General features: G+C 35.9%; 7 protein-coding genes across 7 annotated transcripts; 2 read left to right on the forward strand and 5 right to left on the reverse strand.

Moving 5' to 3' along the window:
• Nucleotides 1-14,111: 14,111 nt before the first annotated feature.
• Nucleotides 14,112-15,933, forward strand: LOC111877261 (protein MAIN-LIKE 2-like). Its single transcript, XM_023873786.3, has one exon. It carries the CDS (start codon nt 14,236-14,238, stop codon nt 15,790-15,792), a length of 1,557 nt encoding a protein of 518 aa, XP_023729554.1. The 5' UTR covers nt 14,112-14,235; the 3' UTR covers nt 15,793-15,933.
• Nucleotides 15,934-24,515: 8,582 nt separating this feature from the next.
• Nucleotides 24,516-26,937, forward strand: LOC111877293 (putative F-box protein At1g58310). Its single transcript, XM_023873816.3, has 4 exons — nt 24,516-24,716; nt 25,182-26,159; nt 26,288-26,440; nt 26,512-26,937. Exons 2-4 carry the CDS (start codon nt 25,191-25,193, stop codon nt 26,794-26,796), a joined length of 1,407 nt encoding a protein of 468 aa, XP_023729584.1. The 5' UTR covers nt 24,516-24,716; nt 25,182-25,190; the 3' UTR covers nt 26,797-26,937.
• Nucleotides 26,938-39,426: 12,489 nt separating this feature from the next.
• Nucleotides 39,427-42,781, reverse strand: LOC111877294 (tryptophan synthase beta chain 1). The gene is made up of 5 exons (XM_023873817.3): nt 42,309-42,781; nt 41,459-41,815; nt 40,903-41,345; nt 40,093-40,187; nt 39,427-39,753 (listed from the first exon to the last, which is right to left on the reverse strand). The coding sequence occupies exons 1-5, from the start codon at nt 42,663-42,665 to the stop codon at nt 39,578-39,580; spliced, it is 1,428 nt and encodes a 475-aa protein (XP_023729585.1). The 5' UTR covers nt 42,666-42,781; the 3' UTR covers nt 39,427-39,577.
• Nucleotides 42,782-45,445: 2,664 nt separating this feature from the next.
• Nucleotides 45,446-47,547, reverse strand: LOC111877273 (tryptophan synthase beta chain 2, chloroplastic). Its single transcript, XM_023873794.1, has 2 exons — nt 47,431-47,547; nt 45,446-45,820 (listed from the first exon to the last, which is right to left on the reverse strand). The coding sequence occupies exons 1-2, from the start codon at nt 47,545-47,547 to the stop codon at nt 45,446-45,448; spliced, it is 492 nt and encodes a 163-aa protein (XP_023729562.1).
• Nucleotides 47,548-54,203: 6,656 nt separating this feature from the next.
• LOC111877296 (ribonuclease 3-like protein 2) lies at nt 54,204-59,281 on the reverse strand. The gene is made up of 8 exons (XM_052765887.1): nt 58,286-59,281; nt 57,354-57,808; nt 55,937-56,129; nt 55,777-55,832; nt 55,184-55,333; nt 54,957-55,086; nt 54,613-54,799; nt 54,204-54,502 (listed from the first exon to the last, which is right to left on the reverse strand). The coding sequence occupies exons 2-8, from the start codon at nt 57,777-57,779 to the stop codon at nt 54,331-54,333; spliced, it is 1,314 nt and encodes a 437-aa protein (XP_052621847.1). The 5' UTR covers nt 57,780-57,808; nt 58,286-59,281; the 3' UTR covers nt 54,204-54,330.
• Nucleotides 59,282-62,553: 3,272 nt separating this feature from the next.
• LOC111877274 (tryptophan synthase beta chain 1-like) lies at nt 62,554-63,300 on the reverse strand. The gene is made up of 3 exons (XM_023873796.1): nt 62,972-63,300; nt 62,825-62,890; nt 62,554-62,698 (listed from the first exon to the last, which is right to left on the reverse strand). Exons 1-3 carry the CDS (start codon nt 63,298-63,300, stop codon nt 62,554-62,556), a joined length of 540 nt encoding a protein of 179 aa, XP_023729564.1.
• A 5,363-nt stretch (nt 63,301-68,663) lies between these two features.
• Nucleotides 68,664-69,412, reverse strand: LOC128127403 (tryptophan synthase beta chain 1-like). The gene is made up of 3 exons (XM_052765888.1): nt 69,084-69,412; nt 68,937-69,002; nt 68,664-68,808 (listed from the first exon to the last, which is right to left on the reverse strand). Exons 1-3 carry the CDS (start codon nt 69,410-69,412, stop codon nt 68,664-68,666), a joined length of 540 nt encoding a protein of 179 aa, XP_052621848.1.
• Between the last annotated feature and the right edge of the window lie 2,421 nt (nt 69,413-71,833).

Genomic DNA, 71,833 nt, shown 5'->3' on the forward strand with positions numbered 1-71,833 from the left:
TCTTCAAGCACCGATCAACACTTATTATCCATTATGAATTGCAAATATACAAATCACGAAACTTTAGAAATTAGAGTTATTGTTTTTGAAGAATCGGCTTTCAAGGAGACTGTCGAAGAAACATCTGCAAGTATGTTTTGGATTTATTTTGTCTTCCATTTATTTTTTCTCTCATATTTAAAATTTTCAATCCAGTTTAGTTTATATTTAGCTTATAAACATGTCTGTCATTGTAACATTCCAAAATTATAAGTTAAAATTTTCATTTTTAGTTCAATCATAAACACCATTTAATCATTTCAATCTTTCAAAACTATATATCAGAGTATAATAGTTATCATAGTATAATTCCCAAAATCATTAAGTGGGGAAACATGGGTGGATGCGTTGTGATCAAGCCGGACCCTTCCCTCGCGAACCAGGAGTACTTGAATTTTTTTTTTAAACATAAACAGTAAGCATGAAGCTGTGACATCCCCATTTTCACGGCCAGAAAAGACCGATTTTGTTTATGCTTTATAAAGATCAGAGTACCTCTTTTAATAAAAGTGTTGCGGAATTTGTTCCTAGTAAAACATGATAAATACGTTATCAAATCATTTCCGAGGAAAAACATTTGTATTCATTTTAAAACATTTGGGATGTCATCGTCAATACAGAAACATAAGCATGAACAGAACTTACATCCATTATCACTAGTGATTTATATCTCCTTAATCTCTCAGTGTAATGTAACTTCATATCGACACCTGTGATATACATAAACTGAGTGGGTCAGGTTGGGAAACCTGGTGAGTACATAGGGTTTTCAACCCATAATAATATAATTATTATGTTTAAACAATCAAACAATCAACCCAATTACCCATCCCCATTATCTTCTTTATTCTGAAGGGTCTACCCCAAGAATCAGCTATTTCTCGTTCATTCATTCCTAAGGATTTTCTTAAGGAATAGGTACGAAGTCCATCGTTACCTATGACACAACTGTCAAGCACATCTGCTAGTTCTATCACTTAGGCACAACTTCCAGAATTGTGACATTCTCTATAGGGCGCATTTGCCGGTATAGTCCTTTAGGCGCATCTGTCGGGGTTATGAGGTTCTCTATTAGGCGCTTCTGCCGATAGAGTCCTTTAGGCGCATATGCCAGGGTTTTATTGACAATATCGTTTTCGAGAGTCCACTCGCAATACATGTCAATGGGTTTTTAGAGTACACCGGTGAACACATCGTTCACAACACCTACAGGTTGCAAGCCTGCTAGTGTTCCACTGGACTGTCTAGAATAGTTTGTGGTTGTCATCCATACTCTGCTGAATGACGGGGCCATCATTTGGGGAAAGGCTTCTCACATCGTCCACCTCTCACCCTCACCTCGTGGTCTATAACACCTCTCAACTCATCGTCCAACTCATATACCATCTACTACATCTACTCATGTTTTACCCCAACATTTTCATAGATATAAAATACATATACAGTTTAAATCATTTAAAACGTGTATAAAATCGTTTATCTAGCATAGACAGCAAGTACTCAGATAATATGCACACATAGCACGTAATTTATATAAAATACTTCATATCTATGTGTAAGTTGAAAGTAACTATGCACTCACATGATAAGGTGGTGACTCGGCACTCGGACAACACTTCGTTATCTCAAAACAATTTCCCTCGACAAAACCTAGTATCAATACCACTAGGCTTTAGTCTAACGTTAACCGCGACTAATTAATAGTCTAGCTATTATTATTATTATATAAGCGTTAAACAACACTCTATATAACTTATAATAATATCTCAAATAATTATTTTAAGGACCTAATAACATTACTATAATTATTTGAAAGCTATATTAAAAGTTGCATAGGCGTAGCTCACTTACAGCGAATTTTAAAGAAAATCGGGCTTCGCTTGGAGCAGCATTTCGAAACCGAAAGACCCTTTTTCTCGGGACTCCGGGAGCCTCGGGGCTTCCTTCGGGTGCTAGGGGTTCACCTAGGCTTTAGGGGGCTCAAAATAGGCTAGAGAGAGAAAGTTGTGAGAGAAAGATGAGAGAAAGGTGTGGAAGTATCGGCTGCCCTCCTCTATTTATAGGTGCGAGGCCTCACAAGTACACGTCGCGTTCAGCATAACTACATTGGGCGTAGTTCAAATAAGGTCACCAGCTCGCGTACAGCTGGTTTGCACTTCGGACCGGATAAGAACGGGGGGAAAGCGGGGCGTTACGGATCTCCTCCGCAGGGCGTAGAGCGAAGGAGAGGCGACGTGGTTGTTGGATTAGTGTCTAAGTCCATAACTATTTTGGTATGTACTTGACCCGATGGTGCATGGTCATTTTGGGTTGCCTTCACCAAAACAACTTGATTGGAGAAATAAATAAAGAGAGAGGTTATTATGATTTATTAATATGTTATAAGAGTAATATATTAAAGGAGAAATCATATTTGTTTAATTAATATTGCTCAATAATTAATTAAGAATTAATTTTGTGATCAAGTGTAATTAATTAAACTAGAGGGGCTGAATTGTAATTATATGATAGTTACAAAATAAGGTAAGGATTATCTTATTAATAGGTTGGACGAATTTAAGGTGATAAGGCCTTAGAATTCGACTAGGATAAGGGTTTTCAAGGCTTATCTTATGGTTACTTTGTGGGCAAGCAACTAGATAAGGATAAGGACTAAAATCTTAATCTCTACACCTATATAAAGACCCCCCAAGGCTCATGAATTCGTCCATGCCTTCCCAAGAGGTCCTAGAGACGAATTCTTATACCTCTCCTCTCTCTTTATACCTTCTTCATTTGCTCTTGGTGTTTGTAAGCCATTAGAGGAGTGACACTTGTGACTCTAAGCCTTCCAAAGTCAATTCAAGGAGGAATTGGGATTGTTATTGCTACATAACAATCAAGGTAATATCATAAACCTAATTATATGTTAATATCGATTTCCATATGCTAGAATTAGGGTTTATAGTCTTGGATTCAAAGCATGTACAATAGAGAAACCTAGATCCAAGCATTAGGGTTTATATGAGCACATAGGATGTCTTATAACCAAAACCCATTAGTGGTATCAGAGCCTAGACTGGTTTCTATTATATTGATGCTTGACATGTTTGAAAAATTCGATTTTTTGGTTTCTGGAGGATGGACTCGCCGAGTCCATAGCTGAACTCGCCGAGTCCATGCAGACTCGACGAGTCCAAGCCTGGCTCGACGAGTCAACTCGTCGAGACAGAGGTATATCCGGGATTTCTTGTTGTTTTTGATTATGGATAGTTACCTTATCATATTAGATCAATATTAATCCGATTTTATGATATATTTGACTATATTCTTGATCTAATTGAAGATATTTATCAATTAATAAGATAATTGTTTCCTTATGTGATAATTAATTAATTATTTTGACTTAATTGGTAAATTGTTTTGCAAGAAATCATTAAATAAATCAAATATGGATAATTATGTAATTAAATGTTAATTTAGATTATTTGTTATTTGATCCTTGTGCTTTAAAAAGTTTCATATTTTCCCCTTTAGGTTTTATAGTTTAAATTTGAACCCAAATGTTTTGTTGTTTTGAAATTTAAATAGTTGAAACCCTAATGGTTTGAAAAAGGTTTCAAAACTTGCCCTCAAGTTTTGGAATTTAAATTTTGATTAAATGGTTTAATTTTGATGTATATTTAAATTCTAAACCCTAATGTGTTGAAATGTTTCAAAACTTGCCCTCAAGTTTTGGAATTTAAAAGTTGATTAAAAGTTTAATTAGAAATGTTAAATTCTAAAAAGTCTAGTATAGTTTTGAAAAAGTTCAAATCACACCCTTATGGTTTTATTAATTAATTAAGGTGTATAATTAAAAGAAGTTTAATAAATCCATAAAAGTTTAGGTTTACAATTTAACTGAATTAAAAGTATAATTGTTAAATTAGACCACCTAGTATTTTGAAAGTATAAAATACACCCTATACTATATATAACATTAAAAGTCTAACATTAGATATATGTATGAGTAAAAGTTAGTCTTACCGTTAGTAGGTCTTATTCACGAAGCTGGTCTATAAGGAGTGTTTAAGGAAATTGCCTATAAAATGGCGATTGAATGGGTATCCACTCTTACCCACCGCACTCTTGACTAGTGGAGGGTCGTTAGCCGAACGGGTAGGATAGGACGAAACCTTCCATTAGAAGTATAATGAAGTATAAAAGTAACTAAATGTTTTTCAAAAAAAATTCCCAATCTTAGTTACTTAGGCAAAAGTGAATTGATGCAATTCCATGAAATTACACTTTGTGCCCTTGCGAAGACGTTAGTGGAGCGTGTGTGGTTAAACGGCACACTAAATGGTTCTAAGCAAAGGTAGCAAAGGGTGACTCAATGTTTGTCATAGTTCGATGGAGCGTGTGTGGTTTACCGGCACATCGAATAGGTGACTGTAACATGTGAGGGCACCATGTAAATTTGCATGGTTATTCACACCCGCGTTGTGATCCTCGGCATCCCAGTCACAAACAAGAGGGGCATATCGAGATTTAAACATGCCATTGAAAGCTCAATGAATCTCAAAGGATCTAGGAGTTTTCATAGATTTAAAACTTAAATTTCTTTTTCGTTTTTTCGTGGTGGAAATTAGTGAATCGTCATTCACTTACCTTTAAATGTTCTACAATTTGGGTTACGACATCCCTCTCCCGAGTTGTAGAATATTGTGTTGGGTCCTAGCCTTAGTATCTCATTTGGGTGATTTACTAAGTACTCAATCAATCAACTAACTTGAATTTGTTTTTCTCCCGTTTTGTAGATGTCAAAGTTCGACAACTATGGTCTTCCCAAATCCCGTGGAACAAGCATTCCACATGAAGATGGTATTCCACGATTCTATCGAGGAACGAGAAATCATGCTTCACTTCCTCCTCCTCCTCCTATTGTTCTCCCCAACCCACAAGATCGAAGAATTGAAAGGTTCAATATCACTAAGGCCCTATTGGAAATGAAACATGAAGATGGTAAACCCGTGTGTGCCCACGTTCTAGGAATGAAATCACACATTGACAAGTTGATAATGTTGGGTGTGTCATTCCCAGATGAGTTGGTTGTAAATTGGGTTTTGCAGTCATTTCCTAAATCATATAATGAGTTCAAAAGAAAGTATTATATGATGGATCATGACGACAACCTCATTGACCTAACTTACATGCTCATTGCTGCTGAATCATAAATGATTTGGCGAAGCAATGGAGCGTATTTGTTGGAAAAGTCAACCGACCATGCTTCCAAGGACGTTCTAGGAGAACCGACATGCGTTTACTGCCAAAAGAAAGGACATTGGATACAAGTCTGCCCAAAGAGCCTGAAGAGTCCAGAAGATGGGAGAGTCAAAGAGTATGGTTGTGCTTCAGGTAAAATCCACTATCTAACTCCATTAAGTTCCTATTCATTAATTCTTAATACACAATGTAATAAGATTGCATTTGAATGTTTTACAGGATCGGTGAAAAGAAAGGAAGCTTGGTGAAAGAGCAAGATGAATCTAATCACAAGGAATGGATCTTGATCGCATGGACTTGAAGATTAGATTTTGAGCTTAGATAGTTATGATAGAGTTGTTAGAAATTTTTCTTTTGAAATACATAGTTTTCAATGGATTTTGCATTGTAAGGACAAATGTTTTCCGCTGTTTTTATAAATAAAATAAATTTTCGTTTGACTTATTTATTTATTTGTTTATTTCCTTGCAATGAAATCGTTATGAAAATTGGTGTTTGCATATTTCTACAACAAATGGATATGATTCTCACTTATGGTGGATATGGAAAAGTCGAGAATTTACCAAATAGGGAGAGTTTCTCATCGCCCAAGTTTCAATTGGACAGAAATTTGGAATCATGCAACTTGGTTGCACGATGAATGAGAAATTTCATATTTGGAAATTAGACTAATTCATTGACAAAGTGTCAAGTGAAGGACTTGGAGATCGAATACACAAACTTGTGTGTTGATCAAGTCCACTATAAGAGTAACAAAGATATTCGTCATGATTTACTAAAGGTTTAGTAAATATGATTATACTTACAAGATTAAGTGTAATTCTGAATTGATTAAAGGGTTTAGATCAATAGCAGAACGAATAAGAAGAATCAAGTAGGCAGAAAGATAAAAGTTTCTCCATTCTAAGAAGATAGGAGAGTACCTTTTATGCTTTATAATAGGTCTTAATGATTAAGAACCATATCTCAATTGATCCTCTAAATGAGTCTTAGTACAATTGTATGTCTAAGAAGAGGAATCAAGAATTGAAGAAATGGTTAAATCAATAAGTCAATCATACTTCGTTCCAATAACAAGTCTTAAAGTTAAGATTGTGACATCGAGTGAAAAAGTAAGGTTTATAACATTCATCAAATGTGGAAAGTTGTGATGTCTTGGATAAGACAAAGACCAACTAGGACCAATTTATGAAGTATTTTGATAAAAGCTACACTAACTCTTGAATATTTGTCAAGAAATGGTTATTGACAAGAGAATCTTATATGTCAAGGAGTCAGTGGGAGTCTTAATGGTCTTGAAAGGTTTCAAGAACAAATCAAATAAACCTTATCGATCATCACTAGCACACGAGTTGAGGTTTACAACCTATCGTGATGACATTATTTTGGTTCTGTGCAAATCCAATCGACTTAATTATGCATGAGAGTTCTATGAGTTCTCATTTTGAACGCATAAAAGGCAAAGCACCTTAATCAATGAAAGGTACATTGATAGGAAAGGGTGAGTTGCTTAACTACTTGGAAGACATGGTGGGCAGCTGTGCTACCATAAGGCAAGAAATCAAGATTAAGAAAGTTCGGTCCATATGAGTTCGAATTTGTCGTAAACTTTGGTTTTAACAAATTCACATGGATAGGAACACATACACCGTTTAAATCTAAGTGTCATAAGATTTCCTCCTTCATGAAAATGATTGTGAGGAAATGCATTCACTAAGAAAGATTTTAAGAAGATAGTGATTGTAAAATTGCATTCTCGAATTCGATTATGGTTACGGTATCCCTTTCCATAATTTGAATTGTGAGGTTTGGCAATTAGTCTTAAGTGTTTAGATACACATATGAACTATCGAAGGCAAAGGTGTATAAGTTCAAGAAACCTTGATAAAAGATTATCAAAGCACTAAGTATTAGAAACATGAACTTAAGAAATTCAATAAGCATTGTTTTTCTGAAAGTTAAGATGTTTATGAATACATGTCGAAGGTAGTGGGAGCATAAGTGTTATGTTTTATAATAATCATCATAGTGGGAGCATAAATGTTATGATTGTATGATTATTAAGGCACGTATTGCAAGTTGGCAATATTAGTTATAGAAAACAAGAGTTATACCTTGCAAAGTCGTAAGGGTTGAATAGTTGTTTTGCTATAATTAAGGGAGAGAATATTATGCTTCATTTCGAATCTAAAGGATTAGGTTGAGAAATGTTAATAAATTTAGTCAAGGGTACATAGTGTGTTCTTAAAATTTCGATTATGATTACGGCATTCCTCTTCACAATTCGAATTTTGAGAACATAGCAAATGAAATATTATGGCGGAAGATTGATAAAGTATCAAATCTTTATGTAAGACATTATGCATTGTGTCCCATACGCTTCGGGTATAGGATCGATTGCAAATGCTATAATATTTGACCATTCTAAAAATTTTCCAAATGTCTAGCGCATTTAGAGGGAAAAATGACTAGAATCGGTTTTGACTAAAATAATGAAACAACTATCAAAGGACAACCCAAAGTTCGACGAGGATTGGTCGCTTGTGAGTAGTTGGAAGTATAGTATTGGAAAATATGGAAATGTTTTCGTATTGGATGGACCATATCGACATTATTATGAATAGACAAGATTCTATTAAGAATAAGTTGTCATATGGAAAATATGGAAATGTATCCATATTGGGAATTGAATATTGAAAAATCTATGACTAGATTAGAAACTTTTATGCAAAAGGATGTTCAAAGGAATGTATTTTGAGTGAGAGACATCATATCTAAGGAATTGTCTTGTAACAATCTCTAATAGAGGACTTTGTAATATCATTGGCAATAGTCTTTGTGACTTTGGTGCAGTGACATTACGAAAGGATAGTTGCATAGAATGTTAGAATCTAGCATATTCTATAAGTAGCAAGGATTTGATATTCTTTCACTTATGGAAAAGGATTTGGAGTTGTGAAATGAGAAAGATTGGAAATGTGTTCAATTTGATCTATTTCACAAAGTAAGAACCATAGGTAAACATTGTGTGCATGCTAGGAGCATGGGACAAATGTAATAATTCAAGTAAAAAGTTGATTACCCGAAACGACAAATAATGAGTAATCAATATGGTGATAAATAAAAGGTGTTTTATTTATGCTCAAAGGGTTGAGGCCATATGGGATTAGTATTATTCTTGTGTTTCATATTTGCATGTTTTGACTTCCAGAATAATTGAGTTTATTAAGAATAATCGAATTATTCGAATGGGCCACAGTCGTTCATATGTTGGAAGTAGATATGAATGAAGACTGTCATGAATTGGTGTGTGGATTGTCTAAAGAGCATTAGACATAAGCAAATGTTTGCTGCAACATTCATGAGTGATTATGAATATGAATTTGAGCATTGGATTAAACCCACGCTCACTTGGATCACTCCTTGAATTGTATCACGAGTGATTAGTGAGACGATAACATCTTATATTCTTGAAACCGAAATGTGTGAGTTGTATCTTGCGAATCGGTTGCACATTGATAATATGTAAACGCACTAGTAACTTGGTGTTATAAAACATATTGTTGTGTGTGATTTGGTTAGTGAGTGCAAGCAAGCATTGTATCAAAGTTTATCCGTTCCTTTTATCCAAGGAATGATAAAAGCAATATCTTTTGGGCCCCTCGATGATTTAGTGATGACAAACGTAAATGCTCGGCCGAGCTAGGGCTGATTTGATTTGTTCAATTAGTCAGTCGTCATAAATCGGAATCGAGATATAGTACAAAGAGAATGATTTGAAATCATATCTCATATGATATCTAGAATGGAGGAATATATGCTCCCTTATCTAAGGACACGCGTATCTGATAGGATCAGAGTTGACAGCGGCTTTGGAAAGCTACGATTGCAGATCAGGATCTGAAGTCATACGCAGAATAGTTGTTAGACTTATCCAAGTGGGAGATTGTTGGATTAGTCTCTAAGTCCATAACTATTTTGGTATGTACTTGACCCGATGGTGCATGGTCCTTTTGGGTTGCCTTCACCAAAACAACTTGATTGGAGAAATAAATAAAGAGGGAGGTTATTATGATTTATTAATATGTTATAAGAGTAATATATTAAAGGAGAAATCATATTTGTTTAATTAATATTGGTCAATAATTAATTAAGAATTAATTTTGTGATCAAGTGTAATTAATTAAACTAAAGGGGCTGAATTGTAATTATGTGATAGTTACAAAATAAGGTAAGGATTATCTTATTAATAGGTTGGACGAATTTAAGGTGATAAGGCCTTAGAATTCGACTAGGATAAGGGTTTTCAAGGCTTATCTTATGGTTACTTTGTGGGCAAGCAACTAGATAAGGATAAGGACTAAAATTCTAATCTCTACACCTATATAAAGACCCCCCAAGGCTCATGAATTCGTCCATGCCTTCCCAAGAGGTCCTAGAGACGAATTCTTATACCTCTCCTCTCTCTTTATACCTTCTCCATTTGCTCTTGGTGTTTGTAAGCCATTAGAGGAGTGACACTTGTGACTCTAAGCCTTCCAAAGTCAATTCAAGGAGGAATTGGGATTGTTATTGCTACATAACAATCAAGGTAATATCATAAACCTAATTATATGTTAATATCGATTTCCATATGCTAGAATTAGGGTTTATAGTCTTGGATTCAAAGCATGTACAATAGAGAAACCTAGATCCAAGCATTAGGGTTTATATGAGCACATATGATGTCTTATGACCAAAACCCATCAGTGGCATGATCCAAAGCGAGCCTTGTCATCGGTATCGGACGGCCGTGGCGCTGCCACGTCAGCACCCCTATGATCAGCTTCGTAATTTCGATTTTAAAATTCAAAAATTCGTATCTTCCTCATACGAGCTCCGTTTTTTACGTTCTTTATATCCACGCGAAGGTGGGAATGTACTCTACAACTTTCGTTTAAACTTCGTCGGCTAATTTTGACTTTATTTTAAATTTTTTTTATTTTTAACAGGCCGGGACAAGATTGGTCCGTTAAAAATCCATAACTTCTTCATCCGACGCCCGTTTTCGTCTGTCTTTTTATCGTTACGCTAATATTAACGAGATCTTAGATTCTCGTTTAGGTTGTGTTGGCTAAAAACAGCTCGATCAAATATTCGAATGGGTAAATTATGTCAGTCGTCCCTCGTGCATATGTCAAAATGCACGTTTAGTCCCTATTTTTAAAAATTTACTCGGACCGTCCATCGTTTGTTTAAATCCTACATGCTTCATCCCTGGTATATGATTTTGTTTCGATTTTAGTCCATGCCAGATTTGAAATGACCATAATGCCCTTTTTATATTTCTTTTTCAATTAATTTAATGTTTTGTTATTATTATTAATTATAAAAATATGGATCCACTTAATACCCAAACCCAATCCCACCCCACTCTTCCCAGATTTCTCTTCGTCATCCTCTTCTTAACTCTTGAGAAAGCCTTAAAATCACTTTTTCTTAAGTCATCGTCGATTAATAATATCTCCGACGAACCCTCTCTTTGCGTTCATCACCATCTCCAGCCCGTTGCAACCATGTTTGTCGAAAACAATCTTTGTTTTACACTCACACTACCCCTCACCACCACCCTTACCTAACCCCACTCGATCTGCTCCCCTCTTCATTTCGTTGATCCTACTCCTATCATCATCTCCAACCATCCTTAATTGCACCTTTCATCTACAGTTTCCAAATCTGAAATTTGTAACTCAAATGGTTTTAGAAATTGAGAAAGAGAGAGTGAGATGAAAAGAAGATAAGCAGAGAAGGAGGAAGGCAACAACTGAATTGTTGCTGCTGATGGTGGTTTAATTCACCTGATTAGGTTACTTGTTCTCAATCGATCCATGTAATCTATGGAGAATATATGGCTACGTTCGATTCGCCACGTGGGGTTTTAAACCACCACATAGGGTTTCAGATCGAGATTCACCATCGCCATCGTTTACAGATCGTCACATGTGTGTTGCCATCGCCATCGTCATCTGTGTGCTGCCTAGGGTTTCCTTTGTTCGAAAACCTAGATCTGAAGCAGTGGTCCTTTGTTTGAAACCGAACAGGGGAAACATGAGAAGAGAGTAAAATAGAGATTGAAATTGGTTAGTGTCTTGGAATCGATCTCCATTGTTTGAAACCGACGATGTCCAGGAGTTGTCGGAGCATTGAAGTCTGTCGATGTGGGTGGTCTGCAGAAGAAGAAGGGGATGGGGAAATGAGTTATCAAATGTAATGACTCATTTCTTTTTTAAATGCAATAATAATTATTTTTTACAATAAACAAATCAATGAATAATTAATAAACAACAAATAAATATAAAGTAAATAAATAAATAAGGGCAAAATGGTCTTTTTATGTGCAGAGGGACTAAGCATGCGAGGAAAAACAAACCTAGGGACGGTCCGAGTTAATTTTTGAAAATAGGGACTAAACGTGCTTTTCAGCATATGCACGAGGGACGATTGGTGTAATTTACCCTATTCGAATTTCGAGTTGTACACTGCTAAACCGAAACTTCGAAAAATCATAACTTCTTCATACGAAGTCCGATTTGAGCGTTCTTTTTATGGACGCTCTCGGTTTAATGTATTCTACAATTTTCGTTTAGATCGCTAAGGCTAAATCTCGCTCTATCGTAAATTTACTATATACACTTTCCGGTATCGTGTCGGTTCCGTCGCGAAACTTCGACGGGTCATAACTTCTTCATTATAACTCGGATTTCGGTGTTCTTTATATCCCCGGAATCCTTGTTTCGACCACTACAACTTTATGTAAAGATATGAGGCTTATCTCACATTTTAATTTTGACGCTTATTTTTATCATTTATTTATTATACATTTATAAATAAGTAATAAGCACACAAATACACATAATTCACATAATAATACTCAAATATTTCATCTTTATTACTTCAAAAAGAGTTACAGTAGTTGACCTAAATTATTACATTGTCTAAAAATGCTTAGCCCTGAAACTCGGGCGTTACAGAAGCTTAGCGAGTTTCCCACAATTTCGCATACCATACATATCTGCCAACTCAAGGCTGTGTCGGGTCTATTTCACCCTCAAGTCTATTTCAACTCATATTTCAACTTAAGTTTGTACCGGGTCTATTTCACCCCCATACATATAGCAAACAGGCACATAGGCATATAACACATACATCAGGAGTCAAAAAGACTATAGGAACATAACATATCCTAGTGTCCTACAATATAATGACCAACCTCACCCCAGTCTGCTGACAGTCCAACATATGCTCGAGCTACTAGACCAGAGAATCCCCACGCTAACCAATCAAATGCAATCATGATCAATAATCAGATTATAACCATAATCGGGACTTAATTCACTAATTCTGACTCCTAAGGTAAAAGATTATTTTACCCTTCCTCCTCAATTGGCAGAAAGACCAAGGCCCAAACATAAATGCACTAAAAACACAATAACCTGCCCAAATCCAAAATACACCCAAGGCCCAATTCCATAAAGGCCCAACCAAAAGCCCAAAATATCAACTATCCATCCTCGCGTCGTGTCCAGTCCTTGGTCACGACGTGAGATCCCACCAGGTCCGATTCCACCTCATCCTGACTCAACTCAAACATGAAAAGTCACTAGAGCTAGCCTCACGTCGTGAGAAGCCTTCTCCCACGTCGCGTGCTCCAAGAAGCTAACCATAAACGGGGTCATTCAACCATCACGTCGTGAGACCCCAAGTCTCACGTAAACGAACATCATAAACGAATGTTCAGAAAAATATGAACATAAACGAACATATATTATGGTAATATAATAAAAAAATTGAACATAAATGAATATAAATAAATTAAATGAACGAACATAAACGAACGTTCACGAACATAAATGTATAAACGATGTCATTGTTCATGTTCATTTATTTAACTAAATGAACGATAATTTTTGTTCATGTTCATTCATTTATTAAATAAACAAACATAAACGAACTTCTTGCCGAACAGTTTATGAATGTTTCACCGAACGTTTAGTTCGTTTACAACACTAGATATAAATGAATCGTGTACACAAAAAACAATATTAAATAATTATATTGGACGAACAAAAAAATATATTTAAATAAAACATCAAAAATATTAAAAGATTTTTAAACCACAAAAACAAAGATAAATAAATAAAACAATAAATAAGTAAATAATAATAATAATAATAATAATAATAATAATAATAATAATAATAATAATATAATTTTATTTAATTTAGATAATTGATTTAAACTATAAAAATAATTTTATAAATAATCTATATTAATTCTATAATAATTTTAATAAATTGTTAAAAGAAAAAGAAAAAACAAAAAGAGATAATTTGATCTTTTTATATGGACCAATGACCAACAATTTAATTTTCAGAAACCATATCGATATAACGTATCAATTGTTAAACTTAAGGACCAAACCATATAGATATAACGTATCAATTGTTAAACTTAAGGATCAAAACTGAAAATTCGATCAAACCACATGAACCGTAATTTATTCTTTCTTGTTATTTTTAGATAGAAACTAAAGTTCTAATTAACGTAAGGCGTGACTTGGCGGCAATGTCAAACCTCAAACTTTTCCGATCCTTGACGAGCCACATCATTTGTAAGACGTGACTTAAAGCGGTAATTTTGTATATAATTAATATTTTTATATGTATTTTTAAATATTATTCATTTTTCTACACATATTTGTTAAGACGACGTTTTGGTAAACCTTGACGACGGGTAAAAGCTTTTAAATCATAGCGCAACATGACGGAGCCATACCAACTTTTTTTTTTTTTTTTTTTTTTAGAACAGAAACCAATAATCTCATATTAATGATATAAATATAAATTTCGATACAAGCTTTCCCTGGTTTGAAATTCGAAACTCCATAACATTTCTCTCTCCCTCTGTCACATGCACAAACACACAGTAATGGCGAGCCAACCATCAGAGCGAACAATCGGATTATCTAAACATACATTATCTATCTGTGACGAAAGGATCGAACATATGGGTTCACTAACAAATGATTGTTTTGCTCCTAGGGTCGCAAGATTCCTAAACCCAATAGCTAAATCCCTCACAGAAGCTGTTGATCCCATGTTCAAACCCACCGAGCACTCAAACCCACTCTTCAAAGGATGGAATCGTACGCTGAACAAATGGGCGGAATGGGTCGATCAAATGGCCGGAAAATACAGCTCCCTTTGGGTAAATTCGGGTATCTCCGACTCCATCATGAGCTCTATCTACGAAGTCACCTGTAACCATGACCTAATTCCAGCTTTGTTACAGTTTTGGAGCCCAAAAACAAACACCTTCGTTTTCCCATGGGGTGAGGCTACAGTTACTTTAGAGGATGTAACGATCCTTGGTGGGTATTCAGTTATAGGGGATTCTGTTGATGATGTTGCTTTAATGGCGGATTCAGGGAAAAAAGTTGAGGAAATGAATCGGTTCAGGTCGGATTTGGTGATGAGTAAATCAAAGAAAGCTTCGCATTCAAAGTGGATTCAAATGTTCATGTCCAAACAAAACGGACACGAACACGAACACGAACACATTGCTTTTCTGTCATTGTGGTTGTCGAGGTTTGTCTTCCCTTCTTTAGATCGTGATTCAATAGGCAAACACGTTTTCCCAATCGCAGTGAAATTGTCACAGGGGGTCAAATTAGCTCTTGCGCCTGCAATTCTAGCTAGCATTTACCATAATTTGAGAATTTTTAAAGAACAATCGTTAGATTCTTCAAACTATTGTATCAATCTGTCAGGTCCTTTTCAGCTGGTTCAGATCTGGGCGTATGAAAGGTTTCCAATCATAGGACCAAAACCCCCTAATGAGCTTTGTGCAGGTGAACCCAGATTAGCTCGTTGGCATACTTTGAATTCAAATGTTTGTTTAACCCTTTTGCATTCGCATCTGATCAACCCTGAAAATTTTATTTGGAGACCATATGTTGTTGATGTGAAAAACTGGGTCCATCCCTCGTATTACCATGATTCGAGAGAGATTGTATCTGATTTTATGAACTTAGATGATGAATTGCAGTCTTTTGTTCGGGTTTTACAACCTTGTGAACTTAATGGGCTCAATTGTAAGGCGAATTATCTACCTCATCGTGTGGCTATGCAATTTGGTTTTGATCAAGATATTCCTGGAGATCTGTCTAGTTACAATTTGAGCAAGTTTGTGAGACTTTTCGTTCCATCAAGATCATTTCTTGGTGGGGTTTCATTGAGGTACTATGATTGGTGGAAGAATTTGGATAGGAAAGATGGCAGAAACTTTGATTTGGATCTTGAAGAAGGATTTAATGATGTTTTTATGAGTTTGAAGAGCATATGCAATACCACAAAGAGGAAGATTGATTTCCTCAAAGGGCCATTTGTTGGCGAGTCACAAAGCAAGAAGAGAAGATTGGCAAGTGAAGTAGGAAGTGGGAGAAATGAAGTCATCCAAATTGACTAATATTAAACATTTATATATGCAATATGCCCAATATTTTTAAAAGCCAAACTTACTTATGCTTGTCAAAATGATTGCGTTTAGTTGGTTATTATGTAAAAGATGTTTTGTTCAAATGTTAAATATCATCAAATTTTTGGTATAGTGAATCTGTAACGCCCCATTTCTAGTATGTGAATAAAAAATTGTATTTCTATTCTTAAGAGGAACTCGACGAGTCAGTAGCCCGACTCGTCGAGTAGAGACAGGATTTGCATGCGTCTTTAATGGGCGACTCAACGAATTGTACCCCGACTCGGCGAGTCCGCCAGCCTGGAAGAAACCCTAATTTCAGGGGTTTGCACCCTATTTAAACGTAATTATAGCCCCTTTCCAGCCTCCATCACCTTCAGAACGTCTCTCCCTGTAAACCTTAGCCCACCATTGTTGAGTTTGAGTGAGTTCTTCCTAATTAGTGTGTTTTGTGTGCATTTTGGTGTTGAAGAAGGTCCAAAGGAAAGGAAGGAGATCCAGATTCTAGGCTTCATTTGCTTCAACTTCGTGTAATAAAGCTTCCATCTTGGTTATTGAACTTATAGATCTAGTTTGTCCCTAATTTGGTGGTTTTGGAGGTTAAAAACCACAAATCCTTAGTGTTGGAGCTTTGTAGTCAATTCATGTCTCAGATCTAGTCTCTCTTATGCTCCAGAAGCTCAGTAGAACCATCTTTTGGCAGCCATAACCTTGTTCTAGTCAAGTAACCTCCATAATAGCCAAGTTTTAGTGTTCTTGCTTCATTACATCATGAGTACACGTAAAGTTAGCAACTTTACGTGTTATGTTAGTCCTAGAAACCCAGATCTATGAATTGGATGCGCTAAATCGGTCTAGAATCGACTGTATGGTGATTGCATGTTAGGACTCGGCGAGTCGTTCATATGACTCGGCGAGTCTGGTCGTGAATCTTGAATTTAGGGTTACGTCGAGTTACTGGGTTAAACCATTGAGTCGAGGAAGGACTCGGTGAGTAGAACAAGACAGGATTTGGAAATAGGGAGACTCGGCGAGTCATGGCATGACTCGGCGAGTCAAGTCGTGACTAGCATCATATTTCGGTGTCAAGAGACTCGACGAGTCAAGAGGTGAATCGGCGAGTCAGATCGTGAGTAGAATTAGTTAAGAGCTTGAGAACTCGGCGAGTCAGTAGGAGGACTCGACGAGTAGGGTCAACTGGAAAGGGTTGACCTTGACTTTGACCAGGGGTAAGAGAGTCATTTTACCCTGAGAGTATTTACCAGTATTTTGACTTAGTGTTTATGGGGTTTGTAGCCGAGGAGTTCCGGAGCAGCAGTGTAACACCCCAAAGTTTTGAAGACCAAGAAAGGAAAGAAAACCCTAAGTTTAGGGGTCGACTCGGCGAGTCCAAGGAGGAACTCGGCGACTCCGAGCGGGATCTGGGTCGGGGAGTAAGTGACCGACTCGGCGAGTTGGCCAAGGAGACTCGGCGAGTTTGGTCTGAGCAAGGAAAACCCTAAATCCGGGACTTGGAGCTTATTTAAACGTCTCATTCTCTCCTTTAGGGTTCCTTTACTGCCTTTCTACCACAGAACACTAAACCCTAGCCGCCATAATCGTTTTGGAGCAAGATCTACCCTTGGTGAAGCTTTTGGAGCTTGAGAGAGAAGATAGTCATTGTGGAGCAGGAAGGGGGCCTTGGATCCAGAGTTGGTGGAACATTTCTGAGCTTTTAAAGGTAATAAATCGTTACCTTCCCTCTTTTGTTTAATAGATCAACGGCTATGTGATTTGGGGATTTTATGCCATGCTTAAGAGCTATTTCGAGTTAGAAGCCTAGATCTGAAGTTGCTACTTCAGATCTGAGTGTATCTTGGCCTAGAAAGTCATAAAGCATCTGTTCTTGGGTTGATAGTGAAGCCTCTTTGTCTTAAACCCTAGTTTGGATTGTTTTAAGCCTAGATCTCTTGATCTACACGTAAAGTTTGCCACTTTATGTAGGGGATAGGCCTTAGAAGTATGGATCTATGAGTTGGAAGCCCTGTTTGGCTCGAAAAGCCGCTGCATGGATTAAGGACTGAATAGACTCGACGAGTCCTTCGAGTGGACTCGACGAGTAGCTTGAAGATGAGGAGGAACTCGACGAGTGGGATGAACAACTCGTCGAGTCGGATGAAGTTAGGCATGAACTCGGCGAGTTGGAAGAACAACTCGACGAGTTGGTTGAAGATTGCCTTGGGCTCGGCGAGTCTATTCTTGGACTCGGCGAGTCAGGTCGCGAAACCCCAAACCCTTCGAGTTGAAACTCGAATCAGTGAGTCGGGTGGAGACTCAGCGAGTTGGACAGGTCAGGACTCGGGAATACTTGACTCGGCGAGTCGAGTCGCGAATAGAAAGACCACTGAGCATATGAACTCGGCGAGTAGGGTTGACCTGGAAGGTTGACTTTGACCAGAGTTGACTTAGTTGACTTTTAGAGGACTGTCAGACTAAGTTTTATATTGACATTTGAAGCTCGAGGAGCTAGTGGAGCAGCAGTTCAGAGTCAGAGGTCGGGTAACAATCAAAAGGATTAGCAACATCAGTTCAGCAGTCTCAGGTGAGTTTCCTTCCAGTAGGAACGGGTCTACGGCCACAATGCCGACCCGTTTGGCTAGTAGTAGTTTCCGGATTTTGATCCGATGCAGTAGTTAGTATGTTTGATGCCTTCGTGGCTCAGACAGGATTTATGTGTTATGTGTTCCGGGTTACGGCCCGTTGTAGTATGCAGTATATGTGTGTTCATGCTAGTTGATATGTTTATGTTATGTTCTATTCAGTTAGTCTGGACTTCGGTCCGATGCAGGGGGCAAGGCCCCAGTTAGCCCGGACTTCGGTCCGATGCAGGGGACAAGGTCCCAGTTAGTCCGGACTTCAGTCCGATGCAGGGGGCAAGGCCCCAGTTAGTCCGGACTTCGGTCCGATGCAGGGGACAAGGTCCCAGTCAGTTTTCGGACTTTGGTCCGATGCAGGGGGCAAGGCCCCAATTAGTCCGGACCTCGGTCCGATGCAGTGGGCAAGGCCCAGTATGTGCTTTATATGTTATTGCATGGTATGTGGTAGATTGGGGGAGCTCACTAAGCTTCGTGCTTACCGTTTTCATTTTTGGTTTCAGGTACTCGGTTTTCAAAAGAGGAGCTCGGGAAGATTGCAGTGCACACACCATAGTCAGTTAGCCTGGGAATGTTTGACTCTGATAATGATATTATGTTTTGAATTAATACTCGAGAAATCATGTTATGACTTATGATACAGTTTTTATAAATATGGTTTTATTACTTATTTTAAAACGAAATTTTCAGACTGTATTTTTGGGATGTTACAAGCAGTCAGCTAGTTCCAGATTTAGCATCTCAGCAGCCAATGGTACGAAGTGAGTTTCCTTCCAGTAGGAACGGGTCTAAGGCCACAATGCCGGCCCGTTAGTTAGCAGTAGTTCTGGACTTCGGTCCAATGCAGTAGTTCAGCGCGCTTGATGTCTTTGTGATTCAAGCATGTCTTTGTGTCATGTGTTCCGGACCTTGGTTCAATGCAGTATGCAATATATGTGTTTATGCTAGTTGTTATGCTTATTATATGCTATGTTCAGTCAGTTTCCGGACTTCGGTCCGATGCAGAGGGGCAGAGGGCAAGGCTCTGGTTAGTTCCCGACTTCGGTCCGATGCAGTTTCCGGACTACGGTCTGATGCAGAGGGCAAGGCCCTGGTTAGTTCCGGACTTCGGTCCTATGCAGTTTCCAGACTTCGGTCCGAGGCAGTTTCCGGACTACGGTCCGATGCAGTAAGCGAGGCCCAGTATGTGCTTTATATGTATTGTATGGTATGTGGTAGTTTGGGGGAGCTCACTAAGCTTTGTGCTTACAGTTTCAGTTTTGGTTTCAGGTATTCCCGCTAGTAAGGGGAAGAGCTCGGGTTGATGGCATGACTCACACCACAATTACAGATTTATCCTGAGGGTTTTATTCAGATATTTTGATATGATATTGACTCAGTTTTTATGTGATACATTTACTATGGTATTTTGGAACATACATTCATAGTTTTATTATATAAAATTGGATGATGTGGTTTTTGGTATCGATAAAAACAAAAATTTTTGGGTTGTATTTTTGGGATGTTTCAGAATCTGCTGTTGATATCACTTGATATTATGTCTAGATCTGATGTTGTTCAAGCTTATAACTTCATTGCATTCCTTTTCGATTGATGGTATTTGAATGAAGTAGTGAAAATAAAGAGAGGGAGTCTTTGTTGAACTAATTAAGCGTATATAGAACACCAGTATGTCCATATCTGATTATCGGCCACTTTCTTCCAAAAAAAAGGTTTTTACCTTCTAAAAATATCCTTTTAATCTTCAATTTTTCACACAACCATTTAATTAATTTTCCCTTATTTTTACCGACATTTTTCTTGTTAGAATCACCAACAATGGATCCAAACAATATCTCACATAACACCACCCGGAATTTTTTTTTTCACCATCTCACTTGGAATTTGGTAATGCTTTTCCACCCCCGCAATAGTCATTTTCCTGGTGGAACCAACCTTCACGTTTTCCTCAAATGCCTCACTATTTTCCTATAAACTGATTCCCAATTTGAATCTGTTCCCTAACTGATAGTTAGTTTTGTTTACTTCTTTTTATAGTTTATTTTAGCATATTTCATTCATAATTTAGATAATTTCCATGCATACTTTCCCTTTTGTTATTTTATGACTATTTCGGGTACTTTCGAATCTTGTGAGCATAATTGCAGGTTTTCGGGTCTAGCTGAGCGGGAGTGTTCGGGACGTATGGGAAGCGATGAGATTTGGTAGACAAAAATGATGTTAGGCTTGGTGATTGTGGAGATGATGCATGGAGCGAGCTTGATGATTATTTGAAGGCTTGGAGAGAAATAAACATTTAAATTTTCAAGATGCGGGAGTATATTCAAGCATGCATAGATTATTAATCGGGCTAGTTTACGAGCTATGAATCATTTGGAGAAGCCAAATTGGGCTTAAATTGAAGAAAACTTGAAGAAAAATGGGCTAGGAGCTGATTGGGCTCGCACTGGGCCAAGTGGGCTAGGCTATGGAGGCCCAAAACCTCAAAGATGCTACATTCAGGGACCACCCGCGCAACAGCACGCGGGTCGCGCAACCTCCTGCAGGGGCAATTTCGGAAATCCATTTGGAAGGCTATTTGAGGAAGGTTGGTGCCCATCTTTTGGGGACTCTTGGACATCCGATTTTTGGAGATTCTCTCTGGAGTTTTGAAGACTTTTGAAGGCCAAGAACACTTGAAGAACATCATATTTTTACCTCTTGATTCTTGCTTAATGTTTGGTACAATTTTCTCTAACTTTGTTTCTTTGGGTTTAGTCATGCTTGGCTAAACTAATCTTGGTTGACTTTTGGTTAATCCTTTGAACTTTTGTTGAATGTTGAAGAATCCATGAACATGTTCTTAAATCTTTATGGGAATGTTTTGTGTTTTAACATCTTATCACTACTTGTATGTTTTAGTTCATGAGTTTAAATGTGTTTGTGGTGATTAGTTGGCTAATTTCTTGATTAAGTAAAGGATCCTCAAATTAGCAAGCAACAAATGATTTTTGTGTTGTTTTTGCTTCACACAATCATAAAAACATTTCCTCCAACATGGTGGTGAAAGCATTTGACCCCTCTTGGATTTGGTGACTTTTTGGTTCTTAATGCTAGTTGACTTTCACTAATTACATGCTATTTGGAATTAGTGACTTTGACTAAGGAAATTGTTATGAGCTTCTATAGCCATTTCAACAATTAAGAAAAGTCTAGGTAATCTCAAGCTCCTTGGATTACTATAGCCAAATTAAGGATTTAAATCAAAGTATTGCACCATTGGATTCTAATGATATGTTCATCAAAAGTCAAAGTGAGGAAACTTTAAGTCAACCATCTCTCCCTTATTGATTTTACATAAAATTCTTATTTTTGTTGCATTTGTCTATTTAAACCATAGTTAATTCTAGTTTGTTTCAAGTATTTCAAAACACCACCCCCCCCCCCAATTTTATTTTTATTGTTATTTTACAAGTACTTTTACAAAGAGATTTTTCATAGAGTTATAAATTGGACCAATCTCCGTGGATACGATCCCTTTACCACTATACACTACTTTAGTGTGTAATATTTAGGGTTATTATTTTTGTTGGCCTCGACAACCACCACTAACCCCAACTGTAACCATCAGTATCGGTTTAGACCTCCAAAACCTATATTGTTGAGCTGACACCAAAATATGATTCCATGACCACTATTCAACTAAAATTTGGTTTGCTTCTCAACAAAATTTTTACTATTTCAATGCACGGGCTATTAACATACACTAATCTAAAGACGTAAATGGTTCAAATAAATTGGTTTATGCAACAAAAAGAATAAGGAAGCTAACTTTCACGCAGTGCTAATCAAATATGACTAGAATGGGATGGTGTCTATTATGAACTAAGGAAGGATAAAAAACCATATACCAATTCAAACAAAAATGAAATAATAATAATAATAATAATATACCAATGCAAACAAAAATGAAAAACTTAGTGTTCATCCATTAAAACCATATTAATATCATTCAGTTCGAATGACTTCAATTAAACATGTTGCTTCCATAAACGAACATATCTCTCGACCTTCTATTTGTCAATATCAGTATCGACATAACTAATAAAATGATATTTTGAACTCATCTCAAGCATCACCACAATTTCATTAATTATATCTACAAATTGATACACCACTTGTCTCATTTATACAAACAAATAACTACGGCTAACATACTAAATTAATAAGCATACAGTTGAATAGCCCGACCGATTATGCTACACTTCTTTTTGCATTTTTGTTAATTTTTAGGCATTATTTTTTATTGATGAAAAAACTAAATAGAACAAAATTCATAATTTTTTGTTTTCTATCAATAGACATCAATATTTATACATAATTTTTTTAACCTTACAGTCTGTTCAAATTCAATTTCAAATTTACAACGTGAATCTTGAACTATATATAATTAAATTATTGATATTTACAATGTAAATTTAGTTATACGATATTGATATGTGTGGATGGATGTAAATTTACATATGAATTTGAGATAAATTTACATCTGGTGTTCTTATATCATTCTTTTCTCTAGCTAATTCAAGACATCTTTTTTCTCAATTTAATTTTCTAAACTCTAACAACCTCAACTGTGTTTGTGAACTATATATATGGTAAAAAACTCTTGAGTTTTGTAATGATTAATTAGTTTAATGTTGAAATCATACGTATACATAACTAATCATAAATACATATAAGTTCCAAACTCATAAGTTGTAATCGGTATTTAATTTTCAGTTAATTGTAGTGGAAGTTGGTGCGAGGAAAATAGTTTCTATTATAGTATAGTAGGTGTAAATATAGTTATAGATGAGAAAGATGAAAGGTGCAACTTTGGAAGATACAAAACTACATAAGCAAACTTATTAGTTGGTATAATTTAAAGTGATTTTTTATGTTGTTAGAAGTTATGCTAAGTTGTATAATGTGTGTGATCTTTTGATATTATAAAACGTTATACTTTGTTGTATAACTAATTTATTATATAAATATATATACCTCTAACATCTTTCAAATTACTTTTGCTGTTAGCTTTTACAAATATATAATGTTTTTATGTATAAAAGCATTTGATTGTATTCTAGTTAATTTGATAAGGATCTTCAATTTCTATTTGATTGTATTTTAGTTGAATTGATTGAATTTTAATTCCCAATCAATTAGAGCATCCATATTGTTGGTGGTGCTTGCAAGCCATTTCAAATGTCATGTAAACATTAAATATGATTATTTAATTAAAAAATTAATATACTACCTTGTCCCAATATAAGGAATGGTTAAATATTTATTATATTGATTATAAAAGGTATAGCCTATATTTCCTATAAAACAATCATAGGATTCAATAAAATATTAATATACAAGACTTGCAAAACTTTCACAAATTGACAAATTGAAAGATCAAGTAGAAATATTAAATGTTTAGTTGGTTAAGTAATAATGAGAGAGTATTTTGGTAAAAATGTTATTTATTTTTAAAAGTTGACTATTATTTTGGGATAAACCAAAAAGAAAAAATAGATTATAATTTTGAGACGGACGGAATAATATTTTTTTAATTGTATTTTATGTTTCATATGAAAATTGAATTAAACATAATACAAATGTGTTTTGCAAACAAAAATTTGTGATGCAAATTCGATAAATTTTTTTTTTGTAAAAGATAATGTGTAACAAAAGAGAAATTAAATTATCTCCTACCTTTTATGTCTACAATTATTCATATCCACTAAAATTATTATAACAAATCAACATTCAATTTAATTGTATTTGATATATTCTTAATATAATCTTAATGAGTTAGTTAAAAAAATATGAAATAATGACACGTGTCATAATTTTATTGGATAAAATCATTTATAGGCATAAAAATAAGAAGCAATTTAATTTCTCAAAACAAAAATACTCTTAAAAAAATTATGCTGTATTTGTTAGTACGTTTGATGTCACAAAAAAAAATGGTTAAAAGTACTATTTATTGTTGGTAGTTTTAATTGCCGATTTTTCTATGAACTAAATTTAATAAATTAATTTTTTTTTTCTTTTTAATATTATATCTAAAACAAGTGTAAAAGCGAGAGTGTGGGAGCGGGAGAAATGAAACAAGCCCTTCAACTCGATTACATTTTCATGTCATCTGGTCTCAAATTCTCAATCGCCATGTCAATTTCCGGCACACCTCCCTCAAAACTTTGACCATTCGTCGATAAAGAGTGTGGATTTCAAACTTCGACCATTCGTCGATAAAGAGTGTCGATTTCAGTAAGCTTTACCTGCGCAATAGCTCTAGGGTTTATATTTTTTTCTTTTTCTTTTATAGTAGAGATATCAATTTAGGTTAACAATATATTGTATGTTATGCACCTTTTCTGTCGATTTGCAATCTGTAGTCAATTAAAATTCAGTTGTGCCTAGGAATTATAATTTCCATTCATGGATAAGCTTATAATTAGGGCACAACTCAAAGACTAGTCTTCATAAGTTCATTTGCCTAATTGAAGGTAAATTAGATCGATTTTGAGTCCTAAAAGGGCCTGGTTTGGCCATTTAAGTGATGAAATGTTCCTACGTTAAGTTAATGGATATGGTCTATGGGTCAGTTAAACCGTTATGATTTAGTTAAATTGTTTTTTCTTGAGCCATTCTGATCTAGTTAACTTGGTTTTCTTGAATGTTTTCAGTTTAGTTGATTTTAAAGAAGATTAAACTTGATATTTCACCTTGTAGGCTGTGATTATGAAACCAAAGAAGCTACCAATGAGTAAATACAGAGGCAACAAGCAACATGAAATTGAACATTCATGTGATATGGTGGATCATATTAGCAATCTACCAGATTGTATTCTTCACCAGATTCTGTCATTTATGCATACAAAAGAAGCTGTAAAGACTTCCATATTATCTACAAGATGGAAGTACCTCTGGGTTTCCGTTCCTAAACTTGATATTGATGATGCAGTGTTGTATCCTAGAGAGATTGATGACAAGCATCCATCTAAGGTCACTTCCTTCATGAACTTTGTAGGAAGGGTCCTCCGGATGCGTGATGCATCGAATTTAGAAAAGTTCAGTCTAATATGTCGTATTTCCTCTGATGCATCACAAATAAAACTATGGATTTCTGATGCAATCTCGCACAATGTTCGGGAGCTTGATCTCTGTATAGTGGATATGATTTCATCTGTGCTTCCTAAGTCTATGTTTTGTAGCATGTCATTGACTAGCTTGAAATTAGAAGTAGAATGGATTAAAATCCCACCTCACGTTTCTTTTCCATGCCTGAAAAACCTGCACCTAGATTATGTTGGGTTCCTGAATGATGGTGATGCAGAACGACTTTTCTCAGGCTGTCATGTTCTAGAAAAATTGGTTTTATCATATTGCCAGTGGATTCACTTGAATCACATTGTGATTTCCATTTCCACCTTAAAAAGCCTGACCATATTTGATGACTCGGACTTTGAGCCAGAAGATGATGATATTGGTTGTAAGATCAAGATTATTGCAGCAAAGCTTACATGTTTTGAATATATCGGACATCTATCAAACGAAATTCTCTTGAGTGATATACCTTCCCTTGTCAGAGCATACATTCACATTTCTCTCCCTGAGGAGAGGCAAAATGAAGTCACATGTCGAGCTGTTGATCTGCTCAAACAACTACGAAATGTTATGGCTTTGGGGTTATCTAATGTCACTATGGAGGTAACTGAAAAAACCTAATCTACATCTTAAGTTGAATATATCACAACTCACCTCTTTCTAGAATACTGTTAAGATTATGATTACTGACTTTTGTGTTTGTGTGTTCTGTTTGTTTTCCATGTAAAAAGTCTCTTATATTTACAGACATGCCGCTCCATTTACCGGTTTTCCCAAATTTGATCAATTTAACGTTGACTAAGGAGATCGAGAATTATACTTTTGGAGCAGTGATGAATTTGCTTTACTTCTGTCCAAATCTACAATTTTTTGGTCTCTCTGAGGTGGATTAATCTATATATTCATGCCAATGATTATATGATATTAACATAAGGTTTTCTAAAATTTTGTACAGGGTTTCGAGAACTCCATGGACCTTGGTGAGGAAGATAGAGTCTGGTTATTAGTACCTATATGCATGACGAATTGCCTCAAGATTGTGACTTTCAAGAACTTTCATGCTACTGATTCAGAAATATGTTTCCTCAAACGTGTTTTGAAGTATGCAACTGTTTTGGAGAGGATGAATATCTGTTGGTCTAAGACTCAGGTAGGAGAACGAAAGAAGGAAACAGATGTCATAAAGGAGTTCGAAAAGGTCGAAAGTAGCTCTGCAGTCTTTGTTGTCAGGTTCACATGAAATATCAACAACTTGCATCTACTATTTGTATTCCTTTTTTAGTGTTTCCCAATAAACTGGGATTCTTTGGGTTTTGATCTGCATTAGGATTTCATAAATCATTGATTTGAAGGTTTGGATTAAACATTTCATTTCATTTCATTATTTGTTTGCTGGCTTGAATTTCATGTCTATATTATCGTATTGCCACATCAGTTGCCTAGTTGGCAGAAAACAAACCGTTAAAACTGGATATTAAAGGTTAAATTGGTATAATTTAAACATTTTCTACTGGACTAATGGTGCGTTTGATTATAGAAAATTGTTTTTTCATTTTTGTAGAAACGTTTTCAAAAAATAGAGTTGAGTTTTATTTTTAGTTTCCAATGAAAGTTTTTTAAAACGCATTTGTTTGAAACCGATGGAGTACTCTTTTATTTTTTATTGTAGAAATTTAGAAAACTTTGAAAAACTGTAACAATCATTTTTTTTTTTAATTTGCACACAATTTGGAAAACAATTTTTTTTTTGAAAAATGAGTCAACTAAAACTTTTTCAATTTTTTTATGGAAAACTCCAAATGCACCCTAACCCTTTCTTCTCCAAAATAATTCTCTTGTCTTGTTTCATTCAAGTTCAAAACTTATCCCTAAACAACAATATTAACAACTTAATTAAATTTCAATATGTTAATTTCCCTAAAAATAGCCTTTTTTACCCATAAAAAGAAAACAACGCACTTTAGATCTTTGGCTAAATTTCAGTTAACTCCCCCGAAACCTCTTCATTCTACCCCTAGTTAATAACGAACTAAACTCTTTGATTAATCACCATAAATGAAAAGTACCTTTGTTACCCCTAGTTAATAATGAACTAAACTCTTTGATTAATCACCATAAATGAAAAGTACCTAGCGTTACAAAGTGATACTATTTCAGTGATTATTTGAAATTTTGAATGTGTGTCAATTGTTGGTTGTTAAAATATAAAAGGATGGGATGTATGTTCTATGACGGATGTTGTTGAAACGGGTTTTATATGCCTTCACACACTTCCATTACAAGTGTGTATTCCGTTTTCCCTTTAAAGTTGGTTTTTCTTATTCTTGTTTATATTATTGGTATGAAAAAACTCGTTTGGTTTTCATGCTACATCATGTACATGTGTGATACATATCTGAGGGGCACATATCGTTGTTTATACATATCACTAGTGTAATGTTTATAATGAAAATAGGGTTATCCCTTTACAAATTGCATGAGCATGTGAACATGAAAATATTTTCATTTTCCACATACCACATGTGCACATATGCTGACAATACGAACATTATGCGTAATTCCACATGTTTGATTTATTTGTCACATTATAACAATTGTATATGCACCTTCATGGAACGTTAATGATGCAAATGTGAAGAGAATGATATTCAAGGAATGTTAGAAATAAATGCACTTAAGTGGATGAAATTGATAATATCATAAACATAAAGTTTTTAAGAGTTTTCAGATGAACAGTGACGTTTTTATTTTGGCTTCTGTCATTCTTTTTGAAGTAGTTTTGCGTATAGTTTACCTTTGGATCATACAATTCACATGCAGTAGTTGTAAATTACAAGTGATGTCTAGCCTAGCTGGATTGATGCATCGGGTTTGATACCCACATGGGTTTGAGGTCAGGAGTTCAAATCTTTGAACCTATTAAATTTGTCTCTTGCAATTATGCTCCATGTGTAGGAAGTTTTCCTTGAAAATACCCTTGGGGGCTGAGTTTGCCCTATATAGGAGCTCAAACTTGGGGTCACCATTGAAATATTGTGGTGAAGCTTTTGCTAAATCGTTTGCCATTTCCAAAAAAATAGTTGTAAATTCATTTAATATTTATACATTTTTAATGATAATTCTGCATTTATTTGTTATATATAATTTTAATTATATTTAATACTGGTATTGATTTTAAGGTATTAACACCATCATTTTAGTTGTATAAATTATCCTCTCAAGTCATTATCACTTTTTGTAATCATCTATTAGTTTATTTTGCTTATTGATAGTAATTACTTAGATTAATAATTTTGATTTCAGTCACTACGATTTGTTTTGTGTTGTGTTTGTCAGGAGTATTACAAAATAGAATGCGTATCACATAACCATGCTGTAGTTCATTACTTTAATTCTAGTCAATGAGATAAACTTTTAACTAGATTTTCTTTATTCACGTATAAGAGAAACGTCAACCCACAAAGAAGAAATAATCAGTAGAGTTTAACAAAGGTAAAAAGACACATACGAGCAATAAAATGAAAAATATATTGAAAATCAAAAGGAGCATGGTGAGAAGGTACATATAGAACCAACATACAAATAGAAAAACTAGATATAAGTAATAACTAGGAAGAAAAGTATTGACAAAACAAGTTGAAAGTAAAAACAGTGAAAACTAGGCAAAATATACACACAATATAAAGGCAACTTGCACCTAGACTACTCATGTACTACTCCTCGACCTTGATCTTATGCATCCACACTCTCTAATCAAAGCTCGTGTCCTTGTAAAGAGAAAAACTTCATTCAAATTTAACATTGCATTATCTTCACTCTTTTTTATCATATAGTCTCTCTTCCTCGCACGATCTATAACGACCGTCTCCACCCTATGAAGTGAAATTTGTTGCATATGTCCTAAGTATGTCTGAAACCACCACACTCTTTGTTTCTTCAATTACTATATGATTAAAGTCGCTTTTATTGTATTTCTAAATGTTGTTTCTAGTACCTTACACAATAAAAATATATCATATGATTACTACAACATCCTCACTTTTGTGACCTTCATATTCAGCTTGTGTTCATTCTTAATAACATTAATTAGAACCATTTACGGGATAATGATTTGAAAATGTAACAAACTTTCAGTTTTATTCACATTTAGTCATTAAACCTTTTTGTGTTTGATTTACCTCCAATTTATCTGAAATTGTTCGCATTTTATCCTTATGACCAGTTATAACCGGTCATAAGGGTAAAGTATGAACAATTTTAAATAATTCAGGGGTAAATCAAGTACGAAAAAGTGACTAAATGTAAACAAAGTTAAAAGTTCATTACCCTCTCAAATGATTATTACCCTTTTAATTTTGTTAAAAGATATTATATGTATATATATGGTGAAGGAATTAATTATACATATATATTAAAATTGTCTACCTTAGCTACAGTAAAGTGGCTAAGGAATTGACAGAAATGGTCCCCTGTCTATGTGTGGTTTTGCAGTTATGTCTCTTTTGATAATTTTTTTGGTGGTTGGTCAGTTTATGCGATTTTGTAATTTCTTTCTTTACACGTGTTCTTTTCACGCCGTGTCACCGTTTTTTCAGCCAATCGCCTTTTGATTTCTGTTGTCGTATTACCGAACTTCTTCTTCTATCTTTGTTTCCATCTTTCTTCGTTTTCCATTTGTTTCTTTCTCTTTCTTCTTCTATTCTCAGGTGATATTCTTCCCATATCTTTCATTTTTTTTTCTTTGGATTTTTCGTTTTGTTTCGTTGTCGTTTATGTTTCCCCTGCTTACGTTCCGGCCTCCACCGCTTCTCGTTTCTTCCTGACCACCGATTAAGGTTAAGGTTGTTTTCTGTTCCACCGTCATCTTCAACACCGGTGAGTTAAAAAACACTTAACTTATGCTTTTATTTGAAGTAATTAATATCAATTTATGATTATCCTATCATTTTAAGGCACCATAAATAAAAGGGCTACATTTTCCCCACACGGTTCTAACAAATTCTAGAACGTAATTGTGTATCTGGGTGTGTGTGCATGTGCATTTTTTTTCCATTGAGAAGGACAACATCAACATGATGATTTCACGATTTGGTTCTTTTCTTCTCTGAAGATGAAATTGGTTGTTGATGGATAAGGGAAATTGGGAGACATTGGCAGACGGTGCTCAGTTGCGTTCCTCATGTCAACGTATGTGGTTTGATTGCCCTGTATTGATTAGAGTTTGAGAGCGACATAAGTTCAAAACGAGATGTTCATAAATCAAGGGTTTTTTATGGGTTTTCAAATGAAATCTGAGTAAACAGAAAACCCATAAACATCAATCATATTTAATTCATACACTCAATCCAAAGAACATCCTTTTGATCATCTTTTCTCTGCAATGCTATTGTTTATTTTATGTGAAAATTTTCAATGTTTCACCCTTCTTCATGTTCCTTATGCAGGTTACCGGACAAATTTCCTACAGGAACTCGAGTGTTTATTGTAGATCCTATGCTAGCAATAGGTAAATCATGTTACTAAATAAATGTCTTAAATACCCTCTAATAATGAAAACCTACAGAATTTTCTCTTTTTAAATTAATTTTGTTTTGCATCTAAATAATCTTCAGGTGGCACAATTATGGCAGCCATTGATCTGATTAAGGACCGTGGAGTTGATAACCAGCATATCAAAGTGGTAAAATATTTAGTATTGTAGAAAATCAGTTATTAAATAACTTCCCCCTTCCAAAATAAAAACCAATATTCAGTTTATTAATATCAAGATTCCTTATATTTATCATATTTAGGTATCTGCTGTGACTTGCCCTCCGCCCTCCAAAAGCTGAGTGAGAAGTATCCTGTGTATAATATTACTAAAACCTTTGACACTTGATAAAGGGTATATCTGTCTTTTGTGCTTTACTTGTATTGTAATTCCTCAGGCTTCATGTATATGCTGGAATCATCGATGCAACTCTTACTGACAAAGGGTAAGTTAGTAAATTCAAGAATTATATAATCTTGTGTTATCAAGTTATCTAAAGATTGTGTTTGAATGGTGAATTTCAGGATGATTATCCAGGGACTTGGAGATGCAGGAGACCAAAGTTATGGTACATAAATGAAACCAAATGAGGGCATTTATGGTACACCGTAACTTTTTTAAGTTGTGTTGGGTAGTTTTTTAGTTATAAATTTTGTTGAATAAGTTAAGACATTCATGTCTTTCAGTCTGATTGTTGTTGTTATTATTATGACAATGTGACTTATTTATGCTAAGATTTCTTTTAGCACCTTTTGCTTGATTTGCTTTATCATAGCATGTGTATGTGCATGTCTTATCTTTTTCTGTTTTTCATTTAGAATTGCAACCAAGTGAACCAACTTATATTTCTTTAACCTTTCACTTGCATTTTTTAAAAAAAACATGGTTATAGCTGGTCTCAAACCCACACATAATTTAACTTTTTTTTTTGGACGTTTCTAGAATAAATTATTTCCTTTACATTTTGTAGTTAGGCTTACCCATTCTGCTCCTAATGCTGAAATTGTATTCCTTAATCAGAAGAAGAAGCGTAGTGTGAAGGGTATGACATCTGAAGGATTTTCCCATGAAACTACCATGTTCAATAATGGAGCTGAAGTTTTGCACACTAGCTATTCGATGAAATGATTATGTTAGTTTTTTCATTTCCTTATCATTGTTACATATGTAATTTATGATTTGCTCTGAAAGAGTTATCTGAAAGATTGGTGTTCTTCCATCAGCTGCACATTGTACAAAAAATATTCTTCTTATCTTTATATATTTTCATGTGTGTAGAACTCATCCAAATTGTTGTTAGTGTAGTGCAATCCTATAAATAATATATAATTCCACAAGTTTGTACCCTTTGATTAGGTAAACTGAAAAAAGTTAAGAATTTTATAAAATTTACCCTTCTGGCCTTTATGTTCCAACTAGAAGGTAAAAAATTGGTGTTCTTCCATCACATGCACATGATACATTATTTTTAGGAAACCTTGATAAATGTTTGTTTTAACTTTTAATAACCTCTTCATTACAATGTCAGTCTTTTAGTTCCGTTCATCTTAGTTATTTTCTTCATTTATGGTGGAGTGATGATGATTTTAATAAAATTGTACGCAAGTTAAACTTATAAATATGGTTTTTTTGTTTTTCATTATGTATCAGCTATATATAAACTTTTTTTACGGTGTATAGGTTTTTTTGCAATACGTGCGTTTTTTACGGCTGGGTCAAAGCAACATTTTGTTCTTGGTGGTACTTTATATCCATCTGTTCAATGGGCTGAAGAGGATCCTAAAGTTGATCTGGATTAGCTTGCTAAGGTGTTCATTGATCTCCCTTATTTATAATTCATGATTATTCTGAATCATCTGTTGTTAATGTGGTAATCTGTTTAATTTGTTTTAGAAATCATGGTCTAATTGATTAGAAATGTTTTGATTTATATTTCAATTAGAAAAATCCATTACCCTCATTTTATTTTATAGTCTCTCCAAACGAAACTCCAGGGAAACTTGAGGTCCGTTTCAAATTTTCTTCCAACTTTTTACGAGGTTCCACATTTTTTAGCTAATTTTTGCTTATTTTTGTAGCTTATACTATGAATAATTAAAAAAATGATAATATTTTGAATTTTCAGGGGAAGATTGTTGCGATCTTGGTATGTTGGATTCTTGGATTTGGATCTTTGGTCACATGGAATAGTATGTTAACCATAAGATAATGCTACTAAGCGCTATTTCAAGTAAGTAGAAAAAGGTTTCATAATCTTTTCAACTTGCTTAATTTTTATGGTCAAACGAAAAAAAAAGTTAATACTTTTTGTATATAATATTATTTTGTGTTTTCTTATTTCATAGGACTATCATCCATCACGGGCGGTTCCTGGATTATTGGAACCGGAAACAGAACCGGTTACTTCGGTTTATGATATTTTGGAAGCACTCTTATGGTCTAAAAGTTCAGTTATATGATATGCTTTTTATATGATACTATTATGTATTATGTTGTTTGACTTCCACTCGGATGCAAAAATACTTATTAGCCTAAACGTTTTTAATATATTATCATCATGAACTTTCATGTAAAGTTATTCAAAATTAACAATAGCAGAAATCAAATTCTAATTTTGATTATTTTCTCCTCTTCTATCTTTTCTCTAATACACCATTTTGATGTAATCTCTGACTTTTCATTTCTCATTCAATTATTTGAATTCGGTCATGTATTTTGTTAAATTTTCCTCTTTAATGTGTTAACTTTTCTATATAATGTAATTAAATATTAATTGAGTAATTGTTTTCATGTTGTACAACTTTTCTATATAATGTAATTAAATATTAATTGAGTAATTGTTTTCATGTTGTACATTCACTACTCTGCCAAACATGTTGATTTAAGAGACCATCAATCTTGGATTTAAGACTGGAATATATGTCAAGATTTAGAGAAATTCTCGGAACAACATCCATGATTAGTGACCTCTACATATTTATATGCCTTCAACATGTTCGTGGCAATGAGAATCTTTCGATTCTTATTTCTTTCTCAACAAAAAGCTCTATCGAAAATCTTATCCAATTATGCCATTATACTACAACACTTTGATTTTTTTTTCTTATTAATGCATTGTCCTGTGAGAATTTTATCCAGTTATTTCATTGTACTTTTGAATTTTTCTTATCACAAAGATTTATGCGTTTGTAAATGGGTGGCTCATAGAGATTGGCAACGTACTTTACTTTGGCTACCAATTCAGGTAATGTACTTTAATTTTAATCAAAAGCAACACTTTCCATCCCCCCGCAACGCGGGGGGAAACTTTCTAGTTAAACATTGAAAATGTAAAGGATATAAGAATTTTATATCATTACACATACATATCTTCCATGTGGGCCCAAACCCAATTTTCGCAAGGCTTTTTAGAAACAAACCCCATTTTTACAAAATACAAATGTCTTTTGTTGAAAATTAACTGTAAATTAGATGTATATTAGGCTGTCAATTAGGAGTAAATCAAGGTGTATAATTTCCATATTACAATCTTCTTCCTGGTATCAGAGACAGATTATTATTCCTGATTCCTGCTGTGTTTCTTTTTCTTTTTAGACCTTTCGGTTTTTTGTGTTTCTTACCAGACCCGGTCACGATATACTCCAAATCCTTTCGTCTTTACTGATAAGATTCGGTTATCGTACTCCTGTTACAGGCATTTCTTTTATTCTGTTCTGTTAAACAATGTCTGGAACAAACAATATGTTCAATCTTTCTTCCTCTCCAGTTCTCTCTGCTGAAAAATTGACAGGTTCTGATAATTATATGACTTGGTCATCTACTGTGGAGTTGTGGTTTATTGGTCAAGGTCTTGAAGATCACTTGACAAAGCAACTGAACAACATTGATGTCAAAGACCAACCCAAATGGAAGCAGATTGACGCCTTCCTCTGTAATGCCCTCTGGAATTCTATAGATCGAACGATTGTTGCTCAATACCGATCGTATCGCTCTTGCTACGAGGTTTGGCAGAAAGCAAAGAAACTTTACTCGAACGATATCAATCGTTTATACACAGTGGTCTCAAATATGAAGAAAATCATGCAACAAGAACAGGATATGCAAACCTATCTTGGGAACATAGAGACTATTCGACAAGAGTTCAATGAGCTGATGCCATCCTCTACAAATCTCGAATTGCAAGAAGAGCAACGTGGAAAATTCTTTGTGGTTCTTGCACTTGCAGGATTACGTCCAGATCTTGAGTCTGTTCGTAACCAAATCTTAGCTACTCATGGGATTCTAAATCTTGATAATGTTTTTGAGCAGCTAGTTCGTATTTCAGCACCAACAAACATCACTACCGGTTCCAACATCATTGATTCCGCAATTCTTGTTGCATCTAAGGAGGGAGGCAACCGTGGTCGAGGGAATAGAAACCGGCCCCGATGCAGTCATTGCAATAAGATTGGTCATACAATTGACCGATGCTTTCAGCTTAAACCACCTAAGATAGCTAATGTTGCACATGAGGGAACCCCGCCAGGCAATGTGTCTATCTCTACTGCTGATTATGAAGAACTCCTGAAACTACGAGAAGAAAAACAATCTCCTATTGCTTGCATATCTCAATCATCCCCACCGGGTCCTTGGGTGATTGATTCAGGTGCTACCGAACATGTGTCTGGTAACACAAATTTATTCTCTAACATTACATACTCGGATACATTGTCCCATATTACCATGTTTAATGGCTCACAGACTAAAGCTACGGGCATTGGACAAGCCCAACCTGTACCTTCATTATCTCTTGATGTCCTTTTTGTACCCGGTTGTCCATTCAACCTTATTTCTGTTAGTAAACTAGCTAAAACCCCACCATATAAAGTCACATTTTTGGATGATCTGTTTCTTGTGCAGGATCGAAACACTGGGAGGACGATTGGTGTAGGACGTGAGTACCATGGGCTATATTACCTCACACCACCTTCTTCACCCACATGTATTGCAACTGATTCTCTTGCCATTATTCATCATCGTTTGGGACATCCTAGCCTTTCAAAGTTACAAAATTTGGTACCCAGTATTGCAAAGTTGTCTTCATTGGAGTGTGAGTCTTGTCAGTTGGGAAAGCATACTCGTAATTCATTTCCTAGTCGAGTCAATAAACAGTCTGAATCTCCTTTTGCTTTAGTTCATTCAGATGTGTGGGGTCCTAGTCGTGTTACATCACATTTGGGTTTTAACTATTTTGTCACCTTCATTGATGATTACTCAAGGTGTACTTGGTTATTCTTAATGAAAAATAGATCTGAATTATTTTCTATCTTCAAATCCTTTTGTTCCGAAATTAAAACTCAATTCGGTATTCCCATACGTATCCTACGAAGCGACAATGCAAAAGAGTATTTTTCAACTACTTTTCAATCATTCATGACCTCAGAGGGTATAATTCATCAATCTTCATGTGCACATACCCCACAACAAAATGGAGTGGCTGAACGGAAAATCAGACACCTGATCGAAACGACACGTACTATCCTTCTTCATAACAATGTTCCGCTGCAAATCCCTCATTCTTTATTATTTCCTACTCAACCAATGTTTTCCCTTCCACCTCGTGTCTTTGGTTGCACATGTTTTGTCCATGATCTCACACCCGGAAAAGATAAACTACGCGCAAAATCTCTCAAATGTATCTTCTTGGGTTATTCTCGAACACAAAAAGGTTACAAATGTTTCTCTCCTGATCTTGGACGACATCTCATTTGCGCTGATGTAACCTTCTTTGAAACTACCCCATTCTTCAATAATACCGACCGCAGTAAGTGCTCTCTTGATTTTGTCCGTGAAGATGATCCACAGAACCCACCAAACTTCCACTCTAAGCATCCGATCACAAATCCAATCAATGATTCGTCACCACCTGTGGATCCTATCACAAATACACCACCACCTTTGCGTACTTACCATCGACGTCGGCCGGCCCAACCAACCGACTCTTCTTCCGATGAACATCCTTCTGAGCACATGGTTTCACCTACAACAGAACCTTTGAGTGAACCTGATGATACTACAAGCCTACCGGACTCACCTCCTACGCCGATCACGCCTTCTGTGTTGGATCCTGATCTAGACCATCCCGTAGCTGAACGGAAAGGTACTCGTTCCACTCGTAATCCTTATCCAATCTATAATTTCTTGAGCTACCATCGTTTATCCCCTTCGTATACTGCCTTTGTATCGTCTTTGTCTTCTGTTTCCACTCCTAAAAATCTAAGGGAGGCTCTTACAAACCCACGATGGAGACAAGCAATGGTCGATGAGATGAATGCATTGCACTCTACAGGTACGTGGGATTTGGTTCCGCTTCCTCCAGGAAAATCGACAGTCGGTTGTCGTTGGGTTTATACCGTCAAAGTCAATCCTGATGGAAATATAGACCGGTTAAAAGCACGGTTGGTTGACACGTTATCACCAGTTGCTAAAATGACTTCAATACGGATTTTTCTTTCCATGGCTGCGATTCATCAATGGCCTCTCTACCGGTTGGACATAAAAAATGCTTTCTTACATGGGGAGTTGCAAGAAGAAGTTTATATGGAGCAACCTCCTGGGTTTGTTGCTCAGGGGGGAGTCTAAATTGGTATGTCGACTGAGGCGTTCTCTCTATGGGCTTAAACAATCCCCACGAGCATGGTTTGGTCGCTTTAGCTCGGTCCTTCAAAAATTTGGTATGAAGCGGAGCGAGACTGGTCATTCTGTCTTCTATCGTTGCTCCTCTAACCATTGCATATATTTGGTTGTTTATGTTGATGACATCGTGATTACCGGAAATGATCATGATGGAATTCAGAAGCTCAAGCAACATCTATTCCAGCACTTTGAGACAAAAGATTTGGGAAAACTCAAGTACTTCTTGGGAATAGAAGTGGCACAATCCCAACAGGGTGTCTTTATCTCCCAACGAAAGTATGCATTGGATATTTTGAAAGAAACCGGCATGACCGATTGCAAACCTGTAGACAATCCAATGGATCCGAATGTCAAGCTGCTTCCAGATCAAGGGGAGCCTTTATCAGATCCAAGCAAATACCGAAGGCTCATTGGCAAACTTAACTACCTCACGGTAACACGTCCTAATATAACGTTCCCGATGAGTGTCCTTAGCCAATTCCTGAGTACGCCATGTGACAGCCACTGGAATGCAGCCGTCCGGGTTTTGAGATACATTAAGAAAACTCCGGGAAAGGGCCTATTATATGAGAACAAAGGAAACACTCAAGTAGTAAGCTATACAGATGTTAATGGTGCAAGTTGTCCATTTGAAAGACGCTCAACCACAGGGTATTGCGTTTTTATTGGGGGTAATCTTGTTTCATGGAAAAGCAAGAAACAGTCTGTGGTTGCTTTATCAACTGCCGAAGCCGAATATTGAGCCATGGCAAAAGCAACATGTGAGCTTATATGGATGAAGCATTTCCTTGAAGAGTTGAAACTTATAAAGGTTCAACGGATGCAATTGATATGCGACAATCAAGCTGCTCTTCATATTGCATCAAATCCGGTCTTTCATGAACGAACCAAGCACATAGAGATTGACTGCCATTTCATTCGATAGAAAATTCTTTCAGGGGAGATTGCTACAAGTTTTGTCAAGTCAAATGATCAACTAGCAGATATATTCACAAAGTCTCTCGCAAGGCCAAGGATTAATTATATTTGTAACCAGCTTGGAACATACAATTTGTACGCTCCAGCTTGAGGGGGAGTGTTGAAAATTAACTGTAAATCAGCTGTATATTAGGCTGTCAATTAGGAGTAAATCAAGGTGTATAATTTCCATGTTTAAATAATTGCCTAGATTAGTGAGATAGGCTCTAGTATAAATTAAGGCCCTGTACTTCTTTATTCCTTATGAAATACAGATTACAATCTTCTTCACCTTCGAGAAAGTGACAGTGTGTGAGCTCATTTAGTCATTTCTTCAAAACCCTAGATACATTCCCAATTTATTTTCTCAAATTTACTCCGTATTTAGCCCCAAATACAAAAGTACTTGCATCTTTTATTCAATTAAGAATTTTATCTCATTACACATACATAGGGGGTGATTGAGATTTGCTTATTTAACTCAATAAATTATTTCTTATAAAAGTATTTGTTTATTAGCTTATGTGGTGATAAAAGAGTTTGGAAAAAAATATTTAGATTAGGTTTTGACTTTTGAAAAACCAACAAGTCAATCACTAAGCATTTCTCAAACTCAAATCTCAAACACCCCGTATTACTGCAAAGAACTGAGATCTCAGTTGGGATTTTCATATCGACATGAAAGGTAAAGAAATCAAACCAGTAACATGAAGAATAAAGAAGGATAACAAATAGAAACTTTGTGTAAAATCCAACAACTGAAGTTTATATCCGAAACAAGAAATCAAAATATATAACATAATATTTTCCAAAAGATCACAACTCTTATGGTGATCAACCTCTTAAACAACAACTGTTATCAAACCTGCAAATGCTTAATGGCTGTATGAACGTCCTTATCTCCTCTGCCACTGCAGTTAAGGACAAGCTTGGTGCCATTAGGTAAAGTAGGGCACAGTTTCTCTAGATAAGCCAATGCATGAGATGTCTCAAGAGCCGGAATTATTCCCTCTAATCTTGAAAGTCTCTTAAAAGCTGCACACAAACAATTAATAAAATTAAGCAAATACTTTTAACTATTTTAGTCTCTGTGCCATTTAAATGACCATTTTGCCCCTGCATTCATCTTCCTGTCATTCATGTTCATGAACCCCAAATTGTTACGCAAAGAACAAAGGTAACAAGAAAAGGTTCATTTCACATGAAAGATAAAAAGAAAAGGGCAAATAGGTCATTTTACATGGACATAGGTGTTAAATTAAACGACCCAAGAACAAAAAGGGAGGATACAAATGCATCGCAAAGGACCCGATCCGTAACTTTTGACAAACCACAGGGTGGAAACTTGTAATTCACCCAAAATAAAATATGTACCTTCCAAAGCTTCCTCATCAGTGATGCTATAATATTCAGCCCGCCCTAAGTCTTTCAGAAAGCTGTGCTCGGGTCCCACTCCCGGGTAGTCCAGCCTACAATAAGCCATAATATAATATGATTTGAGATAAAGGAAAAGAAAACCGTCACAACACAAGAAAAATTCCATTTTTAGCCCTAAAAAACAATCTTGTTCGAGTTTTAAGGTTGAATAAAAAGGTAAAAATAATAATCGGATACGTGGACTTATTATATTCAAAATCCATGAAGATATTTGTTGAATTTTGCAATAATATATATAACAGCAAAAGACATTCTAGGAATTTATATATGATAATGCAACTAATGGAGTGCAATCTTATTAAGTTGTTGTACTTTGAAAAACCCACACAATTATAGCAGTAAAAAATGCTTTCTACTAGGATAACTGGTAAAATTGGGTCAATACATTAAACTACAATTATGTAATATAAATAAATAAACATAGGATGCTATAAGAAACAAATGAACCTGAGTAGATTGCTATTTCTCACATTCAACCCAAAAAAAAAAAAGGCAACGCACTTCCATTTATATGTGTACTATATATTGTATTTCCATTATAGCATTGTATCTACATTTTTTCCTTATCAAAGCATTGTACTTTGAAACATCTACCAATTATAGCAATGCACTTTGAGTTTGTTTCTAATTATGACATTATACTTCTAAAAACCTACTTATATAGATAACATTGCTATAATTGGGTAGGTTTTTTAAAATACAAAACCATAATACAAAGAAAAAAACAAATAATTGCAGTCTACTTACCCTGCACTAATGGAATGAGGCTCAATGATTTGACCATCATCATCTTGTAACAAGTAACTCATAGCTCCATGAAGCACCCCAACTTCTCCTTTTGTTAAAGTGGCTGCATGTTTTCCACTATCAAGCCCAAAACCTGCAGCCTCAACTCCAATCAATCTGACTTCTTTATCTTCAACAAACTCATGAAAAAGTCCCATGGCATTCGATCCACCACCAACACAAGCAACCAAAACATCTGGTTTTCCACCCCATTTTTCCATTGCTTGTTTGCGCGTTTCTTTACCAATTACTGCATGGAATTCACGCACCATCATGGGGTAAGGATGTGGGCCCGCAACCGAACCTAAGATGTAGTGAGTTGTTTCCACATTGGTTACCCAGTCCCGTATGGCCTCTGATGTGGCATCTTTTAGTGTGGCAGTTCCTGAATGAACTGCTCTTACCTAAATCATGTAGTAATTATAGGAAATGACCAAATGAGAAAATTGTTAGAAGGTATGAAATGTAAAGAAATTGTGAAAAGTAACAAAATGGTGTTAATGTTGCATTTATAAACCTCAGCTCCAAGCAGCTTCATTCTAAAGACATTAAGAGCTTGTCTTTCCATATCCTGAGCACCCATATAAATAATACACTGCAAACCAAATCTTGCACATACAGTTGCAGTTGCCACTCCATGTTGCCCAGCACCCGTTTCAGCAATAATTCTCTCTTTCCCTAATTTCTTGGCCAACAAAGCTTGAGCAACTGCATTATTGATCTTATGTGCACCAGTGTGGTTAAGATCTTCCCTTTTAAGATAAATCTCTGGCCCTTCACCATTGGGACGTTTATAATGCTCTGTAAGTCTTTCTGCAAAGTATAATGGGCTTTCCCTACCAACATAGTCCTTCAATATCCCAGCTAATTCCTTCTGTACTCGCATAGTTTATTACATAAGTTAGCAATTCGTCCATAAATTGAACCAAAAGAGAGGTTTTTGTAGTAGTACTGCATGGATTTTTTATAATGATTACTAGTCACAATGTTGCATATTTAGTCTAAACAACACTTTGTTGGATGAAATGAGAAAACAGTGAAACCGCGTTTAACTCTTTATACTTATTTGCCAATTTTTGAAGACCATAGCATGCAAATCTTTAAACACACAAGTTTAGTTGTAGATATTTATCGAAGAATTGTTTGATTATAACTATACAATAGGGCATCTTTTGTATCAATTACTATAAAGAAGCAAAATGTTTACAGAGATGTTTCAATTGGTAAAACAATGCATAAGTACACAATCTTATCACTTTCAAACATAGAAATGCACATCCAACCAACGCTTGGTAGATAAATCGGCAAGTGGTCCTGTAAAATTGTGGCATTCACAGAAACGAGATGAAGTAACTCGCAATCAATACCTGGAATTCATGATCGGTAGCTAAGGCTTTAAAAGCTGATTCAAGCTCGGAGAGAGCGAACATTAGGGTTTCAGGAACATATTTCCCACCATACTTACCAAAACGGCCGAGCGAATCGGGGCGCTGAAGAACCGACAACTCATCCTGAACCACCGCTTTCTCCAGCTCCATTTGACCGGTGGGTTGTTTAGCAAGGACACAAGAAACGGCAAACGATTTGGGCGAGCAGGACCCAAATTTGTTTAACCGAAGGGATAGTTGTGAGGGGTATGGATTGAGAAACGCCGAAGAGGACGAGCTGGAGAGAGCGGCAGTGGCGGTGGTTCCGGGAGCTGGGGTTGTTAGTGAGAAAGCCATTATCGTCTTTGGAATTTATAAGGGTTTGTATTTGTGAGCTCTTGTGGTGGGAAACTGATAAAAACTATGGTGTTGTTCACTGATACGGGAACGGGATAGATACGAATCGAGTGAAAATATTATAGAAAAGAAAACACGAACAATCATGTATGTCGGCCCAAATAGGACCCAAAATATCGAAACACGACATTCAACACATCCTAAGCCACAACAAAATAGATACATGCCATGCGATTAAATAAATTAAAGGAGTGGTAACGATTTATAGGTAAAATGACTCTTGAGGTTAATTAACTTTTGCGTTTGTATTCATTTGGTTTTTTTTTTTTTTTTTTTTTTTTTTTTTTTGTATTCAGTATACCATCGAACTTGTTGTTTGTATTCACCATAACCCTTTTGACCTGTGATAGCCGGTCAAAGGGTTATGGTGAACACAAACAACAAGTTCGATGGTATATTGAGTACAAAAAAAAAAAAAAGACCAAATGAGAACAAATCCAACAGTTGGTTACCCTCCTGATTCATTTTCCCTTTACTCATTTACAACAAATCTCACATCATCTCCTACTGATATTAATGACTTTATGAGATTCATTATTGCTTCTCTTCAAAACATAACCTACGAAAAGACATTATTCATACATGTAAAACTTTGTAATGCACTTGAATATTTATTAGGGGAATCTTGACTAAGCAGACGCATTTCATGACTACATTTACATTTCCAATCAAATGATTTATCGTATCATGGATTCTAGACAAGTCTACAAACGAGTGGAACCACAAGTGCTGTGATTTTTTAGTTTACTTAGCTTTAAGATCGAACTCATGGGATAAGATACAACATCAATATGTACAATATTATGGTGATGTGTCTACAAAAGCAGCATGATACTGTACATATTGATGTTGTATCTTATCCCATGAGTTCGATCTTAAAGCTAAGTAAACTCAAAAATCATAGCACTTGTGATTCCACTCGTTTGTAGACTTGTCTAGAATCCATGATACGATGAATCATTTGATTGGAAATGTAAATGTAGTCATGAAATGCGTCTGCTTAGTCAAAATTCCGCTAATAAATATTTAAGTGCATTACAAAGTTGTAAATGCATGAATAATGTCCTTTCGTGAGTTATGTTTTGAAGAGAAACAAGAATGAATCTCATAGTCATTAATATCAGTAGGAGATGACGTGGGATTTGATGTAAGTGAGTAAAGGGAAAATGAATCAGGAGGGTGACCAACTGTTGCATTTGTTCTCATTTGGTCCCTTTACTTTTTTTTTTTGTACTCAATATACCATCGAACTTGTTGTTTGTGTTCACCATAACCCTTTGACCGGCTATCACAGGTCAAAAGCCGGTCAAAAGGGTTATGGTGAACACAAACAATAAGTTCGATGGTATATTGAATACAAAAAAAAAGGAAAGGGACCAAATGAGTACAAACGCAAAAGTTAATTACCCTCAAGAGTCATTTTCCCCGATTTATATATTGTGTGTTGGAACTTTGTTAAATGGTAAACTTTTTCTTTGAGACTTGTCCCATATTGGAAGATAGATAAAACTTATATTCCCTTAAAAAGCCTCATTCTAGTTGTTTGTTAATTAGATCAAAGGCTTGGATTAAAGTGATTGTGTTGGATTTGGTGATTGGGCTAGTCAAATTAGTCTTTTAAAACTTATATATATATATATATATATATATATATATATATATATATATATATATATATATATATATATATATATATATATATATATATTAATGGTCAAAAGATTGGCCTTTGGGGTCTCCTTGACTAATTAAATTATTTTTATATATTAATTCCGATTTTGACTTTTTTAATTTTATTAAAAATATGTTAAATTCATTTTAACTGTCTTGCCAGTTATTTTTGGTTAGCAGTTTTTGGAGGAAAATGTATATCTATAAATAGATCACCAAAGACCAGATTTCGGGTTCGGAAAAACCACACAAAAATTCCTCATATAATTTCGTATTCCACATTCAATGAAGGGAACATAGTAAATTTCGTCAGAATCAAGAGAAGATCTTGATTGATTATTGTATCCTTGACTAATTAAATTATTTTTATATATTAATTCCGATTTTCTGCACAACACAAAACAATCAATAAAATAACACAAAATGCGGAGATGGGCCGTTTGTACCCCTTTTTAATCTTCTTCTTCTTCATGTTCATGAACCCTAAATTGTTACCGGATGAAGATGGATGAGATGAAATAACACATGGGTAAAAAGGTTATTTTAAACAGACTTAACAGTACGGGTGTTAACCTAAACGACCAAAGGACAAAATTTAGGAACAAAAAAGGTTGAAAATCCAACCAATGGACTAATTTGTAGTACTTTTTTTTTACAAAATCACATCACCCTACACTTTAAGAATCAAAAAACGAGTTTTTTTTTCATTTGTTTTTTCAAGATGTTTGATTAAAGGTGTGGTGGGGTGGTGTGGGTTTTGAAAAACTTTAGCAAGAAAAAAAGTTGTCAAGTACATAGCTATTTGTTGCATTACCCCGCAATAATGGAAAGAAGGTCAACAATTTGACCGTCATCTTGTAACAAGTAGTAGGTCATGGGTCCAACCCCAACCTCTCTTTCTTCTGTTAAAGTGGTTGCACGTTTTTGTTTGGCTATATCAAGCAAAGAGCCTGAAGGCTCAATTCCAATCAATCTGACTTCTTTATCTTCAGCAAATTCATTAAACAGGCCCATGGCATTTGATTCCAATCAATCTGACTTCTTTATCTTCAGCAAAGAACCTCGGCTCCATTGCTCTTCATTCTGCGTAGATCAATGGCTTGCCTTTCCATATCTTGAGCAGCAATGTAAATAACGCATTGCATGCCATATTGTGCACATACAGTTGTTGTTGCTACTCCATGTTCCCCATCCCCATCACCCATTTCAGCAATGATTCGTTTTTTCCCTAATCTATTGGCCAACAAAGCTTGGGCAACAACATTGTTGATCTTATGTAAGTTTCCAGGGTTAATATCTTCCCTTTTAAGATAGATTTCTGGCCCTTCACCATTCGGACCTTGATAATACTCTGTAAGTCGTTTTGGAAAAAGTAGAGGTCTCTCGCTCCAAACATAACTCCTTAATATACCATTTAATTCCTTCTGCACTTACATAATTTATTCCATAAATCACCACAAATCGCTGATTTTTTAGTAATATAATATATTGTACACATTTTCTTACAAAAATTATGTCTGTATGGAAGCACCGTCTTGCAAGTGATCAATGATTGGGTACCCAGCTTCTACTTTTTCTTATGGTTATATCATTCATTGTTTAGGATCAAATGATCAGTTTCATACCAGTTGCAATCATTGTGGTTGTCAAATACTTCAGTAAAATTACTTTGATACCTATATTTTACATTTATTCTAGGGTTAAATCGCTCTTATGCAACGACATTTCACTCTTTTCCCAATTTATGCAGCAAAGTTGTTTTTTTAGATGAAATATGCAACCACATTTTATTATAGGACCAAAAATGTGCAGCAGTTTGCCAGAAACATGTTCAACCAGTTGAAATTGGCAGTAGGTGCATACATTGGCAAAAAAGCGAAACACCGTTGCATATGTAAAAAAGGTGAAACATTATTATTGCATAAATTGGTATAAGAAATGAAAAAAAATCATTGCATAAATAAGCATTTAATGGGTAGAATGCCATGACATACTCAGGTTAAAAGTTGCATAATGGTTGCATATACAAAACCATTTTATTGCATGAAATGCAAAAAATAAGCAACATTTAACCAATTACGCTTAGAGTTAGAGTGTCTTTGGAGATACCCCTCCTTAACATATCAACAAGCAAGCGCTACTGTAAAATTGGAGCATTGTTTCAACTAACTGATACGGTTTGCTAAAATCATGAACATTAACATAAAAAAGAGGACTTTTCTATAACGATCAACACATGAAACCTGGAACTCATGGTCGGTAGGGAGGGCTTTGAAAGCGGATTCAAGCTCGGAGAGCGCGAACAATAGGAGATTGACCCATCTCTTAGCCTCAGATTGCTGGCTAGCTCTATTGGGTTGGTGTCGGGTTAGCCCTTAGTTTCCTTCCTCTCCTTCTCTTTCAGGGCTCGCTTCTCTCATCTCTAGTTTTTCGTCTACTTCTTTCATCTCCGCAATAATATACATGTTATTTCTAATAAGAGAAAGTATAGATCTTGAATAAGTTGGCTACGATTAGTCACTTCGGAAGCCGTTAACCAACACACCGGATTTTGACTGTCCTTCTAAGGTAAGGAGGCTCAACAAAGATCTAAGCTACTAGAATGAACGGCACATTTCGGCTTGCTTTAGTCGCTTGCCTAAGAGTGGTGAAAGTGTTATGCCTAGATCGACTAAAAGGGCTTACCAACTACCTTCCCCTTGTAAAGTCTTCAACTTGACATTGAATTCTTCCTAACATACGACTGTCTTTCATAAGAACAGGAAAGTCTTTACTCGAATCAGTACGCCTTGCCATAATGAATGTTTGTTGGAGATAGAGGTATGGCGAAGAGCTTTAGAACTTTTCTTATTGGATTGAGAGTGCCCGTTATCTGCCATAGCCGCATGAAGAATTCTGAGAGGAGGTCTTTTCCAATACCAAGCCCTAAAGAGAAGGGATTGATAGATCGCTTCTCACCAGTAGCTAGCCTGTCTACTGTCCCATAGAAGGGGAATCAAGCCCGAAGAAACATCGGACAGGTTGGAGTTCTTACCTTCTTGGGATTCCATGGACCAAGATCTGCTTTGGTTTGTGGGACATGCTTCCCACCATAGTTACCAAAACAGGCGAATGAATCGGGCTGCTGGAGAGCTGACACCACTTGCCCCATTGATTGTTTCGAGAGAACACAAGAAAACGCAAACGACGAGCGGAACCCAAATCTCATCATTGAGGGGATAGTTGTGAAGGATAGGGATTAAAAATTGGTGGAGAAGCAGAGTTGGTGGGACAGGCAACGGCGGCAGTTATGTGAGCTAGGGTTGTCAATGAGAACGCCATAGGATCGGAGTCAACGAGAACGACGACGGTTATGCAATTGGTGTTTAAGGCGGGAGGGAGACGGAGTGGTAGCTTAGCATAGGGCTGGCAATTCTCGACACGACACGCGACACGACCCGCGACACGACATGAAATAAATGGGTTTGGGTTGAGTTTTTCAACCCACCAACCCGCTAACCCGCCAACCTGTTTATTAAACGGGTCATATATGGGTTTCTCAAAAAATAAACGGGTTAACCCGCCAACCCGTTTATTTTGTTAATAAAAAAATTATTTTATTTTTAAATGTATTTATGTATCAAGTATTAATATTTAATAAGTATTACATAATATATGTCATTTATTCATAGATCATTTGACTATTTTGATATTATGACTCGTGGTGGATGGTCTAATGTCATAAGTCGTAACCTATAAGGCTAAGTCTGTAACATGTTTCTATGAATGTTTTTAATTTTTATTTGGATGTTTAAGACTTAAATATCTAAAATTTGGACCCATGAACCCAAATCTGACCCACGAACCCGCCAACTTGTGAACCCGTATAAATAAATGGGTTGGTGGGTCATATATGGGTTTATGTTCCAAACCCGCCAACCTGTGACCTGTATATTTAAATGGGTCGTGTTTGGGTTGACATATTTTGACCCGCCAACCCGCGACACGCCAACCCGAACACGACACGATTGCCAGGCCTAGCTTAGCACGTAAGTTTTTCTTTATTATATATATATATATATATATATATATATATATATATATATATATATATATATATATATATATGTATTTTATTACTACTTCAGCTTTGTCTTTTATATTGAAAAATGTAAGGATTGATAATGCGTATTTTTATTTTGAAAAATAAAAAATAAAAAATAAAAAAATATAGCAAAGTAGTAAAAAATGCAACAGCCAATCAAAGCAAAGCTTCTTCATTTTCTCTTCTCGTTAAGCTGGCAAGGAGTGTATCTTAGCGAGCCTTCTAGCGAGAGCTAAGGGCGGTGTGCAACAAGCTTAGTTACTTGATAGCAAACATGCGGGGAAATGACTTATTAGGGTAATTAATTATTGTCCTTGTACTCAATCGGTCACTTTTTTTTTTGTATCTCATTTACCATTGAACTTGTTGTAGATGTTCACAGAAACCATTGAAACCGGTTATTAAAGGTTTCCGACAATTTCTTATCTCCGACGACTCTCCGGTTGTCTTCTCCGGCGAGCCTCCGGCAAAAATGAGTTTTTCCGGCGAACTTTTCTCGTCTGACATCCAAGCGGCATCCACCGTCGGTGTTGCTGCTTAGCTTTCTCCACCCTCCCCTCTCTCCCTCCTATCGATTTGCTGCCAGAAAAAGGAAGAAGGGACGCAAGCAGCAGGCCACCTGCCACCTCCTCCTGCCATCACCGGAACCCACCTGCCACCTCCCTTTTGACGCCGGTAAACCACCATTACCACCTCATGCTGCTTGTTGCTGCTATAAGTCATCAAACCGAGACACAAGGATCCGTCGAAAATCTCATTTTTGCCGGAGGCTCGCCGGAGAAGACAACCGGAGAGTTGCCGGAGATAAGAAATTGTCGGAAACCTTTAATAGCCGGTTTCAATGGTTTCTGTGAACACCTACAACAAGTTCAATGGTAAATGAGATACAACAAAAAAAAAAGCGACCAATTGAGTACAAGGGCAACAATTAATTACTCTAATAAGTCATTTCCCCCAAACATGCTTACCAAACAACACACTCTAACCTGTATGTATTTGATCGGAGTTGAATCAAAACTGAAGGAGAATATAACTATATAGAGTAAATTATTGAAATCGTTTCTATGTTTTGGTCAGAATTGCAAGTTTGATTTTTTTTTTTTTTTTTTTTTTTTTTTTTGCACTCAGATCATTCTTACAATGGCGGAGGGAATGGATGGGCTAGCCGGTGCTTTGCCCCCCCCCCCCCCCCCCCCCCCCCCCTAATACCATTTGTTTTACTTGCTATATAGTTATCCAATTAAATTAACCCACATCGAACACATATATAAAGTCCACTAGCCCCGTTTATCTATTTAATTAACCTTTAGATTACTAAAATCCTACCTCCAATATTATAAAATAGATACTTTTAGTTAAATAATATCAACAATAGTCATCGACGGCACAATTAAGAAATTTTGGTTTGGTTGCTTCAAAGCTACCATCTTCAAATTAATGCTATGTTCTCCAAATTTGAAAGGTTAACTCTAAATTCAATGATAAGAACTTTTTAATCCTTATTACATATTTAGTTCTTTTATTTTGTTAATTTATGTAATCTGCAATTTAAATTAATGATAGTATTATAGTTAGTAATTTGGGTTTTTATAACTTTAAGGTAAGTCATGAATAAGAAAAAAAAAACATTCGATTTTACATTCTTTTTTAAACGAAAAAAAAGATGTGAATGACCTACATTACATTCGATTAGTGATAATATTAGGCAAAATGTTCACAATACATACTCACAACCTGAAAGAACATTATCAACAACAAAAATAGTGAAAACACATCTTCGAAATACCATAGGTGATGATTATCTTAAAGGTTGAGAGAGAGAGAGAGATTTTTCACAGATAAAAGAATAAATGATTTTCATTCTATGAAACAAGACGAGCCCAATTTAAAGTGAACAATGAACTACTTCTTATACTTTTATAAATTCTATATAATTGAGTTCTTACGAAATGAAACATAATACAATATGTATCTATGTTCTAACAAATTATTTTAATTCTAGAAGGTTAATGGATGAGAATCGGTGCTTATGATTGTCTGGAAATATTTGAAGATTGATTCATTGTATAAGTCAATGTAGCTCATATTTGGATGTTTTTTCTTTATCAATTTCTTTTTGAATTTTATAAGCTCTATTATGTTATTTGGATATAAAGAATATATTAATATTTTATTTCAGTGTAAGCCCCCCTTATTATAAAATTATGGCTCCGCCCCTGCATTCTTATGGTTTTGTTATTTTTATTATTATTTATTTTGTATTATTCGTCTTTCACATACATAAAAAGACTATATTATTCTTATATTTTTTTTATTAGATTAGTTTACTAATTAAAGAAAATTAATTAAGTAATTTATAAGGTAAGTGGGACCCACTCTCACTCTAATCACTACCAACACTACCACCACCAATCACCAGAAACCACCACTACCACCGGTCACCGGAAATCACCATTACCACCAACGATCATCGGAAACCACCACTACCACCAACAGTCATTGCCAACCACCATCATACACCACTAGGAACTTGAAATCATATATGGAAAACCCCTTAGCAAACCTCAAATGAAATCCTCCACCACACCAGCTCGAGAATCTTAAATAAAATCCACCACAACACCCACAAGCAGATCTGGAAAGGAAAGAAATGAGAAAAAAAGAAGAAAAATAAAGGGAAGAAATTTGAAAAAAAAAATTATGGATGAAACGTACAATTTTGACAAAACTGGACGATTTTAGTAATTTACTCAACTATATATAAAAGTTTAGTACAAATTATTAAAATGACTCTTGTAGTTTGCAAAAATTACTGAAATGGTTCCTGTGGACTTTCCTTCTGTTTTCGTCCCTAACAAATTCAAAAAAGAAAAGATTGAAAAGACTTTGAAAAGAACAAATTAAAAGACTATGTTGCCCTTAATGATATTTTAAAACATTTTTTTAAATATTTTAAACTCTTTATATTTTTTAGAATTTAAAATAAGAAAATAGGGCCCACTTCACACATATCCTCACTTTATGAGAACCCTGTTAGATTTGGGGTATAGTAAGGCTTGGAATTTCGAGAATTGTGTAAAACACTTTCAGATTAAAGCATTTGGGTGGTACTCCCAATATTCTTCAATCGGATAAGACTCAGAGCAACAAGAATTTGGAATGCTTTGAGGATTATTTCGTTGTACCAGAAAATGAGACCAAAACCGAATTTATGATCTTTGTCTGAAAACTGTCATAAACTGTAAAAACTGACATAAAACGGAAGTTTGGATAAGGGTCAAACAATGGTCAATTCTCGACCCCACCCGCCAGGGGCTGCCGCCCCTTGGACCCCGCTCCCAGGGGCGCTGCCCCCGGACCCCCGTCTGTTTAGGGGCTTCGCCCCTAAATGGCAGTGTACTTTGAAAACTTGATCAAACTTAAACAAGTGTGTACTCCACACCTTCCTCACTTGTTTAATATTTATCAAGATACCTTTGGTCAACAAAGTAATCCCATTACACTTAAATAATATTGATGATAACAAATCACCAACAAACCCCACCGGTGAGATACATTCAACATCGTCACCCTAGTTTCCTTGATCCTCTCATTGCTTTTCCGATGAGCCCTCATCGAGCAACTACATTATTTATCTTATGTGCATGGGTGTGGTTAAGGTCATCTCTTTTAAGATAAATATATGACCCTTCACCATTGGGACGTTTATAATGCTTGATAAGTCGTCCTGCAAAATATAATGGCATTTCCCTACCAACATAGTCCTTCAATATTCCAGCTAATTCCTTCTACACTTGCATGGTTTATTACCTAAGCTAGCAATTCCTCCCTAAATAGAACAAAAAAGTGAGGTTTTTGTAGTAATGTACGGATTTTCTTATAATGATTAAGGTTTGTTTAGATGTAGGTCTTGTTGCGTTTGATTGTAGTTATAGGCTTGTTTAGGGTCAACCCATTAGTTTGAAACTAGTTGCAAGAATATTGATTATAAAATAATGATTATAAAATAGTAAAGTAAATCACTTACATACATTATTTTTTATATGTTTTTTGTTGATGTTTCGTTATTTTTTTGACATTTTGTTCGTTTATATGAAACTGACTTTTAAAAAACCAGATTATCCGAAGCCGTAACTTTTTTTACAACTTAATTATGTTTTTTTATAAAGTTTTTTTTATAACTAATGAATACTTTTAACTTTTTTGACGTTTTGTTCGTTTATCCAAAATCAACTTTTAAAAAACCTAACCATCTAAATCTGAATCCTTAACTATTTTTACAACTCAACAATGTTTTTATAAAGCTTTTTTGCGACTTAGGAGTATTTTATAGAGGCTAATCCGACGAATTATTAAAAACCCAAATTATCGAAATCCGTAAATGGTTATACTTGAAATTCATATCTCATGCAAAAATCCGATAAAAACTGGTCCACATTTAACCAAACTCCAATAGACTGAAAACTAGTTTTATATTTACATATATAAACTAAGGGAAAATGACAAAATGACTTACAGAATTTCTAGGGTTAGTCGATTCGGTCCCTAAAGTTTTGTCGGACATTATGGGTCCCTAAACTAGGATACGACCTGCTCTTTTAGTACCTGTCAACCTGTAATAGCCGGTTCAGTGACCATTTAGACCAAAAAAACTCACATTGTGCCCCTATAAAGCCAAAAAAATAAGTTCAGATATTATCTTGCCAAATAACGCAGAATAACCCACAAGCCAAGTGTACACAAAGCTTTCACTCAATTGCAGAAGTCACCATGGTTCGAACGCAATTCCAAGCAACACATTGTGCCCCTATAAAGCCAAAAAAAATAAGTTCGAATATTATCTTGCCAAATAACGCAGAATAACCCACAAGCCAAGTGTACACAAAGCTTTCAGTCAATTGCAGAAGTCACCATGGTTGGAACGCAATTCCAAGCAACACATTTAACAACGTACCTCGTTGGAAAGTGAACAACGATGGACTCAGGTTCACAAAGGCATTTCCCGGAGCTACGACGTTGGCTGCAATGTTAGCTGTGATGGTGGCTAGCGTGATTCCGATGATGGAGAAAATCATGGTTGAAATCCCACCAATTTCTCCCAATAATTCAATCGGGTTCGAGATTACACGACCGAAGATGACTTGCGTCGATGTCGTCACTGCTAAGCTGACGAACATGAATGCACCTAGGAGAATCAGTAGTCGACCGATGATTTGATCCTTTTGGCTCTTGGCGTAACGAGTGAAATCGGGGATGTTAAGTTCTAATGTCACCCAAAAGCTTGCAGTCAGCGACGGGAAAAAAAGCAACCAGAACTCCAACAACGAGAGGCGGGAAGACATCGAGAGAACTTGACCAAATCCGCCGGCTTTGACATAAGCCCAAATGAGTAAAGCCGAAGTGAGAATAATCAAAATTAGGGCACAATATTTTTCAAGCTCCCTGATTCCATCCATTCCTTTGATTACAACCACTAATTGGCTAGATAATCTCCGAACTTATTTTTTTGGCTGTATAGGGGAACAATGTGAGTTTTTGTAGTCTAAATAGTCACTTACCGACTATTACAGGTTACACGGACTAAAAGAGCAGACCGTATCCTAGTTTAGGGACCCATAAAGCCCGATAAAAACTTTAGGGGCTAAATCAACCAACCCTAAAAACTTTGTAGAGCATTTTTGTCATTTTCCCTATAAACTAATGATAAAGAAGGCTAAAAAACGTTATCAAATTAACTCTTGTAATGATCAAACGAGGAAAATGTTAGATACATATGTGAGTTGTTTGCTTTGACATTCATATATCTTTCTAGACATCCATATATGTTAGTTGTTTGTTTTTAGACATTCATTAATATCCTAAATCTCTTAAAGAAGAAAACATAATTGAGGCTGCAGAATTTTCAGCAGCCTTAACTTTTGACCTCTCTTCTCCCTTGGTGAAAAATATCTTATCAGAAAGTTCAATTTGCACGGATGCTATGTATCTTCTATTGTGTGCAGGACCCAATTCTTGCTCAATTCTGCAAGAAAAAAACATTAAGATTAAACAGATTTTGTAATTTATTTGGTTTCCATTTTAATTAATATACAACATGATCAAAATAGCAATAAAGGCAAAATATTTACATACCTGTAAGTCCCTTTTGGCCACTTTCTCCTGTTACAAAATTGATGTATTTTTAGTTTAGCACCTTTAATCTCAGTGGCTTCACCACAATCAACATCCATGTGTAGACTTACTGCATCAGTGCTTTTTAGCCTTGTTAACTTAGATAAAGCAACCTCAGCTGCATGAAGTTTGACATTCTCTTTTTTCTCTGAAGAGCCAGAAGCAATAAATCTTCCATCAACATAAATGCTTGCAAATATATTAGATACAGTATATTTCTATTTGCATCTCTTTTCAAGGATGCAAATGCATATAATAGTAGTTGCATTGGGAAAGAAGTTGGCATTTGTTAGAGAAGCTCTAACCTTTCCTCCCCTTCTTGGTGTCAACAATTTTCCCCTCTTTTTCACATGCCTCATATATCATGGTAACAGGTTGTGACTGTTTCTCTAGCACATTCAGCATAATCATCGGTTCAAGTAGCTCTCTAATTACCTGAAAACAGAAAGTCAAAGCAATTGATCATCGTCAACACATGTAATCTAATCAAAATTTGAAGAGATGTATAGGATCACAATTGACAACCACTCACCACCCACAGTTTTTGCAAATTGAACCCACAATCTTCATAAACAGCTCCAGCAACTGATTCAACAATATCAGCAAGTACCTTTGGAGCTTTCATTTGTTCACCATAATCTACCATCTCATCTTCTTCAACCGCGATCACAAATTCCCTAACCTAATAATAACAAGCACCATATTCTCCAATTTCAATTACAAAAAAATAATGAATAACGACATAAATACATTTTTTCTGAGGAAAAAACTCAACATATTGTCCCCCAATGCTAAAAAAAAAACATCATGTTATTTCCACATCTATTAAAACCATTATATTTTCTGGTTTTGGTTAAATTAATGCTTTGCATAGCCTATTGCCTACATGGGGTTGAAAAGATTACACCTATAGCAATTAATTACACAGTTTCTGAAAATTAAAATGCAATGTAAGCTTTTTTAATTCCATGTAGGACATGCAACCAATTTTGAAGCATCAGTTTAACCAAAATCCGAAAATATAATGATTTTAATGGCACACAAATAACATAATGGGTTTTTTGGTATTTTCCCTGAACAAAGATATAGATTGTATATAAACAGACAGTATAGTAATACAAATACCTTATCATTGAGATCAATGGTTTTGTGGCGGATATATTTGTAAAGCTGGTTGCGGACTGCCACATAAGCAAGATTTTCATTGCTAATATTTACAGGAATCCGCTTCTCTCGATCTCACTCCAATATCTGATTTTTTTTTTTAAAAAAGTTTGTAATCTTTAATCGAATTTGAAGAGATGTATAGGATCCAAACCACTCACCACCCATAGGATTTGCAAATTGAACCCACAATCTTCATATACAGCTCCAGCAACTGATCCAACAATATCAGCAAGCACCTTTGGAGCTTTCATCTTTCCACCATACACTACCATCCCATCTTCTTCTTCTACCGCAATCACAAATTCCCTAACCTAATAATAACAAGCTCCATATTCTCCAATTTCAGTTACAAAAAATAACAAATAATGACATAAATATAGGGGGAAATGCCAGAAAACCACGACGTGTTATCCCTCATTGCTCAAAAAACCATTATGATATTTTTGCATCCTTTAAAACCATTATATTTTCTGATTTCGGTTAAATTAATGCTTAAGTGAAGTTAAAAAAGATTACATGGCATTCTTAATTTAAAATATATATATAACTTATATGGAATAGCAATTATAGTTTGTCATGTAAGATTTTTAATTCCATGTAGGATATGTGCTATGTGCTTACTCAATGTTAAACACGAAAAACACAATAAATCACTCCAACATAGGGAAAAACATAGTGAAATTTCACTCAATAGCATTCAAATGATTAAGAAAAATAGATAAAATGGCAGATTCGAGAAGCCACTCTCCCAGGGGATAAAATCCTCTAACAAAATCAAGATACTCTTACACCTTGTTCCCGAGTTCTACTTAAAGAGGGAAATGGGAGGATACGGAGGGAAAGTGAGGGGTATCGAAGGAAAATCGTGTTCCCGAGTTTCATTAATGGAAGGAAAGTGAAGGGAGGGGAAGGGTTTTGGAGTCATATTTTCCTTCCAAATTTTCCTCCCAAATTGGGCGGATTTGGGAAGAAAGTGAGGGGAAGGAAAATTTCAAGTTTTATTTTCTTTTTCCTCCTAACTCGGGAACACGAAAACATAAAATTTTCCTCTCATTTCTTTTCATTTCCTTCGAACTCGGGAATACGGTATAATGAATATTTTCCTCCCCCTCCCTTTCTTTCGGTCAAAATTTTCCTTCCCTTTCCTTTGATGAATTTACAAAAAAAACTGGGGAACAAGGCGTTAATTCTCTCCACTATCCCAATATCTTATAGGCTGAGCCTGTAACAGAAATTAAACCTAAAATGCCTAATTTGCCCTTCCACGATCAAATATGCTCTTTATTTCCCAAACTACCCTTTTCTATAAAAACATGGCTAAATTGGATGCATGGCAATATGCAACCAAGTCTTTTGGTTGGGTTATCTAATTGTGAAGCATCATTTTATCCAAAATCTGAAACATAAAGATTTTAATGGACACAAAAATACCGTAATGATTTTTTTGAGCATCAAGGAATAACATTTTGGGTTTATGGTTTTTTTCCCCCTAAATAAAGATACAAATTGTATTGTATGTAGATATTACATAATACCTTATCATTGAGAGAAATGTTTTTGTGGCGGACATATTTGTAAAGGCCGCTGCAGACCGCCACGCGTGCAAGTTTTTCATTACTAATATTGGCGGCACGGAGGTTAGAGATTTGACCAGGGTCAAGGTCAGGGTAAGCCAAGTAGACAACATTCGCAGTGACAAGTCCAAGAACAGAATCACCTAGGAGTTCAAGACGTTGGTACGACTGAGAGTGGGACCCACTGTAAGAAGAATGCGTTAAGGCTGCTTCCAACAAACTTTTGTTGTTGAACTTATACTTCAATATGGCTTCCACAGTTGCAATGGAATCTTCCATATTTGTCATGCATTGACCTGATGATTGACTTTCTTCCATCACCAAATCATCAATGTTGTATGTGTACACAATCTTCTCGGATTCTGTTTCGTGTACATCCGGGAACATTTTCTTTTGAGAAAGTAAAGTCTACACTTCTGTAAAGTACGTTGTTAAAATAGGAAGAAACAAAAAGAGGATGTTTTAATTTTAATAAATAAATACATTCTTTCCTACATCCACAACATTAGTGCAATCTTGGACTTAACCAGTAAGACACATTAAATGAAGTTGTGCGGGTTTAACCCAAAACAGAAAATATATAATTTAGTCTCAACAAATAAGAAATTGAAAAGAAAAATAATAACCTCCGGAAAATTAAAATAAAATTTCAAAGTGAATATGAGGAAGGAAATTGAATATAGCATTCATAATATTTTGTACACAATTATCATTCTCATATGAACCTCGGCTTCCCATGGATACACGATGCTTTCTACTTTAATCACAATTAAACGTGGCAATAGGTTTCCATGATGATCGTAACATGAACCCAAACAATATATTACCCGGGAAACACATATCATCATCAACATTGATCAAAACTTAAACCGAAAACATAAATACGAATTTACCTCTATTGTCTCTGAGAAGTCTCCAAACGCTACAGTGTGTTGTTCTACTCGTAACGGGGAACAATACTCGGTGACTCAGAGTCAATTCCTTCAACTGTAAAGTCAATGTCTGTGTATCATGGTTACGCAGGGAACAAGACAGGAGGGTGAGGAAGGAGAGGGTTTTAGTTTAAAACATCTAAGTACCCAACCCCATTACAGTGCTTTATCTTTAATCCTATTTTATATTTTAGAGTAAATTACACGAATGGTCCTATGGTTTTAGGTAATTTGTGCGTTTGGTTTCTAACTTATTTTTTTAACTCAGAAGGTTCCTGCTATTTGTTTTTGTTATGCGCTTTGTCCTTATTGTTTGTTTTTGTTACGCGTTTAGTCTCTATCTTACCTAAAAAGATTAATATTTAAATAGGGAAAAATGGTGGGGTAGGTAAGGCAAGGTGAGGGGGTGGGTTGGGGTGTGTTTATTTAAATAAATTAAAAAATCAAGGGCGAAATAGTCTTTTTAGGTAAGAAAGTGACCAAACTCGTATAAACAACAAATAGTAGAGACCTTCCGAGTTAAAAAAATAAGTTAGGGACCAAACATGCAAATTACCCTAAACCACAGGGACCATTCGTGTAATTTACTCTATATTTTAAGTATTTCATCTTCAAACCCTTTTTCATATTTTATCCCAAAAAATATAAGATATGTTTGGGTTAGCTTTTTTTATCTCAAAAGTGATTTTTAAGAAAAATACTTATTAACTTATGGCTTTTAGGAAAAACTAATTTTAAAAAGTGTTTGGATAAGAAAAACAGTTTTTTCAGGAGTAAAATAGTTAAAAAGCTAAAAAGCTAAAAAATTTCAACTTTTTTAAAGCTTTACTTTTTCTATCCAAAAAATTATTTTAAAAAACGCTTTTTAAATACACAAACATTTTTTAGCTTATTATAAAAAGCTAATAAACTTTTTTGAAAAACTATCACAAACACCCACCTAGTATATTCCATTCTTTCAACTTACATAAATTGTCAAGTACACTCTTCTACTAATTTAGTTTTAACAAATATATAATCTATATTTTTTCATTTCAATAATATTAAATAAACAAGATTATATTTTTAATACACTTATAAATAAATATTATACATGCATTTATAAAAACATTACACATACACAAAGTTAATTACATGTTTATTAGCATATGAGATCGTGTTTGTAAGATATATCTTAACTATAAGCTTTTGTAAATAGTTATCGTGTTTCATGATTTTAATATGTATTTAAATTTTTATATGAATTCGATAAATAAAAATAAATTTTATATTTATGATTAATTAATATAATTTATTATATAACAAAAATATTATAAATATTAAATATTATATTTAAATTAAATCTAATAGATAAAATAAACTAGAAATGTTATAAATATATAAAATGGAGGACTAAACCCGACAACTAAAACTTCATCCCCATATTTGGAGATATGAATAGTATTACCCCATATATGGGATAATACTATTCATATCTCCGAATATGGGGGAGAAAATGAGGTAGGATTGGAGAAGAACGGGGGAGAAAATGGAGTAAAAAATCAATACATATTCCATCAAATTTAAATTTCATGACTGGAACATGAGTATCTGGAACTGGTTGAAGTATTGTAACTTCCTCCATTCCTATCAAAATTTCCACCTAGCACACACAAACCAAAAATTATACTCAAATATCACCACTACAATGACGCCTAGCTTGAAATAAATTAAATTGTGATGTTCAAACAGATCCATCTCTATTACCGCACTTCCATCAAAGCCTTTATGTTGTTGTTCCTTGACTTGCATTGAAGATCTATATCAAAATCGATGTTTTAACTCATTGGAGACAACGGTGAGATGTAGCAGCAGAGGAGGAAACAACGATTTAAGACGGTGGTAGACCGAAGAACATCGATATGGTGGTCGACGATTTTGTGAGTTTAGACAATGATGGATCTAGACGCGGTAACATGCTAATGTCGGTGGTGATAGTAGAGGTTTGGCGGTGATGTCGTTGGTTCAACAATGTTTTCATCAGATCTTATATCTGCGTTTCGTTGGCTGTTGGGTAGCGATAAGGGAAAGGGAAGGCGAAGTCGGAGAATTTGCCTGAGGAAATGATAATGAGGATGTCGCCAACGGTCGTGTCGTTCGTCGTAATCTTGCTATCGAAGATGGCTAGAGAAAGTAAGATAAGTAGGGACGAGCAAAAGGACCAAACCGGCCCGAACCGAACCGGAACCGGGAACCGGCTTCGGCCAAAATCAAGAACCGAACCGGCCCGGCGGTTCTACCGGTTCCCGGTTCCTACCGGTTCTTGTCGTGTCTTCAAATGTTGGAACCGGTCCTCTAAAAATAGCATCATACGGTTCCGGTTTTTGCCGGTTCTACCGGTTCCGGTTATATCAGTTCCGGTTCCTACCGGTTTCCGGTTCCAAAAATACACAAAAACAATATCCCGGTCCGACCCGACCGGTTCCATCGGGTTCCGGTTCCGGTGTCGGTTCCGATTCCGGTACCGGTTCCGGCCGATTCCCCGGTCCATATGCTCATCCCTAAGGATAAGAATAAATGAGCTTGTTGATAGGATAGAGAGATTAGATCTAGATCTGATTTTGAATAAAATATTATGTGTTTAAGAAAATGAGTTTAGATTTCATAATATTTACTATCATGACACTCCTATTTTACTCCTATTTTATGTTTATTAAAACGGGCTACGATTTGTATCTATTTCCGATCATACCATTTGTAAACATACATATAATAAATTAAAAATATAATTATAAGCTAAAAAATAATTGTTCTTAGGTTCTATTTTTTCTCATTTAATCTTCTCTCTCTTTATATATATATATATATATATATATATATATATATATATATATATATATATATATATATATATATATATATATATATATATATATATATATATATATATATATATATATATATATATATATATATATATAGGACGGTGCACTTGAGATTAAAAAATAGAGAGATCTTGAGATTCAGCCTCAGCCACAAATTTCTCATTTGCCGCTCTAACGTTTCAGCGTACCGATAGCGGGGGAGTATGCCTAATTGTAAATTATTATATGGAAAAGAGAGATAATCATATATGATTATACATGTTTATACGTATATGTCTAATCATAAATGATTATAAATAGATGTTTGTTCATAGATTGAGTAATCATATATGATTATGACTAGGGATGAGCATTTGGACCGGAGAACCGACCAAAACCGGAGCCGGAACCAGAGAGAACCGATTGGGCCGGGACCGGGATGATATTCTTGTGGATTTTTGGAACCGAGAACTGGTAGGATCCGGAACCGGTAGAACCGACAAAAGCTAGAACTGTATGTTGCTATTTCTCGAGGATCGGTTCCAACATTCAAGACACGACAAGAACCAGTAGGAACCGAAACCGGTAGAACTAGCAGTCCGGTTCGGTTCCTATTTTCCACCAAGTTCGGTTCCCGGGCCGGTACCGGTTCCGGTTGTGGGGATGGTGGCCGAGGATAAAGGAACGGGCGGCACTACATAATCATTTATAATTATAACACACTTGTTGTGCCGGGGCACCGGAAGGTTAAAGCGGCATATGTGAAACACGTGGCTGATGTTGAATCTTAAGATCTCTATTTTATTTTTAATTTTAACGGTACCTACATCTTTCTCTCTCTCTCTCTCTCTCATATATATATATATATATATATATATATATATATATATATATATATATATATATATATATATATATATATATATATATATATATATATATATATATATTAGTTATTCAATGGAAGTATAAAAATAGCTTCCTGATAAATCAACTCCCACTTAATCTAAATAATGCTTTTACAAAAATACCACCTTATCTCTTGGCATATATTTTTTTTTAATAAAATAAATAGATATTTCTAAAAATATGAAAGAAAGACAATTATGTCACTTAAAAGAAAACGAATCTTCTAAAAATGTGGATTTCAATTTCATTGCTTAGATTTGAAATCCCCCCTATTCTTGATTTTTGAAAGAGATGACATTAAAACCAAAGCCCAATATCTTTCAAACTACTTAAAAAAGAAAACATCATATTCTACCATTTCAACAAAAACTAGAGCACAGTAGCTATAACCCACTTCAAAAAAACATTTCAAAAGTAAACATCTATCGTCTTTAAAGCAAAATTTGATTTGTATTTAAACCTTTTAAAAAACTGATACTAATCATCCACATCTGTTGACAGATACCACTTGCAGCCAATGACGATCTTGAAGCCATCAGCTAGGGTGGGACACAACTTGTTTAAGTAAGTCACGACATGGGCGGTCCTTACATGCAACTTTATCCTCTCTTCCTTCAACATTCTAAGATAAGTTGTGAATACACAAAAAAAAAAAAAATAACAACTACCAGTAAATATAAATAAGTAAATAAATAAGTAAAAAGCACAAAATTTGTACCATCCTAGTCTTCTGAATCATTGGTGATACCGTACTCCACCCTCCCTATGTCTTTTAAGAAGCAATGTTCTGAACCCACTCCGGGATAAGTTGAGCCTATTTTAAACTTTAAACATAATAGATTAAACATCACATATGTCAAAGATCAAGGGGGGAAATAAACAAACCCAAATTTACCTGGGATCCGAAATTTGAATATCATGAATGTAATTGTCCTCATCATCCATTAAGATATACGTAAGTGCTCCATGAATCAACCCCGGCTCCCCGTCTTTCAAAGTTGATAAATCTTTCCAGAAATTTCCATGATGCTTATGTTTAAATCGACCTGAAATTTGCACCCCGATATGTTTGACTTCCGGATCTTGAAGAAACTCATGAAACATGCCAATGGCAAGTGATCCTCCTCCGACGTAAGCAAGGATGACATCCGGTTTGCCAACCCACATTTCGAGTGATTGCTCCCTTATTTCCTTTCCAATAACCTTGTGGAAATCGCTAACCATAATGGGGTACGGGTGCGGTCCCAGAATCGTGTTAGTTTTTCACGAACCACAAAAGACAATATTCAAACAGAGATGAAACATGGAAGAAAGTATGCCAAAGCTTTTGAGGCTTTTCTTATTGAACTTGAAAACAGAGAAAGTGATGCATAATCACGTACACATAACTAAGTTATTTAAACAAAGGAAATTACATAAAAATAGGAACTACCTCCACTAAGCTTATGACCAGGACTTTCAAACACATGGTTTGATTTATTCCACACTAAAAAAAACACATGCAACAGCTTCTGAATTACTTTTCAATATTTTCCCCCTTAATTCAGGCTCAAACCTTCTTAATTCCAACGAGACTTCACATATCTTCATGTTTTACTCTTCTCAGTGTCTTAGTGAGTATGTATGCCTTCTGCTCTTGACTGTTTACATGTCTCACTGTTATTTCCCCATTCTCTATGCACTCTCGAATGAAGTGAGATCTTATATCAATGTGCTTGCTCCTACCATGAAAGATTGGGTTCTTCATGAGATCAAGAGATGAACGATTATCAACATACAATTCTACGGGTGACACACATTGCCCTATAATTTCACCAAGAAGCCTTCGAAACCATATTCTTTAGCAAGCTGCCAGAGTGGCTGTTGACCTACTCCAATGCCTAAGTAATATGATAGGAGATCCAGGTCACTCATCTCAAACTTGGTATTCATATCACTCTTGAAGTCTTGAACCTACTTGTGGCAACTGCCAGTTACAAGCAAATCGTCTATATACACCCCAACGATCAGTATGTCACCATTATTTTTCTTGGTGTATACCGAATATTCATGAGCACAACGTACAAAATCCAATTTTTTCAGATATCGATCCGGGCACACATTCCAGGACCTTGGGGCTTGCTTTAAGCCGTACAGGGCGTTAATCAATTTGTACACCTTGTTTGTTTCACTTTCTTTTTGGTAACCTTCTGGCTGTAAGACGTACACCTCTTCCTCTAATTCTTCGTTAAGAAACGTCGATTTCACGTCAAGGTGATGCACCCACCATCCATTAGATCCTGCTAAAGCTAAAATGAGACGTAACGTTTCAATTCTGGCCACCGGTGCAAAGACTTCATCGTAGTTAATTCTGTGCTTTTGAACATACCCCCTTCCTTTGCCACAATCCTTGTCTTGTACTTTATGATTTTCCCAGTTGGGTCTCGTTTCAGCTTGTACACCCACTTCAACCTGATGGCCTTGCGATTTTTAAGGAGGTCAACCAAAGTCCAGGTGTTGTTCTTTTCAATCGACGCCAATTCTGCATCCATTGCTTTTATCCATTTCTTTTTCTTACTTTCTTCGACATATGATGTTGGTTCTTCATCATTGTATACCAACATAAGTTCTTCAGGAGGGAGTTGAATTTCTTTCATGTTCTCGTACAACTCGATGAACAGTCGGTAGCGTTTCGTGGCACCAACACACGTGGAGCTTGAGGCGGTGCTCAAAGACGTGATTGAAATTGGGGCATTTGGAGTATCGGGTGAATCAGGCGTACTCAATGTGTTAGTAGGCGTGTTATGTGGGCTTGACTGTGAGTTAACTTGGAAATTAATGGGTTGAGAGTCTTCGGCCCACTCATCGTTACTTTGTGATGACCCAATTTCTTGTTGTGGTGTATCCGGATCACACTCGAGTTCTTCATCATAAACATCATCGAGGTTAAAACCTTCGACAACGAACTTTATCCCTAATGTCACTTTAACCTTCGAGCTATTCTCCCACATCCAACCTTGTTGTTCATCAAAGACTACATCTCGACTCGCATGTATCTTCCCGGTGTCTGGGTCCAACAGCCTATATGCTTTTGATCCTTTTTCAAATCCCAGATGAACTAGTCGAACACTTTTTTCATCTAGCTTCTTCAGATACCCTTTTGTTATCCTCATGTGAGCGACACAACCAAATACTTTGAGGTGCACGACTTGTGGATTTCTCCCTATCCACATTTCACATGGTGTAGAGCCTTTTATGACTTTCATACTTACCATGTTGAGTACATAAACAACGTGACTCACAGCCTCTCCCCACAATACATCTGGTACATTTATTGTTTTCAAACTGCTCCTAACCATCTCCAGTATAGACCAATTTCTCCTTTCTACCACCCCGTTCTGTTGTGGAGAATAGGGTGTTGTGACGTGTCGATCGAGCCCGGTCTCGTTACAATACATGGTGAATTGATTTGAGAGGAACTCCCCTCCTCTATCTGTTCTAAATATCTTCATCTTCTCACTTGTCTCTGCTTCAACCATTGTTCTAAAGTTCTTGAATGTCTGAAATGCTTCATCATTTGATTTTACCAGTTACAAGCAACTCATCTACATACACCCATAGCTAGACTCGAGACAGTACGAGTAATACTCGCCCTTGCAAGAACAAACGGATGGCTTGTGCACCATCTAGATGTGAAATCAGCCTTTCTGAATGGCAACTTAGAGCAAAAAGTTTACGTATCTCAACCAGAGGGATTCGAGAAGAGAGGTCAGCTAAACAAAGTGTTTAAACTGAAGAAGGCCCTCTATGGGTTGAAGCAGGCACCTAGAGCCTAGAACGCATGCTTAGATAGATACCTGGAGAATTTGGAATTTGCCAGGTGCTCTCAAGAATACTCGGTGTACACTCGAAACAAAGCCGGTAAAGTCCTAATTATGGTAGTGTACGTAGATGACACTACCATAATTAGGACTTTACCGGCTTTGTTTCGAGTGTACACCGAGTATTCTTGAGAGCACCTGGCAAATTCCAAATTCTCCAGGTATCTATCTAAGCATGCGTTCTAGGCTCTAGGTGCCTGCTTCAACCCATAGAGGGCCTTCTTCAGTTTAAACACTTTGTTTAGCTGACCTCTCTTCTCGAATCCCTCTGGTTGAGATACGTAAACTTTTTGCTCTAAGTTGCCATTCAGAAAGGCTGATTTCACATCTAGATGGTGCACAAGCCATCCGTTTGTTCTTGCAAGGGCGAGTATTACTCGTACTGTCTCGAGTCTAGCTATGGGTGTATGTAGATGAGTTGCTTGTAACTGGTAAAATCAAATGATGAAGCATTTCAGACATTCAAGAACTTTAGAACAATGGTTGAAGCAGAGACAAGTGAGAAGATGAAGATATTTAGAACAGATAGAGGAGGGGAGTTCCTCTCAAATCAATTCACCATGTATTGTAACGAGACCGGGCTCGATCGACACGTCACAACACCCTATTCTCCACAACAGAACGGGGTGGTAGAAAGGAGAAATTGGTCTATACTGGAGATGGTTAGGAGCAGTTTGAAAACAATAAATAGTCGGAGAATTTGCCTGAGGAAATGATAATGAGGATGTCGCCAACGGTCGTGTCGTTCGTCGTAATCTTGCTATCGAAGATGGCTAGAGAAAGTAAGATAAGTAGGGACGAGCAAAAGGACCAAACCGGCCCGAACCGAACCGGAACCGGGAACCGGCTTCGGCCAAAATCAAGAACCGAACCGGCCCGGCGGTTCTACCGGTTCCCGGTTCCTACCGGTTCTTGTCGTGTCTTCAAATGTTGGAACCGGTCCTCTAAAAATAGCATCATACGGTTCCGGTTTTTGCCGGTTCTACCGGTTCCGGTTATATCAGTTCCGGTTCCTACCGGTTTCCGGTTCCAAAAATACACAAAAACAATATCCCGGTCCGACCCGACCGGTTCCATCGGGTTCCGGTTCCGGTGTCGGTTCCGATTCCGGTACCGGTTCCGGCCGATTCCCCGGTCCATATGCTCATCCCTAAGGATAAGAATAAATGAGCTTGTTGATAGGATAGAGAGATTAGATCTAGATCTGATTTTGAATAAAATATTATGTGTTTAAGAAAATGAGTTTAGATTTCATAATATTTACTATCATGACACTCCTATTTTACTCCTATTTTATGTTTATTAAAACGGGCTACGATTTGTATCTATTTCCGATCATACCATTTGTAAACATACATATAATAAATTAAAAATATAATTATAAGCTAAAAAATAATTGTTCTTAGGTTCTATTTTTTCTCATTTAATCTTCTCTCTCTTTATATATATATATATATATATATATATATATATATATATATATATATATATATATATATATATAGGACGGTGCACTTGAGATTAAAAAATAGAGAGATCTTGAGATTCAGCCTCAGCCACAAATTTCTCATTTGCCGCTCTAACGTTTCAGCGTACCGATAGCGGGGGAGTATGCCTAATTGTAAATTATTATATGGAAAAGAGAGATAATCATATATGATTATACATGTTTATACGTATATGTCTAATCATAAATGATTATAAATAGATGTTTGTTCATAGATTGAGTAATCATATATGATTATGACTAGGGATGAGCATTTGGACCGGAGAACCGACCAAAACCGGAGCCGGAACCAGAGAGAACCGATTGGGCCGGGACCGGGATTATATTCTTGTGGATTTTTGGAACCGAGAACTGGTAGGATCCGGAACCGGTAGAACCGACAAAAGCTAGAACTGTATGTTGCTATTTCTCGAGGATCGGTTCCAACATTCAAGACACGACAAGAACCAGTAGGAACCGAAACCGGTAGAACTAGCAGTCCGGTTCGGTTCCTATTTTCCACCAAGTTCGGTTCCCGGGCCGGTACCGGTTCCGGTTGTGGGGATGGTGGCCGAGGATAAAGGAACGGGCGGCACTACATAATCATTTATAATTATAACACACTTGTCGTGCCGGGGCACCGGAAGGTTAAAGCGGCATATGTGAAACACGTGGCTGATGTTGAATCTTAAGATCTCTATTTTATTTTTAATTTTAACGGTACCTACATCTTTCTCTCTCTCTCTCTCTCATATATATATATATATATATATATATATATATATATATATATATATATATATATTAGTTATTCAATGGAAGTATAAAAATAGCTTCCTGATAAATCAACTCCCACTTAATCTAAATAATGCTTTTACAAAAATACCACCTTATCTCTTGGCATATATTTTTTTTTAATAAAATAAATAGATATTTCTAAAAATATGAAAGAAAGACAATTATGTCACTTAAAAGAAAACGAATCTTCTAAAAATGTGGATTTCAATTTCATTGCTTAGATTTGAAATCCCCCCTATTCTTGATTTTTGAAAGAGATGACATTAAAACCAAAGCCCAATATCTTTCAAACTACTTAAAAAAGAAAACATCATATTCTACCATTTCAACAAAAACTAGAGCACAGTAGCTATAACCCACTTCAAAAAAACATTTCAAAAGTAAACATCTATCGTCTTTAAAGCAAAATTTGATTTGTATTTAAACCTTTTAAAAAACTGATACTAATCATCCACATCTGTTGACAGATACCACTTGCAGCCAATGACGATCTTGAAGCCATCAGCTAGGGTGGGACACAACTTGTTTAAGTAAGTCACGACATGGGCGGTCCTTACATGCAACTTTATCCTCTCTTCCTTCAACATTCTAAGATAAGTTGTGAATACACAAAAAAAAAAAAAAAATAACAACTACCAGTAAATATAAATAAGTAAATAAATAAGTAAAAAGCACAAAATTTGTACCATCCTAGTCTTCTGAATCATTGGTGATACCGTACTCCACCCTCCCTATGTCTTTTAAGAAGCAATGTTCTGAACCCACTCCGGGATAAGTTGAGCCTATTTTAAACTTTAAACATAATAGATTAAACATCACATATGTCAAAGATCAAGGGGGGAAATAAACAAACCCAAATTTACCTGGGATCCGAAATTTGAATATCATGAATGTAATTGTCCTCATCATCCATTAAGATATACGTAAGTGCTCCATGAATCAACCCCGGCTCCCCGTCTTTCAAAGTTGATAAATCTTTCCAGAAATTTCCATGATGCTTATGTTTAAATCGACCTGAAATTTGCACCCCGATATGTTTGACTTCCGGATCTTGAAGAAACTCATGAAACATGCCAATGGCAAGTGATCCTCCTCCGACGTAAGCAAGGATGACATCCGGTTTGCCAACCCACATTTCGAGTGATTGCTCCCTTATTTCCTTTCCAATAACCTTGTGGAAATCGCTAACCATAATGGGGTACGGGTGCGGTCCCAGAATCGTGTTAGTTTTTCACGAACCACAAAAGACAATATTCAAACAGAGATGAAACATGGAAGAAAGTATGCCAAAGCTTTTGAGGCTTTTCTTATTGAACTTGAAAACAGAGAAAGTGATGCATAATCACGTACACATAACTAAGTTATTTAAACAAAGGAAATTACATAAAAATAGGAACTACCTCCACTAAGCTTATGACCAGGACTTTCAAACACATGGTTTGATTTATTCCACACTAAAAAAAACACATGCAACAGCTTCTGAATTACTTTTCAATATTTTCCCCCTTAATTCAGGCTCAAACCTTCTTAATTCCAACGAGACTTCACATATCTTCATGTTTTACTCTTCTCAGTGTCTTAGTGAGTATGTATGCCTTCTGCTCTTGACTGTTTACATGTCTCACTGTTATTTCCCCATTCTCTATGCACTCTCGAATGAAGTGAGATCTTATATCAATGTGCTTGCTCCTACCATGAAAGATTGGGTTCTTCATGAGATCAAGAGATGAACGATTATCAACATACAATTCTACGGGTGACACACATTGCCCTATAATTTCACCAAGAAGCCTTCGAAACCATATTCTTTAGCAAGCTGCCAGAGTGGCTGTTGACCTACTCCAATGCCTAAGTAATATGATAGGAGATCCAGGTCACTCATCTCAAACTTGGTATTCATATCACTCTTGAAGTCTTGAACCTACTTGTGGCAACTGCCAGTTACAAGCAAATCGTCTATATACACCCCAACGATCAGTATGTCACCATTATTTTTCTTGGTGTATACCGAATATTCATGAGCACAACGTACAAAATCCAATTTTTTCAGATATCGATCCGGGCACACATTCCAGGACCTTGGGGCTTGCTTTAAGCCGTACAGGGCGTTAATCAATTTGTACACCTTGTTTGTTTCACTTTCTTTTTGGTAACCTTCTGGCTGTAAGACGTACACCTCTTCCTCTAATTCTTCGTTAAGAAACGTCGATTTCACGTCAAGGTGATGCACCCACCATCCATTAGATCCTGCTAAAGCTAAAATGAGACGTAACGTTTCAATTCTGGCCACCGGTGCAAAGACTTCATCGTAGTTAATTCTGTGCTTTTGAACATACCCCCTTCCTTTGCCACAATCCTTGTCTTGTACTTTATGATTTTCCCAGTTGGGTCTCGTTTCAGCTTGTACACCCACTTCAACCTGATGGCCTTGCGATTTTTAAGGAGGTCAACCAAAGTCCAGGTGTTGTTCTTTTCAATCGACGCCAATTCTGCATCCATTGCTTTTATCCATTTCTTTTTCTTACTTTCTTCGACATATGATGTTGGTTCTTCATCATTGTATACCAACATAAGTTCTTCAGGAGGGAGTTGAATTTCTTTCATGTTCTCGTACAACTCGATGAACAGTCGGTAGCGTTTCGTGGCACCAACACACGTGGAGCTTGAGGCGGTGCTCAAAGACGTGATTGAAATTGGGGCATTTGGAGTATCGGGTGAATCAGGCGTACTCAATGTGTTAGTAGGCGTGTTATGTGGGCTTGACTGTGAGTTAACTTGGAAATTAATGGGTTGAGAGTCTTCGGCCCACTCATCGTTACTTTGTGATGACCCAATTTCTTGTTGTGGTGTATCCGGATCACACTCGAGTTCTTCATCATAAACATCATCGAGGTTAAAACCTTCGACAACGAACTTTATCCCTAATGTCACTTTAACCTTCGAGCTATTCTCCCACATCCAACCTTGTTGTTCATCAAAGACTACATCTCGACTCGCATGTATCTTCCCGGTGTCTGGGTCCAACAGCCTATATGCTTTTGATCCTTTTTCAAATCCCAGATGAACTAGTCGAACACTTTTTTCATCTAGCTTCTTCAGATACCCTTTTGTTATCCTCATGTGAGCGACACAACCAAATACTTTGAGGTGCACGACTTGTGGATTTCTCCCTATCCACATTTCACATGGTGTAGAGCCTTTTATGACTTTCATACTTACCATGTTGAGTACATAAACAACGTGACTCACAGCCTCTCCCCACAATACATCTGGTACATTTATTGTTTTCAAACTGCTCCTAACCATCTCCAGTATAGACCAATTTCTCCTTTCTACCACCCCGTTCTGTTGTGGAGAATAGGGTGTTGTGACGTGTCGATCGAGCCCGGTCTCGTTACAATACATGGTGAATTGATTTGAGAGGAACTCCCCTCCTCTATCTGTTCTAAATATCTTCATCTTCTCACTTGTCTCTGCTTCAACCATTGTTCTAAAGTTCTTGAATGTCTGAAATGCTTCATCATTTGATTTTACCAGTTACAAGCAACTCATCTACATACACCCATAGCTAGACTCGAGACAGTACGAGTAATACTCGCCCTTGCAAGAACAA

The sequence above is a fragment of the Lactuca sativa genome, chromosome 7 (genome assembly GCF_002870075.4).
Source record: "Lactuca sativa cultivar Salinas chromosome 7, Lsat_Salinas_v11, whole genome shotgun sequence".
Lineage (NCBI taxonomy): Eukaryota > Viridiplantae > Streptophyta > Magnoliopsida > Asterales > Asteraceae > Lactuca > Lactuca sativa.

Excerpts from the sequence above, each read along its gene's own strand:
- LOC111877273 (XM_023873794.1), bottom strand. The coding sequence starts at position 47,547 with ATGGGGCAAGTGGTGTCAGCTCTCCAGCAGCCCGATTCATTCGCCTGT. Across the intron at positions 45,821-47,430 it reads GTCCATGGAATCCCAAGAAG|AAGGAATTAAATGGTATATT; the intron begins GTAAGAACTCCA and ends ATGTAAGTGCAG.
- LOC111877293 (XM_023873816.3), top strand. The coding sequence starts at position 25,191 with ATGAAACCAAAGAAGCTACCAATGAGTAAATACAGAGGCAACAAGCAA. Across the intron at positions 26,160-26,287 it reads TATCTAATGTCACTATGGAG|TCTCTTATATTTACAGACAT; the intron begins GTAACTGAAAAA and ends CCATGTAAAAAG. Across the intron at positions 26,441-26,511 it reads AATTTTTTGGTCTCTCTGAG|GGTTTCGAGAACTCCATGGA; the intron begins GTGGATTAATCT and ends AATTTTGTACAG.
- LOC111877261 (XM_023873786.3), top strand. The coding sequence starts at position 14,236 with ATGCACAAACACACAGTAATGGCGAGCCAACCATCAGAGCGAACAATC.
- LOC128127403 (XM_052765888.1), bottom strand. The coding sequence starts at position 69,412 with ATGGTTAGCGATTTCCACAAGGTTATTGGAAAGGAAATAAGGGAGCAA. Across the intron at positions 69,003-69,083 it reads ATTCAAATTTCGGATCCCAG|GCTCAACTTATCCCGGAGTG; the intron begins GTAAATTTGGGT and ends AGTTTAAAATAG. Across the intron at positions 68,809-68,936 it reads CATAGGGAGGGTGGAGTACG|AATGTTGAAGGAAGAGAGGA; the intron begins GTATCACCAATG and ends AACTTATCTTAG.
- LOC111877294 (XM_023873817.3), bottom strand. The coding sequence starts at position 42,665 with ATGGCTTTCTCACTAACAACCCCAGCTCCCGGAACCACCGCCACTGCC. Across the intron at positions 41,346-41,458 it reads TGAAGCTGCTTGGAGCTGAG|GTAAGAGCAGTTCATTCAGG; the intron begins GTTTATAAATGC and ends TACATGATTTAG. Across the intron at positions 40,188-40,902 it reads CCTCATTCCATTAGTGCAGG|GCTGGACTACCCGGGAGTGG; the intron begins GTAAGTAGACTG and ends GGCTTATTGTAG.
- LOC111877296 (XM_052765887.1), bottom strand. The coding sequence starts at position 57,779 with ATGTTCCCGGATGTACACGAAACAGAATCCGAGAAGATTGTGTACACA. Across the intron at positions 55,087-55,183 it reads ATTTGCAAAAACTGTGGGTG|GTAATTAGAGAGCTACTTGA; the intron begins GTGAGTGGTTGT and ends TTCTGTTTTCAG. Across the intron at positions 54,800-54,956 it reads CACCAAGAAGGGGAGGAAAG|AGAAAAAAGAGAATGTCAAA; the intron begins GTTAGAGCTTCT and ends CTGGCTCTTCAG.
- LOC111877274 (XM_023873796.1), bottom strand. The coding sequence starts at position 63,300 with ATGGTTAGCGATTTCCACAAGGTTATTGGAAAGGAAATAAGGGAGCAA. Across the intron at positions 62,891-62,971 it reads ATTCAAATTTCGGATCCCAG|GCTCAACTTATCCCGGAGTG; the intron begins GTAAATTTGGGT and ends AGTTTAAAATAG. Across the intron at positions 62,699-62,824 it reads CATAGGGAGGGTGGAGTACG|AATGTTGAAGGAAGAGAGGA; the intron begins GTATCACCAATG and ends AACTTATCTTAG.